This window comes from Gymnoscopelus braueri (assembly GCF_963280865.1).
Source record: "Gymnoscopelus braueri genome assembly, chromosome: 14".
Lineage (NCBI taxonomy): Eukaryota > Metazoa > Chordata > Actinopteri > Myctophiformes > Myctophidae > Gymnoscopelus > Gymnoscopelus braueri.
In genome coordinates this window covers 849662-921750 of record NC_137619.1, presented here as the reverse complement: position 1 = coordinate 921750, position 72089 = coordinate 849662, and the positions used below count along the sequence as shown (strand labels likewise).

The 72089-nt window shown below is 41.6% G+C and overlaps 5 protein-coding genes across 7 annotated transcripts in view; 1 reads left to right on the top strand and 4 right to left on the bottom strand.

Moving 5' to 3' along the window:
* LOC308101024 (uncharacterized protein) overlaps positions 1–19282 on the bottom strand; it is a 32370-nt gene extending 13088 nt beyond the window's left edge. Inside the window, exons 1-9 of the mRNA XM_080450306.1 lie at positions 19101–19282; positions 9047–9123; positions 7750–7830; positions 7477–7536; positions 5678–5890; positions 5312–5428; positions 2845–2890; positions 2304–2394; positions 1777–1918 (exon numbers count right to left, since the gene is read on the bottom strand). Coding sequence (XP_080306432.1) covers positions 1777–1918; positions 2304–2394; positions 2845–2890; positions 5312–5428; positions 5678–5890; positions 7477–7536; positions 7750–7830; positions 9047–9123; positions 19101–19155 — 882 coding nt within the window. The 5' untranslated portion in view covers positions 19156–19282. The remainder of the gene's footprint in view (positions 1–1776; positions 1919–2303; positions 2395–2844; positions 2891–5311; positions 5429–5677; positions 5891–7476; positions 7537–7749; positions 7831–9046; positions 9124–19100) is intronic.
* A 4790-nt stretch (positions 19283–24072) lies between these two features.
* pyroxd2 (pyridine nucleotide-disulphide oxidoreductase domain 2) lies at positions 24073–40949 on the bottom strand (the record flags this gene model as incomplete). The annotated part of the gene is made up of 16 exons (XM_080448917.1): positions 24073–24312; positions 29003–29123; positions 30707–30813; positions 32334–32485; positions 33089–33242; positions 33426–33498; positions 33803–33937; positions 36191–36332; positions 36482–36579; positions 36679–36740; positions 37125–37278; positions 38208–38363; positions 38490–38563; positions 39683–39776; positions 40124–40143; positions 40820–40949. The coding sequence occupies 16 exons, from the start codon at positions 40947–40949 to the stop codon at positions 24242–24244; spliced, it is 1743 nt and encodes a 580-aa protein (XP_080305043.1). The 3' UTR covers positions 24073–24241.
* A 3475-nt stretch (positions 40950–44424) lies between these two features.
* LOC308100016 (phosphatidylinositol 4-kinase type 2-alpha-like) lies at positions 44425–58963 on the bottom strand (the record flags this gene model as incomplete). The annotated part of the gene is made up of 9 exons (XM_080448916.1): positions 44425–44586; positions 44701–44760; positions 45540–45673; positions 45936–46035; positions 46564–46616; positions 53223–53376; positions 54195–54326; positions 54954–55154; positions 58592–58963. 9 exons carry the CDS (start codon positions 58961–58963, stop codon positions 44425–44427), a joined length of 1368 nt encoding a protein of 455 aa, XP_080305042.1.
* Positions 58964–62075: 3112 nt separating this feature from the next.
* On the top strand, positions 62076–69814 carry agpat4 (1-acylglycerol-3-phosphate O-acyltransferase 4 (lysophosphatidic acid acyltransferase, delta)). Its single transcript, XM_080450492.1, has 9 exons — positions 62076–62251; positions 65028–65209; positions 66097–66266; positions 66373–66534; positions 66620–66773; positions 66874–66976; positions 67087–67162; positions 67821–68025; positions 69594–69814. Exons 2-9 carry the CDS (start codon positions 65032–65034, stop codon positions 69728–69730), a joined length of 1185 nt encoding a protein of 394 aa, XP_080306618.1. The 5' UTR covers positions 62076–62251; positions 65028–65031; the 3' UTR covers positions 69731–69814.
* Positions 69815–70745: 931 nt separating this feature from the next.
* map3k4 (mitogen-activated protein kinase kinase kinase 4) overlaps positions 70746–72089 on the bottom strand; it is a 41798-nt gene continuing 40454 nt past the window's right edge. For all 3 annotated transcript variants that reach the window (XM_080448621.1, XM_080448623.1, XM_080448622.1), the window contains one exon: positions 70746–71914. In XM_080448621.1, coding sequence (XP_080304747.1) covers positions 71894–71914 — 21 coding nt within the window. In that variant the 3' untranslated portion in view covers positions 70746–71893. The remainder of the gene's footprint in view (positions 71915–72089) is intronic.

Here is a 72089-nt window from a genome sequence, read left to right as displayed (position 1 = left end):
TAAAGTACAGTAAAATCGCTGTTTTCCGTGGCAAGGGAACGGTAGACGATGTTTTAACTCTGGCAGTCAATGAGTTAAGGATAATAAACATTTCATTGTTGACTTTAAGGGTGTGTTCACACTGTCAATCTGACCGTTATGAAAACAACAAAAAAAGATGTGGATGGATGGGCCAGCAACCAGAGATGAGTCGCACTCGAGTGGCCAAAAACGAGACTCTCGACTCGACTCTGACTCGCCCCTCAAAGACTTGAGACTTGACTCGACTCGAGCCTCAAAGACTTGAGACTTGACTCGACTCGAGCCTCAAAGACTCGTGGACAATCTTTATTTTATGTTTATTTTTTGGACAAATAAATGAATGAAATGCACAAAAAAATTCCACTCCCCTGTCCCCCCCCCCGCAAAGAAACCTCCGCTCCAGTGCGCGCTGCGCGGAGCCGGCTTCAGTCAAGCTGTTTCATGCTGCTCATTAACGTAAACATGGAGAGGCGAGCGCAACAGCTGCTATGTGTGTGGCCGCCGCGGCCTTTCATCATAAAGTTTAAATATAAAAACTTCGAAATTAAACAAATATGTTTAGCTCAGAATCAGCTATATAACCTCAGTTATCTTGGCATATGCTTACATTTTTTATAAGATGGTCGGATCATCTGTGACAGCACGTTTAGGAAACATCGGATTTTCATTTCGTTAAACCCAGCTGGGTGAATATTCAACACTTCACCACGGTAAACGCTACGCTCATGTAATGTTCACTGCATAAAAGCTGTGGTTCTCAAACCTTTTCAGGCCGTGACCCCCCAAAAGAATCAAATTTGAACTGGGGATCCACATTTAGACAGTTTTTTGGTGCGCAACACAGCCCTCGTTTAAGTGAATTGCTTTCACCTGCTCTGCTGTTGGACTGCTGTGCGGAGTCGAGTGTGCGCAACAGGGCATATCTCCGCCAAGCCAGGGTGACCTACCCAGGCCCATGAAATTCATATGCAGGCATAGTAGCCAATTAGAATGAAATCTGCAAAAACTGACTCATATACTGATACAGAACCATATTGGCTATATATTATCGCTGTCGGGTGGAAATCTTGTATGTTCCTTTTTTATTATTATTTAAAAACAATAAAAAATCATGAAAATAGCCAATCTACAAGCTGTAATTATTAATAATTAAGAAATACTATATTTTAAAGAGTGAAAAATCAACTAAAGTCATTATTAGTGCAAGTTCAATCACATTTCATTTGAATGAAAATAAATTGTGGGGAAAATACATAAAATCTCTAATCTGTGAATCTAATGTGATTTATTATCACCTGTCTATACTTTTACATTTATGCCCCCCCCCCCCCATTTTTTTTTTTTTTAAAAGACTTTAAAAAGACTCGAGACTTGACTCGGACTCGACCCTCAAAGACTTGACTCGGACTCGACTCGACTCAACCCTCAAAGACTTGAGACTCGACTCGACTCGAGCCTCAAAGACCCGAGACTTGACTCGGACTCGACTCGACTCAACCCTCAAAGACTTGAGACTTGACTCGACTCGAGCCTCAAAGACTTGAGACTTGACTCGGACTCGAGCTCAGAGACTCGTGGACATCTCTGCCAGCAACCTTGAGAAGCAACTAATGACATCATATGCACATAAAAAAAGACAAATGTTTTAAAGTGGTCCACTCGAGCAGTGTGTCAGACTAGTAAAGTTGGAATTCCCTTTCATTGCATTGCCATGTTATATTATGTGCCATGATGCCCACAGCATCCATTGCCCACCTTCATGCCCATGAGAGCACTGCCCTTGCGGAAGTGTCCTTTGGCCCAGTCTGGGAACAGCTGGATGGAGCGTTCTGCGTCGCCCAGGGCCTGAGGGTACAGATCCAGACAGCTGTAGCAGTACGAGCGGTTCCCGAAAAACCTAGTTGGTGAAGACACACAAAAAGACACACGCCTGTTCTAGCCAGTGGTGGACAAAGGACTCAAACTGTTTACTTAAGTAAAAGTATCAATACTGCAATATAGAAATACTCTGTTATAAGTAAAAGTCCAGAATTCAAAATGTACTTAGTAAAAGTACAAAAGTATTGGTATCAAAATACCAAAAGTAAAAGTACTCATTATGCAAAATGTCCCATTTCACATTTTCAAATGTATGAAAATAGCAGATCTACAAGCTCACACTGAGCTTGTAGATCTGCCTTAACCCTAACCCTGTACTTAGTTACTTTCCACCACTGGTTCTAGCTGCCCATGTGACCTGTGTGTTTGTCATAAGCATGTCATGACCCCCCAGGTTGACCTACCTGTAATCTTTGGGGTCATATTTGATGGCCTCTGTAAACATGCTGGCTGCCTGGGAGTACTGTCCCTCCTGAACCAGCTTGATCCCTTTTTCTGCACCACAAAAACACACAAAAACATTTCAGCTCAATGTATGCTCCGTCGTTCGCTTGTCGACAGAACAAATCTACAAGCACACTTATCTAATCTACAAGCACACTTATGGATTTGGTGTTGCCGTCGCTGCGATGAAGTACATATTAAGCATAAAGCCTGATTCAATCAATTCTCCAGTTCTAGGCAACATAGAAGGGGGGACTTTTTTCTTAGTTCCACACAACAGCTCTAAGGTATATTTTTATGACATGGTTCAATGTTGAAAATGAGTGGTATTCCCCTTTAACTTAGTCAGGTTGTCCATGGGGCTCAGGTCTCTTCTTCTTACTGTATGTTTGTATAAAGGAGGGGGGGGCTGGGAGTTTAAGACTGTAATCAATCATTCTTCAACAGTTTGTTTCAATTTTAATAAAGACTTATTGTCTGGTAGTTTGTGTGACTCCTCACCTGTCAATGAGGCACTTCTCTTACTCACAGTGTCTGATCCATTCATCTGGAAGACAGTAGTGACCATTGTTATTATCAGCTCATATTCACAGCCACACTACTGCCTTTGATAAATTACTTCTTTCTCTTTATTATCCCGCCTTGTCCCAGGCTGCTTCTACAGACCTATTTTACAAAAAAACAATTATCTAAACTCCTGTCTCAAGTCAAGTGATAACTTGAGTAATGACAAATGAGCAATAACAAATGAACCCTGACTACATAGTTTAAAAACTGTACAAGTGTTAACAACAGCTCAGCATTATCCAGCACATGTAGGCGTTTTGTTTTTTCTGGGCAGCGGATGTCTTCTTTTTCCTAGTAGCAAAGGACATACACACTTGACGTCTTTCCATGACTCAAGCAGTTCATATGCCTTAGGTAATGCAATGCGTTAAGGGGCCAAGCTATACTGAACAACCAGCGGTGGAAAATGTACTTTGTAAGTAAATTTGTTACTTAAGTAAAAGTATCAATAGTGCAATGTAGAGATACTCTCTGTTACAAGTAAAAGTCCGGAATTCAAAATGTACTTGAGTAAAAGTGTACTTAAAATGTACTTACAGTACCAAAAGTAGAAGGTACTCATTATGTAGCATGTCCCATTTCAAGTTCTAAAATGTACAAAAATCTTTTGAAAATAGCAGATCTACAAGCTCACAATGCGTTGCATCACGACGCATTGTGAGCTTATAGATCTGCTATTTTCAAATGGCCGAAATGTATATAGTGCTGAAGTGGTTAGTGTATGTCTTGTAATAATAATCAAAATCTACAAAGAAACTAGTAACTAAAGTTTTCAAATAATTGTAGTGGAGTAAAAGTACAATATTTGCCTCTGAGATGTAATGGAGTAGAAGTACAAGTACACAAAATTGGATATACTCAAGTAGCCTCAAGTACAGTACTTGAGTAAATGTATTTAGTTACTTTCCATCACTGCTGCTCGGCATATCCAGCACATGTCGGCGTTTTTGTTTTTGTTCAGTTTTTCTGTCTTCTTTTTCATAGTGGCAAAGAACATACAAAGCTGACGTTCAAGCAGTTCATTGGCCTTTGGTAATGCACTGCGTTAAGGGGCCAAGCTATACTGTACGACTGAAATAAAAGTAGGCCAAACGAAGACAAGAATTCCAACAAGCATTTTTCATGCCTCCACAGTGCAGAGTCCATCTTTGCTTGTGTTAGACTCGCCCCCTGCTAGAGAGCAGCTAACAACAAGACAAGAGGACATGATTCAGCCTGAGGGATCACTCTCTGCTCAGTCAGGTTCAGCCTGAGGGATCACTCTCTGCTCAGTCAGGACATCACTTCAAAATGCCTCCAGTTACAGACAGTGGTAGAAAGTAACTAAGTACATTTACTTAAGTACTGTACTTAAAGGGGAATTTTGGACCACGCTTTTGTTACCTTTTCTATGATGTTATGATATCTTAGGATGAATGGTAAGAGTAAAAAAATCTCATAACTCCATCCCGGTGCCGCCACAGCTTAAAACATGCACCAATAGGCCTTGCATTAGATCACTTATTTTAATAGCTTTTTTTTGTTTGTTTTTGGTGAGATCTGACGTTCATAGTGACAGAACACTATGCAACCAAAAAAAACTGGAAGTCTGGCTAGACGAGATTGAAATCTCGTCTAGCTAGACTTCCGTTTTGTTTGTTTTTTGCATAGTGTTCTGTCACTATGAACGTCAGATCTCACAAAAATCCAAAATTTCCCTTTAAGTGCAATTTTGTGGTATTTGTACTTTACTTGAGTATCTCCGATTTCCAATACTTTTACTTCTACTCCACTACATCTCAGAGGCAAATATTTTACTTTTACTCCACTACAATTATTTGAAAACTTTAGTTACTAGTTACTTTTCAGATATAAATCGTTATATTATAAAACATACATTAACCACTTCAGCCCTATTTTATACCTATAGGATATTTGAAAATAGCCGATCCACAAGCTCACAACGCGTCATATTGCGACGCGTTGTGAGCTTGTGGATCGGCTATTTTTACTTTTACTTTTGGTATTTTAAGTATATTTTGATGCCAATACTTTTGTTCTTTTACTCAAGTAACATTTTCAACACAGGCCTTTGACTAGTAAGAAGTATTTTTATATTGTGGTATTGCTACTTTTACTTAAGTAACATTTCTGAGTACTTCTTCCACCACGGGACAGGATTCAGCCTGAGGGATCACTCTCAGCTCCTGATTCAACAGCTCAGTCAGGCCATCACAGAGTTACAAAAGAGCCTTTGTCCTTCAGAGTGATCAACCCCCTGAACAGAAAATGTGATATTTGGGTTTCCCCTCAGTGTATTCATTTGTAATTATACTGTTATTGTAGACAATTTTCTGGCAATGATTGACCATACAAAAATGTTTCTTCTATCCCACAATATGAGATCAGCATGTATATTCACCTCTCCTCTCCTCGCCTCGTTCTCCTTGTTCTCTTTGGAGCGGCGGTTCGAGCCTTTGGGTTTGATATGGCTAGCAGCGTTAGCAAAGAAGGCACTGCTTATGTCCCACTCTGGTTCCTACGGGGAGACAGAAGAAAACACTTTGTTATCCACTTTAAACCTGACCTCCTTATTTGGAAATGTCATTATAGGTGAACATGTATAAATAAATAAATCTAAAACTTTTTCAAAATGAGTGAAATGGTGAAGCATAAAATGCGACGCAAGGCGTGTTCATGTTTCGGTACCCAGCTGGGTTATTCATGGTTGATATAGTCTATCTCTCTCCAAAAATGTGTGAAGAGGACGCACGTAGACATACAGTACCTCTTCAGTGGGTCGTCTGGCTTGGGTCTTCTGGGGCCCTCTGGTAGCTGGAGGAGCTATGGCTGGAGCAGGGACACATTTAATGGCCGGTCGCTCCACTTTTTGGACCTCTTTCACCGGTTCTACGGCAGCTTCTGCCTCGGAGTCACTCCCATCCAGTCCAGAGTCTGCAGCTCCATCTTCATCATCGTCACTATCATCGTCATCGTCCTCCTGTTGTGCAGCAGGCCAGACATTATGAGTAGAACCAGAGGACAGGCCCATGAGAAGACATTATGAGTAGAACCAGAGGACAGGTCCATGAGAAGACATTATGAGTAGAACCAGAGGACAGGCCCATGTAGAGACAAGACATTATGAGTAGAACCAGAGTAAAGAGAAGACATTATGAGTAGAACCAGAGGACAGGTCCATGAGAAGACATTATGAGTAGAACCAGAGGACAGGTCCATGTAGAGACAAGACATTATGAGTAGAACCAGAGGACAGGTCCATGAGAAGACATTATGAGTAGAACCAGAGGACAGGCCCATGTAGAGACATTATGAGTAGAACCAGAGGACAGGTCCATGTAGAGACAAGACATTATGAGTAGAACCAGAGGACAGGTCCATGTAGAGACAAGACATTATGAGTAGAACCAGAGGACAGGTCCATGAGAAGACATTATGAGTAGAACCAGAGGACAGGTCCATGTAGAGACAAGACATTATGAGTAGAACCAGAGGACAGGTCCATGTAGAGACAAGACATTATGAGTAGAACCAGAGGACAGTGCTGTGGGGTAGCATTGGGCTAACAGTATATGAATGACTTAACGCATTTAAACTGGGAACGCATCTGCATAACCACTTAAACCATTATTTTATACTTTGGCTATTCAAAAATATATAGCAGATATACAGCAGATCTGCAATTTTCTTTTAAATTGTGGAAGGTTTTTGCAAATCTTTGAATAAATATATATTTTTAAAGCGAACATTTGTAACTCAAATCTTTGCTTCTGGTGGGGGTCCCCGGAACAACATATTTTGAGATGGGGGTCCGTGGCCAAATGCATATCATTTTGGGAGGTCCTTGACATGAAAAAGGTTTGAGAACCACTGATATAGCAACATAGGTTTTTTTTTTTTTTTTAATCTGTTTTGAACCCGGGTCTCCCAAGTTGGGAGACCAAACATCCGTTTTGCTTATGAGCTTCAGGCGTTACTACACGTCAAACAGTAGGTGTCCTACCCGACACCAGGGTCGAGATTTCTCAATTGAAGAGTAGCAACAACTGCAGAAGTACTAGTTATATTGTATTAACATACTCAAATTTTTTATTAGGCAAAAGAATGTAAAACAACACAGTTACATTTATAATACTTTTGTCTAAAAAGTCAGACCAAAAAAGTCCTTGCATATAATTCAAATAACCTTTTATTAATTAAAAAGTTCCAGATTGCAACTTTAAAAGTGATAGCACAATATTTCTGGACCAAACGGAAATGTGAATTATGTCTCACTGGGAAAGTACATCTCTCACAGTTTTTCTGTGAACTTCCTTAATTTGACAGTTGGTCATGCTCCAGTTTAAAAGGGGAAGAAGACACAGAGGGAAACAGACAGGACATGATTTTAGATCATCATTTTCTTTAACATTGTGAAAAGAAAAGCTTTGAAAATAAGGATATTTTCAACATCCCAAATGATGTTTCTCACACACACACACACACACACACACACACACCCCCCCCCCCCCCCCCACACACCCCCCCCCCATGAAAAAAGGCCATGTTCTGTGATTATTGAATTACCTGATCAGCATTCCCACTCGGTTTAACCTGCTCCTTCTTCTTCTTACGTGCCCGACGCCGCTGAAACACAATTTGTATTTTTACACCCACACACACACACACACACACACACATACAAATGTAACATAACTGCTTCGACCACATACATTATATTCTTTACCTCTGTGTGAACTTGATTCCCTGATATGATATGCAAATTGTGAAGGCTGTAAAAGTCACAAGCGTGTGTGTGTGTGCGCGTGTGTGTGTGTGCGCGCGCGTGTGTGTGTTCACCTTTCTCTTGGCTCTGCGCCGCTCTGCTCGCCGTTTCACTTTCTCCTCCTCGCTCAGACCCTCCTCCCCATTCAGTGTGTCCTGCACACACACACACACACACACACACACACACACACACACACACACACACACACACACACACACACACACACACACACACACACACACACACACACACACACACACACACACACACACACACACACACACACACACACACACACACACAGTCAACATTTTAAAATGTTATATTGTATATTCTCTGTGCAGAATGACAGGTTCTACACTAATATGGTAATACTGTAATTCATTCATATTGTAGTGAGTGGTTTCCTGCAGTGTTGATTTCGTCGACTAAAACTATTTACCTGTGACAGAGTGTTTACCTGTGACAGAGTGTTTACCTGTGACAGAGTGTTTACCTGTGACAGAGTGTTTACCTGTGACAGAGTGTTTACCTGTGACAGAGTGTTTACCTGTGACAGAGAGTTTACCTGTGACAGAGTGTTACCTGTGACAGAGTGTTACCTGTGACAGAGTGTGACAGAGTGTTACCTGTGACAGAGTGTTACCTGTGACAGACTGTTACCTGTGACAGAGTGTGACAGAGTGTTTACCTGTGACAGAGTGTTACCCGTGACAGAGTGTGACAGAGTGTTACCTGTGACAGAGTGTGACAGAGTGTTACCTGTGACAGAGTGTGACAGAGTGTTACCTGTGACAGAGTGTGACAGAGTGTTCACCTGTGACAGAGTGTGACAGAGTGTGACAGAGTGTGACAGAGTGTGACAGAGTGTGACAGAGTGTGACAGAGTGATTACCTGTGAGAGTGTGACAGAGTGTGACAGAGTGTGACAGAGTGTGACAGAGTGATTACCTGTGAGAGTGTGACAGAGTGTGACAGAGTGTGACAGAGTGTGACAGAGTGTGACAGAGTGTGACAGAGTGATTACCTGTGACAGAGTGTGACAGAGTGTGACAGAGTGATTACCTGTGACAGAGTGTGACAGAGTGTGACAGAGTGTGACAGAGTGTTACCTGTGACAGAGTGTGACAGAGTGTTACCTGTGACAGAGTGTGACAGAGTGTTCACCTGTGACAGAGTGTGACAGAGTGTGACAGAGTGTGACAGAGTGATTACCTGTGACAGAGTGTGACAGAGTGTGACAGAGTGTGACAGAGTGTGACAGAGTGTGACAGAGTGTGACAGAGTGCTTACCTGTGACAGAGTGTGACAGAGTGTGACAGAGTGTTACCTGTGACAGAGTGTGACAGAGTGTGACAGAGTGATTACCTGTGACAGAGTGGCCTCATGTAGGACAGGTTCATGGGTAGCAGCGCCGCAGTCCATCTCCTGCTGGACAGGGGGGCCTGTTGGAGAAAACACACCACGTCACATCAAAGTGTAAGAGCACAAATGCAACAAAATGGACCATTTGGTTACATTTGTCCACCATCAATCATTTAGCTGGGGGGCCCTGGAACCCCCTCAAGGACCCCCGAGGCTCCCAGGCCCAGTCCTTTGTTCTTCTAGCAGTGGTTCTCAACCTTTTTCATATCAAGGTCCATTATTTATTCAGCATTTGAGCCACAGAACCAGCATTGGATGACATTCAGACTCTCAGACCCAAAACATAGAATATTTCTTCTACTTTCTCTAATTGTGTAGAGTTCTTGTAAATTAAGTAATGCAGATGTTTAACAACAATTTACCAAACATTTGGTTTCATTTTACACTCTCAAGAGCTAAAGATCTATAAGGGTCCATTTGGTTACCAACTCTCCCATCATTTAGCTGGGGACCACCTGGAACCCCCTCAAGGACCACTGGTGGTCCCAGGACCACTGGTTGAGAACCAGTGTAAAAATACAGAACAGTCTGAAGTCACAGCGAGGTCACAGGTCAAAGGCTCTATGCACAAGGGCTGAGCAATACATTGAAAGTCATCAGAAATCACCATTTTATGTTTAAGAATTACACTATGCCATTGTGAAACTTGGCACTTCATTCAAACATGTAATTTGGTCAGCGGTCAGCGGTCACATTACACAAGGCTTATTGACCAGAACATTGTACAACCATCTCACCCCATGCTCACAGAGAACACAATAAACCAACCACAAGAGAACATTACAAATACCATTATGACCAAAACATGTGGCACTGATAAACATAGAGAGACTTTAAGAAAAGAAAATATCCCTCAAATATCATCATTATCAATACTTGTAATTAATAACCATGGTTACAGTGTTAAGCAACACTAGTTGTGATCATGGTTTTAGCCGCTACAGTGCGGCTCTGCTGTGAACTCTGTGAAACATGCTGTGAACTCTGTGAAACATGCTGTGAACTCCAACAACGCTTACATTCATTAATCCATTAAGACCAGGAACGCATCTGTGTATCATTTTTAGATTTCTTTGGCTATTCAAAAATTGCAGATCTACAAGCTCATAGCGAGTGCCTCGCTATGAGCTTTTCTTTGTATTCGTGAAAATGTGTGCAAATCTTATATATATTTTTAAAGCGAATATTTTTAAATCAAATCTTTGCTTCTAGGGGGGTTCTTCCTGGAACCAAATATTTAGAGATGGGGGTCCACGGCCAAATACATGTTATTTTGTTTGGGTGGGCTTTGACATGAAAAAGCAACATTTATTTCCAAAAAACTGTTAGGATTTAGAAGACATTTGTAGAATCCCTCAGAAGCAAAGATTTGAGTTAGAAATATTTGCTTTAAAAAATATGTATATTCAAAGATTTGCACAAACGTTTTTTCAAAAAAGAAAATAGCAGATGTACAAGCTCATAGCGCGGGCACTCGTTGCTGCGCTATGAGCTTGTATATCTGCTATTTATATCTGCTATTTTATAGCCAAAGAAATCAAAAAATGACAGATGCGTTCCCGGTCTTAATGGGTTACAGCGCTACTCAACCCGCGGCCCGCATGCGGCCCCAACGCAGCGTCTTGGCGGCCCCTCAATGTCAAACCAATTTTTTTTTTTTTATAAATAAATAAATATACATTTCCGTTCAAATATATGGGTTGCTACATTTTTTTTCAAAAACAAACATCAATTGTTACAGTTATAATGCATAGTTTTCTATGCATTTCGGGTTTTTGGGGGGGTTTGACCCCCATTTTTTCCCGGCCGCGCGGCTTTGCCCAGGATAGGTGTCCCTTATTTCAATCTCTGGGAGTTGGCAACCCTAACCTTGCCATACCTTAGCTTTTGCTGAACTGATGCCACTGGACATACACACAAAATAAACAGCTACAGTGAAAAGAATATGATGTCAAAATGTACATTTTCTTATAACAATAACAATGCGTAGTGTGTGTTACAAAATCGAAAAATCCAAAATAGGACCGTCATTTTTAGCTTGCGGCCCCTTGGACTTTTGGTATTTTGCTGAGTGGCCCCTGAGCCATCTTAAGTTGAGTAGCCCTGGGTTAAATGAACGATGTTCTTCACACACAGCTTGACCCATACATGTTGTATGCTGTATCCTAAGCATTCTGAACCACTTCAAAGTTCAGGGCATGAAGTGGCTAAGAATGCTAAGTACATACAGTAGGGTTTAAGTCTTTGACCAGAGTCCCCCAGGGGTTAGTCTCTCCAGACAGACAACAATTCCACAACTTGTTCATATCAAGGACCCCCAAAAGGATATGTATTTGTCCGCCAAGCCCCCCATCTCTAAATATGTTGTTCCAGGTCCCCCACAAGCAAATATTTGAGTTAAAAAGGTTCGCTTTAAAAATATAGATAATATAAGATTCAGAGAGAAATATATAATAATAATAAATATATAATATAATTATATTATATATTGCAAAAATGTTCATGATAAAAAAAAGATCAAGCTCATAGCATGGCACTTGGTGCCGCGCTATGAGCTTGTAGATCTAGAATTGTAGATCTAGAATTAGACAGTGTAGAATGAGACAGTGAGAGGGTACATGTGATCCGCGATAGAGCAGGCAACTCCTATTTTGCCTCTACCTATACCGCAAAAACCTTTCATTGGTTGCCAGCAGAATCAGGTAAATCACAAAGGAACCGTATCTTCCTACAAAAGAGAGAGGTTCAGCGTGAGCTGAAAGTAGGCTACAGCTTAAGAAGAACAGGCTGTTCCATTCAACACAGCTCATCCTTCAAGTAGCCTGACCTACACTAACAGTAACATCAACCTCGGAAAAGTCTAACTCTGTGGCTCTTGTGTTGTAGTTACTTACGAAGGCCTAAGTATCTACCTAAGCACATGAATGAACCCCAAACACAGTGGTTCTCAACCTGTGGACCGGACCCCCACACATGATTGGGGGGGGGGTGCCCAGATGACAGTAAAGTGACAATTTAACTACCTTTAAGACCTTTTTACCTAAAAGAATTATCACTTTACTATAAGAACTGGTCAAACATTGGCCAAATTGTCAAATAATATAAGAAAAGGGTAAAACATATGAAAATAGCAGATCTACAAGCTCACAGCGTTGTGAGCTTGTAGATCTGCTATTTTCACAATATTTACCTGGGGTAAAATTTGGGGGGGGTCGCGGCCGGAAAAGGTTGAGAACGACTGCCCTAGCGTACATATTCTGGGGGTGAACAATTGCCGAAAATAGACGATCTACTAGAGGTGCCCTTACCATTCAATTCCATAACGATTCACCAGGTAACGATTCAATTCCATAACGATTCACCAGGTAACGATTCAATTCCATAACGATTCACCAGGTAACGATTCAATTCCATTAAGATTCACCTTGTAATAATTCGATTCGATTCAACGATGCATCGCGATGATGCATCACACTTTTCTATATTACTGCACAACATGGCAACTTTTTCATCAGTCAATACAAGCATCATATCTACAGAACAACAAACATCTGGCTGCTGCTCTGTGCAATTAGCAATATGCAAAATATTAATAATAAATTAAAACATAAAAAAATAAGAATAGATTTTGGACATTTGTGAATCGATTCATAATCATTCATGTCCGCATCGCGATTAATCTATGAATCGATTATTTTTGACACCACTACGATCTACAAGCTCACGCCGCGGCACACCAAAGGGGTTTGGTGTAGAGGGAAAAAAGGAATAGACAACGTATAGAGCCCTGGGAGACCCTGGTCAACTAAGGCTCTGTTGTCCACTGATATGACATTAAGGTTCTGTTGTTACTGTGACATATTACAGTCATATCAGTCACTGATATGACATTAAGGTTCTGTTGTTACTGTGACATATTACAGTCATATCAGTCACTGATATGACATTAAGGTTCTGTTGTTACTGTGACATATTACAGTCATATCAGTCACTGATATGACATTAAGGTTCTGTTGTTACTGTGACATATTACAGTCATATCATTCAGTCACTGATATGACATTGACTACAACCTGAGAGGACAGAAAATACAGAATACAGAAAGAAATTTAAGGGATATTTTCTAGATGAACGATAAACTTCATTATATAAAAGTGTGCTTCATCTGAAGGAGGTGATTTACAGTAAAGCTAAAAGCTCTCCAGGCCTAGCCTACGTCTATGAGCAGATGACAAACTTCAAACGGCGCAGACAGGAAATATTACCAATAGACTGTTTATAATGGCAAAGACCGCCTCTATTCATATTTTTCTATTGAATCACAAACTGTCATAACCTCTTACAGTTGAATGGTAAAATCTAAATGATCCATGATAATTGGGTGGGGCCAGGAAAAGATGATGTCATGAGTTCCTTGCAAAAAGCCCCATCTGATCTGAACAACACAAACGCACAAAGAACACAAACTACTTAAGTTAAGGGTCAGACCAACTCCAGCTCTATGCCACTCTTTGGTCAAAAGGGGGGGGGGGGGGGGGGGATGTTTACTCTGCTGATTTTTCCACTGCCCTAGGCCTGACTCTCTCAGATCTGAACTAGGTGGTAAAAGTACTCAAATTATTTACTTAAGTAAAAGTATCAATACTGTAATATAGAAATACCCAGTTACAGGTAAAAGTCCGGAATTCAAAATGTACTTTAGTAAAAGTACAAAAGTATTGGTATCAACATTTACTTAAAAGTACGAAAAGTAAAAGTACTCATTATGCAGAATGTCCCAAGTTTTCTAACATAAAATTTTTACAAATGTTTTGAAAATAGACGATCTACAAGCTCGCAATGCGACGCATTGTGAGCTTGTAGATCGGCTATTTTCAAATGGCCGAAATGTATATAGGGCTGAAGTGGTTAATGTATGTTTTGTAATAATAATCCAAATCTACAAAGTAACTAAAGTTTTCAAATAATTGCAGTGGGGTAAAAGTACAATATTTGCCTCTGAGATGTAGTGGGGTAGAAGTAAAAGTACTGAAAACTGGAAATACTCCAATAAAGTAAATACCTTGAATTTGTACTTAAGTACAGTACTTGAGTAAATGTACTTAGTTACTTTACACCACTGGCTATATCAGAACACACAGTGTCTTTTCTCAAGCAATTTCAGCCGCTGAATATGGACATAAAAAACAATCAGCGTTCTCTGGACTGGAAGGGCGTGTTTAGTAGCTGGGAGATCCAGAACCAGAACACAGCAGTTGACTTTAGCTCCTCCCTCATGGGATGGAGAGCCCAATCACAAAGGGAAGATCCAAAACACAGTCAAATCCTTAGTGTACATGTATCCTTAGTGTACATGTATCCCATTCAATCCGGGGACGTATCTCTTGTCATTTTACATTTCTTTGGCAATTTTCAAAAAATCTTGAAAATGTTTGCAAATCTCTGAATATATATTTTTAAAGCAAACCTTTTTAACTCAAATCTTTGCTTCTGGGGGATTCTACAAATGTCTTCTAAAGGCTATGTTGCTATATATTATGTGGTTTTCAAACTTTTTCATGTCAAGGACCCCCAAGACGATACGTATATATTTGGCCGCGGACCCCCATCTCAAAATATGTTGTTACAGGGACCCCCCTAGAAGCAAAGACTTGAGATAAAAATGTGTCGTCTTAAAAACATATATATTCAAAGATTTGCACAAATTTTCATGATTTTTCTAAAATAGCAGATCTACAAGCTTGTAGCGCTATGAGCTTGTATATCTGCTATTTTTTAATAGCCAAAGTGTAAGATAATGGTTAAAGTGGTTGCACAGATGCGTTCGCAGTTTTAACGGGTTAACTCAGAATTGTGTATAAATGGAACCAAATGCTCTCTCAGGGGAATTCACATTAAGGTTACTGTGTGCAGGCAGGAAGCAGAATAGTGTCAAGTTTCTTTCTGCTCAGCCAGAGATTTCCTCCTGACGAGGACAAAGTGACACATTGGTACTCAGCCCATGACGCATCTCACAAGACAATGATGGGGTAATCACAGCTCTCCTGGCCTCATGCAGTGTGTGGGCCTATCACAGCTCTCCTGGCCTCATGCAGTGTGTGGGCCTATCACAGCTCTCCTGGCCTCATGCAGTGTGTGGGCCTATCACAGCTCTCCTGGCCTCATGCAGTGTGTGGGCCTATCACAGCTCTCCTGGCCTCATGCAGTGTGTGGGCCTATCACAGCTCTCCTGGCCTCATGCAGTGTGTGGGCCTATCACAGCTCTCCTGGCCTCATGCAGTGTGTGGGCCTATCACAGCTCTCCTGGCCTCATGCAGTGTGTGGGCCTATCACAGCTCTCCTGGCCTCATGCAGTGTGTGGGCCTATCTGTGAACGCCACTTCCGTTTCGTTCTCTCACCTCGGTCTGCCTCAGTCTAAGATTACAGTCATGACATGCAAAAAAAACCTGAAATAATTATGACTCAAAACAAAGATGACCAAGATTCATTTAAATCTTCACGTCAACAATAGGGCTGTACAATTAATAAAAATGAATACAAAAATTGTGGTTTTATGTTTCACAATTATGTAAAAACGTAGTAAAACGTAGTCATTATTTTAAACTTCTTGTTTTGTCAGCTATAACATATAACATTGTACAACCCATCTCCCCATCCATCAGGATCACAATAAACACTAAATCAGAGGCCATTACGTGCCATTTGCTCTACAAGCTCACAAAGCGTCACAATGTGATGTGTTGTGAGCCTGTAGATCGAAAAAAAAATTGCTATTTTTTCAAATGTTTTGAAAATGTTTGCCTACAATGACATGGACGCCTATTTTGAAAATGGTTTTAGTATATTTGCAAAATGTGTTTAGTCATTATTGTGTAGCCTAGGCCCTCGTCCATTCAATCCGGGAATGTATCTGTGTCATTTTAGATTTTAGCTATAACCATTATTTTATACTTTGGCTATTCAAAAATAGCAGATCTACAAGCTCATACATAGCGTGGCACTTAATGAGCTTGTAGATCTGCTACTTCTTTTTTCTTTTCTTTTTTTTAAATGTGTGCAAATCTTTGAATATATATATTTTAAAGCGAACATTTGTAACTCAAATCTTTGCTTCTGGGGGGTCAATGGAACTAAATATTTTGAGATGGGGGTCAGCAGCTAAATACATCATTTTGGGAGTCCTTGACATGAAAAGGTTTGAGCACCACTGATAGAGCAACATACGTTTTCCAGAAACCTGTTAGAAGACATTTGTAGATGGGCTACTAGGCTAGTCAACACCCAACATCGCACCAACCAACGCGCCCCACCGCTCTATGTTCACTTTCCTGCACCAGGGGGGCCACAGCTGTAGACTTGAGTAAACACAGTGGCTCCTGTCCCCCCCGGCCATGAGATAAGAGTCTCCAACCATATTGATTTGACAGGGGAAGGAATTCCAGCTGTCCACGCCTGGCCCACTAGGCTACTTGAATGTCTAGGAGGCACAAGTGCTACAAAAGAAGCAATCAGGCTTTTCTTCCATCTTCATCACAATGGAATGTGTGTCCTTAACAAATAAATGATCCATGATCTGTGGACAAAAGAATCTTTGTCCTCTTTTACTTCCCCTTCAGAAGTACGGCTAAATTAGTGTCGAGCTGAAAGGTGAAACCTTTCCACAGGAATGCAAAATACAGCAACATTACAGTATCACCACCAGACCCCAAACTGTACCTCCTCCAGACCCCAAACTGTACCTCCTCATCTGTACCTCCTCATCTGTACCTCCTCATCTGCTTACAGAGACCCTCCAAGGAGAAGACGTCTCTACATTAAACATGTCATAAATCTCACAGCCAGAGTCAAACAAAATAAATCAGTGGTCTGAACAAAAGTGACTATAGTGCTTTCATGCACGACTAGTTAAACATCCTTTTAGTGCATTATTACAGGCTAATAAACTGACAAATCAAAGCTGGCCATTTAAAAACAAAGCATTGCAATGCAAAGGAGCTCCAAGGCTCACAAAGGGCATCAGACATCAAGGAATCATAGCGGTATCTTGTAAACATCAAAGTTTGGGGAGGGGGACCTGAAAGGAGTTCTATACTAGCTGCCTGGAAGGAACCACCTTTATGCTCTAACTTGTCCTCTACTAGCCTATGTCTAACAGTCTGAAAAACGTGACATGAAAAAGGAACTACAACTAACGGTAGTCTGCTAGAAACGCTCTTCACTGTAAACATTTAACATGCAAATGGTAACAGACATGCAAACACATGAATGAATCGCAGCCACTGATGTGGTTTTAAGAATGACTCATTATAATAGAACCTGTTCCACACGGTGTCTCAACACATGTAAACAAATAGAACACATGACGCTATGTATGGCTCCTATTGGCCAATCAGTGTCTCTCAAATAATGACTCAACTTAAAGCTGCAATCCAGAACTGATTTTAATGAATAAAACATTATTTAACCAATCTGTATGATAGAGCATGTTAAAACAATATAACTAGGACTCCATACTCTTTCATTGACTCATTTAGGACAGCTTCTGGTTGGTAAGTAGTTCTGCCTGAGGCCTTAAGATCCTATATCTCTCCTGGACAAGAGGGATTCCCTCTTGAGAGAGCAGGAGAAGTTTGCTCTCCGGGGAGTCCAGGGTTCAAATCCCGGGTCGGACATGAAACTTACAGACTGCAGCTAAATTGGGGCCTGTTTGGTTTGGTTTGGTATGGATCTGCTCTAGCAACCTATTGGACACACTGTTATGAAAACAACATTCAATAATAGCCTGGACAATTCCCCACATTCTTATTGTTGGGCTGAGATAATTCAACAACACAGTGTAGCTCTTTGTGGTGGATTAGACAATGTTTTTCGCGGATAAAAAAATATGTTTAGTTGTCTCTCTACACAGTCAAATGTTCACTGTCATTTAACTCAGTGGTTCTCAACCTTTTCATGACCCCCCAAAAATAATCACATTTGAACTGGGGACCCCCAAAAATAATGATATTTGAACTGGGGACCCCCAAAAATAATGATATTTGAACTGGGGACCCCCAGCTTGACAAGCACAGTAGAGTAAAAAATACCACAAAATTGTACTTACAGTACAGTACTTGAGTAAATGTACGTAGTTACTTTACACTAAATTGGGTCCTTGAAATGAAAAGTTTGACTGACTGGTCTAAACTTGTTACAATGTAACTCTTGACAGTGTAACAACAAATGTAACCAAATGGACACTTAGGGTCCGTTTGGTTACATTACACTCTGAGTTATGAGTAGAACTGGTCTAACTAGAGCAGGGTGTAGTTGTTTAGTTCGCAGCCATCAGTGTGTAAAGTAACACATTTACACTTAAGTCAAACATGTAGCTGGTCTAACTCGTTACAATGTAACTGTTGAGAGTGTAACACATGTAACCAAACGGACACTGTACGGGTCCATTTGGTTACATTACGATTACACTCTGATCACAGTTGGATCAGAGTGTAATGTAACCAAACGGTTACAAATGTAACCTAACGGACACTCAACGGGTCCATTTGGTTACATTAAGTTGGATCAGAGTGTAATGTAACCAAACGGATCATCCATGATAAACTCCAGCAGGGTGTAGTTAGTTAGTGTAGTGTCAGGGTGTAGTTAGTTAGTTAGTCAGGGTGTAGTTAGTAGTTAGTTAGTTAGTCAGGGTGTAGTTAGTAGTTAGTTAGTCGTTGATGAAGTTCAACGGAATTAGCTTTAGTTTCACTAAATGATGAAGTCAAACTTTTACCAACGGATCCGTTTTACAGCAGAACGTTTCCTCTCCCACAGAACCTCAACCCAGGCTGTTCTATAGTATTATATATTATATATTATATATTATTATCAGTGACATTATGAACACTTTAAACGGAACCAACACGTTTCTTTTCTCTGTTTAGATGGTGAACTGGTTGGTGAAAGTATCTCAACTCTGTGGAGAAAAGTCTGTTCATAAAGTAGTTCTTTTCTTACCGCTCCACCGTCCTAAGAGCCGGATCATGTCTCTGGTGAACCTCATCAGAACCATCCATCCAGCATAGTGGTCTTTAGAGGTAGTTAGAGTTAAAAGATGTTTTTATCTTTGTTTTATTAGGATTCTAAAACATGGGACTTTTGGGTGAATCTGTTTAATCTGCGGGAATCTTTCTGCTGGTTGTCGCTTCCTCCTCCTGAGATGACGTCACTGACGTTACCACTCTGCCGTCCCATGGTCCGGAGGGACGGCCACCGCGCTGTGATTGGCTGGTCTGGTTGCCGTTGGCAACTGATTGCGTAAATGTGTTTATCAGTGGTGGAAAAAGTACTACTAAGTACTTCTTTTTTTTTTACTTAGGTAAAAGTATCAATACTGCAGTGTAGAACATTTCTACACTGCAGTATTGATACTTTTACAAATACTTTTGTGCTTTGACTCAAGTAAATTTTGAATTGAATTGATATGGGTCATTTTGGACCCAATGACCGTCTGGACCTGATTTTTTGCGGACTGTGCCTTTAAGATGCTGCTTAGCGTCCAACCGTCTAAATCCCATAGCCCGGAGGGAGGCTAGTTGGTTTTCTATGAAGAAATAGCCAAGTTTAGGACAAACAACAACAACAACAACAACAACAACAACAACAACACACTACAGGGTGTGTGTGTGTGTGTGTGTGTGTGTGTGTGTGTGTGTGTGTGTGTGTGTGTGTGTGTGTGTGTGTGTGTGTGTGTGTGTGTGTGTGTGTGTGTGTGTGTGTGTGTGTGTGTGTTATGGAGCATCATAAACTTTATTAATTATGTTATGAACAACTGTTAATAAACCATACAAACAGCAGGATACAATACAAACAAAACAGGAAACAAACAAGAAATGAAAATGGTGAAGGTTGGTTAATATCACTAATTTAAATTGAAAAAAATATAATAATTTAAAAAAATAAATACTACAAAATAATATATCCTAAGAAATAATAGATAATAATAAAGTAAAGTCACATGATTGGCAGTAGCTCTGGTCCATAGCGTATGGACCAAAGCTACAGTAGTATATATATATATATATATATATATATATATATATATATATATGTATATATATATATATATATATATATATATATGTGTGATATATATATGTGACTTTACTTTATTATTATCTATTATTTCTTAGGATATATTATTTTGTAGTATTTATTTTTTTAAATTATTATATTTTTTTCAATTTAAATTAGTGATATTAACCAACCTTCACCATTTTCATTTCTTGTTTGTTTCCTGTTTTGTTTGTATTGTATCCTGCTGTTTGTATGGTTTATTAACAGTTGTTCATAACATAATTAATAAAGTTTATGATGCTCCATAACACACACACACACACACACACACACACACACACACACACACACACACACACACACACACACACACACACACACACACACACACACACACACACACACACACACACACACACACACACACCTGTAGTGTGTTGTTGTTGTTGTTGTTGTTGTTGTTGTTGTGTTTGTCCTAAACTTGGCTATTTCTTCATAGAAAACCAAATAGCCTCCCTCCGGGCTATGGGATTTAGACGGTTGGACGGTTGGACATCTTAAAGGCACAGTCCGCAAAAAATCAGGTCCAGACGGTCATTGGGTCCAAAATGACCCATATTATAATCAATGTATTTTTGATAAATATCCTGTTACTCAAGATTTGCGTAATTTAGAAGCTGGTCTTAGATCTGACCAAGATATCAGACCTTGTGTGTATATTGCTGCATCACTCTTCTTATCCCTATATGATAACCAAGTAAGTATTATACTTATTCACATATATACACATATTATTGTATTTGTATTTGTATTGTAGTTGTGATTAGCTGCAGGTCAGTGTACCAGTCAGTGTGGTGTCGGGGGGTACCTTTACGAGCCCGTGCTCAGCAGCCATCAGCTGGGTGAAGTTGAAACTGAATGTCTCCCATGGGATTAGCAAAGGTTTCCTAATGTTGTGGCTTCTCTGTGGATCTCAGATGTCATATTGAATCATGACGTCATATTCATTACTTCAAGTCTTGCCCAAATATGGAGATGTTACAAAATGTTACAAATATTCACAATTCAATGTAGCGCTATAATGATGTGCATAATAATAGAATACCCTGACACAGTCTATAATGATGTGCATAATAGAATACCCTGACACAGTCTAATACCCACTTAGACTATAATACCCACTTCTGGTCAGATGAAGGAGGAGCCAGGCCCGGAGTCAGCCCACAGTGCCTAGAGCCTCCTAGTGTCGCCAACACTTGCTGTTAACATCTCACCTGCCATCCTAAACCCTATAACCCCCTATTTAGCACTGTCTCTTACTCCCCTCAAGAGACAGTGGGATCAGTAGCATGTCTCTTACTCCCCTCAAGAGACAGTGGGATCAGCAGCATGCCACTTGGACACAGACCGGGGTCTGATCAGCCTCGGTCGGGTCGCCTGGAGGAGGGTGTCTCTTGCAAGACCTGAAACACCCAGTGACCCCGGGAAACCACACTGATGATGTGTCCACGTTTGTGCATCAGTAGATGTTTTGTTTACTGTAAAACTCAGGGAGTGAGAGTACCAGTGACAACAACCAGGAACAGACTGGTTGACGACCACGAAGACCGTGGTGACATCTGGAGAGACAGAGGACGGCCGGAGAGACGGCGACCCGGGGTGGAGAGCGTTGGCAGCCCAAACCACTTCTTCTGTGAGGAAGAACCCAAAAGCTACAGACCTGAAACCTGAAATGATGTATAACCTGCAAGGAGGGTTTAAAAATCCATCAAGGCAGAATGAGATGTTCTTTCCCAGCAGCAATGATGACGACGCACAGAAGAATACCCACTTCTGGTCAGACGAAGGAGGAGCCTACTAGTGTCGCCAACACTTGCTGTTAACATCTCACCAGCCACCCTAAACCCTATAACCCTCTATTTAGCAATGTCTCTAACATTTTACTTCAGTCTTCTAACATGGTTTTAATTATGAAGAGAATGATGCATCTGATGTACATTTCATTTCATTTTTTATTTATTATTAAAAAATTAGTACAAAGTTACAAAGTAATATTCCATAATCATGCTGTGATATGTACATTGTTGGTCTTTAGTTAAGTTGAATTCATTGTAACCTATGATGTATGCGTACATTCTGAAACTAAGAAATAAGTATCAAACATTAAGACAATTATCAGTCCTAAAAAATAAATGCTTCATTCTAAACCTAATTCCCTTTGTTATGATGCGTTGTTAGATTGTTTTATATCAATGAGCCATGACTGTAACTGAGGGTCACACAAGGGTTTTGTGCAGCAGTAATCCACCGCAGTCAGTCGTGGTATACAGTCTATCAATACCTTCATGGATGAGCTTTTTAGATGGAAGCCAGGCAGGAGTGTAAATGATTATATTTTTTTATCTCATCAATTCTTTCCTCACTAGCTCTCAGTGTTGATTTATTTCCACTCTTGGCTCAGTCTTAAGTCTATCCTCTATCCTCTATCCTCTATCCTCTATCCTCTATCCTCTTGTCAGATATTTATGTAAACAGAGTGGATTTACACATCAGGGTTGTTGTGACAGTCAGAGAAACATTTTCCCCTCCGACATAATGTTTACATCAGAGAACCTCCCACAGACATAATGTTTACATCAGAGAACCTCCCACAGACATAATGTTTACATCAGAGAACCTCCCACAGACATCATGTTTACATCAGAGAACCTCCCACAGACATCATGTTTACATCAGAGAACCTCCCACAGACATCATGTTTACATCAGAGAACCTCCCACAGACATAATGTTTACATCAGAGAACCTCCCACAGACATAATGTTTACATCAGAGAACCTCCCACAGACATCATGTTTACATCAGAGAACCTCCCACAGACATCATGTTTACATCAGAGAACCTCCCACAGACATCATGTTTACATCAGAGAACCTCCCACAGACATCATGTTTACATCAGAGAACCTCCCACAGACATCATGTTTACATCAGAGATCCTCCCACAGACATCATGTTTACATCAGAGAACCTCCCACAGACATCATGTTTACATCAGAGATCCTCCCACAGACATCATGTTTACATCAGAGATCCTCCCACAGACATAATGTTTACATCAGAGAACCTCCCACAGACATCATGTTTACATCAGAGAACCTCCCACAGACATCATGTTTACATCAGAGAACCTCCCACAGACATCATGTTTACATCAGAGATCCTCCCACAGACATCATGTTTACATCAGAGAACCTCCCACAGACATCATGTTTACATCAGAGAACCTCCCACAGACATCATGTTTACATCAGAGATCCTCCCACAGACATCATGTTTACATCAGAGATCCTCCCACAGACATCATGTTTACATCAGAGAACCTCCCACAGACATCATGTTTACATCAGAGAACCTCCCACAGACATCATGTTTACATCAGAGAACCTCCCACAGACGTCCACAAACTGCAGGTGGAGGTGTCACACCAGTGTTGATTTCATCGACTAAAACTATGACGAAAAATGTTGGTCGACTACCGTACCTTTTTTCACTGACGAAAACGAAATAAAAACGAAATATAAACTAAGCTATGATGACTAAAACTAAGACTAAATATATTGACAATTTCGTCAACAAATAAAAACTAGACTAAAATGTTAGTGAGGGATCTAGTGGAGAAGAGATCCAGTAGAACTAAAACAAGTCATGTTATGTTTGGTTGTGCTCGGGTGTTGCACTCTGAAAATAGCAGATCTATAAGCTCACAACGCGTCGCAGTTGTGAGCTTGTAGATCGGCTATTTTCAGCATGCAACCAAGTGTAAAATCAGCCATTACGACGCCATCAAGGCACCGCCAACACACATTATAGCCATTTAGTCGACTATAATGTCCTGATATTTAGTCTGACTAAAACTAGACTAATACTAAAACATTTCAGATGACTAAAATATGACTACAACTGAATGGAATTTTATTCAAATGACTATGAAAACTATCAAAATTTGCTGTCAAAATCAACACTGTGTGACACCCTGAGTGCTGAAGGGGGGGGGGGGGGGGGGTGATGGGGGGGTGATGTCTCATCTCTGTCTCAGGTCAGCTAAGGCAGTGAGGGCAGCGTTCCATCCAGAGGAACCCATCACTCCACCACCTATAAGAGAACATTAAAACATCACACTGAGCTCTGAGTCTCTCCTCAGCCATATCTCATCAGGTAGATACATGTGAGCGTGACCTGACCCAGAGCTCCACTATACACCAATCCATGGAGCGCTGCCCTGTAGGGGGCGCAGCCCTGTAGGGGGCGCTGCCCTGTAGGGGGCGCTGCCCTGTAGGGGGCGCAGCCCTGTAGGGGGCGCTGCCCTGTAGGGGGCGGTGCCCTGTAGGTGGCGCTGCCCTGTAGGGGGCGCAGCCCTGTAGGGGGCGCTGCCCTGTAGGTGGCGCTGCCCTGTAGGGGGCGCAGCCCTGTAGGGGGCGCTGCCCTGTAGGTGGCGCTGCCCTGTAGGGGGCGCTGCCCTGTAGGGGGCGCTGCCCTGTAGGGGGCGCTGCCCTGTAGGTGGCGCTGCCCTGTAGGTGGCGCTGCCCTGTAGGGGGCGCAGCCCTGTAGGGGGCGCTGCCCTGTAGGGGGCGCTGCCCTGTAGGGGGCGCTGCCCTGTAGGTGGCGCTGCCCTGTAGGTGGCGCTGCCCTGTAGGGGGCGCAGCCCTGTAGGGGGCGCTGCCCTGTAGGTGGCGCTGCCCTGTAGGGGGCGCTGCCCTGTAGGGGGCGCTGCCCTGTAGGGGGCGCAGCCCTGTAGGTGGCGCTGCCCTGTAGGGGGCGCAGCCCTGTAGGGGGCGCTGCCCTGTAGGTGGCGCTGCCCTGTAGGGGGCGCTGCCCTGTAGGTGGCGCTGCCCTGTAGGTGGCGCTGCCCTGTAGGTGGCGCTGCCCTGTAGGGGGCGCTGCCCTGTAGGGGGCGCAGCCATTGCGGCGGTGTCAGACTCGGTCAGCTGCTGCTGCACGGTGTCAGTCAGGCTGCAGTCACTGACTGCTCACGTTACTCTTTTACCTGCTTTTTACTAACTTAAACACTAACTTTACAAAGATGTACATAGTATCAGGATGAACCTGTGTAGTTTATGGCTGCTCCAACAGCCAAGCAGGTAAAGAGTAACGTCAACAGACAGACACAACCGCAGCAGCAGCTGACCGAGTCTGACACCGCAGCAATGGCGGCGCCACCTACAGGGCAGCGCTCCGTGGATTCGTGTATATGGAAACGGAGGGCTGTATATGAAAACGGGGGGCTGTTTATGAAAACGGGGGGCTGTTTATGAAAACGGAGGGCTGTTTATGAAAACAGGGGGGCTGTTTATGAAAACGGGGGGCTGTTTATGAAAACGGAGGGCTGTTTATGAAAACGGAGGGCTGTTTATGAAAACAGGGGGGCTGTTTATGAAAACGGAGGGCTGTTTATGAAAACGGAGGGCTGTTTATGAAAACGGAGGGCTGTATATGAAAACGGGGGGCTGTTTATGAAAACGGAGGGCTGTTTATGAAAACGGAGGGCTGTTTATGAAAACGGGGGGCTGTTTATGAAAACGGGGGGCTGTTTATGAAAACGGAGGGCTGTTTATGAAAACGGAGGGCTGTTTATGAAAACGGAGGGCTGTATATGAAAACGGGGGGCTGTTTATGAAAACGGAGGGCTGTTTATGAAAACGGAGGGCTGTTTATGAAAACAGGGGGGCTGTTTATGAAAACGGGGGGCTGTTTATGAAAACAGGGGGGCTGTTTATGAAAACGGAGGGCTGTTTATGAAAACGGAGGGCTGTTTATGAAAACGGGGGGGCTGTTTATGAAAACGGGGGGGCTGTTTATGAAAACGGAGGGCTGTTTATGAAAACGGAGGGCTGTTTATGAAAACGGGGGGCTGTTTATGAAAACGGAGGGCTGTTTATGAAAACGGGGGTCTGTTTATGAAAACGGGGGGTCTGTTTATGAAAACAGGGGGGCTGTTTATGAAAACAGGGGGCTGTTTATGAAAACGGGGGGCTGTTTATGAAAACTGGGGGCTGTTTATGAAAACGGGGGGCTGTTTATGAAAACAGGGGGGCTGTTTATGAAAACGGGGGGCTGTTTATGAAAACAGGGGGGCTGTTTATGAAAACGGGGGGCTGTTTATGAAAACAGGGGGGCTGTTTATGAAAACGGAGGGCTGTTTATGAAAACAGGGGGGCTGTTTATGAAAACGGGGGGCTGTTTATGAAAACGGGGGGCTGTTTATGAAAACAGGGGGGCTGTTTATGAAAACAGGGGGGCTGTTTATGAAAACGGGGGGCTGTTTATGAAAACAGGGGGGCTGTTTATGAAAACAGGGGGGCTGTTTATGAAAACGGGGGGCTGTTTATGAAAACAGGGGGGCTGTTTATGAAAACAGGGGGGCTGTTTATGAAAACGGGGGGCTGTTTATGAAAACGGGGGGGCTGTTTATGAAAACAGGGGGCTGTTTATGAAAACGGGGGGGCTGTTTATGAAAACAGGGGGCTGTTTATGAAAACAGGGGGCTGTTTATGAAAACAGGGGGGCTGTTTATGAAAACAGGGGGGCTGTTTATGAAAACGGGGGGCTGTTTATGAAAACAGGGGGGCTGTTTATGAAAACGGAGGGCTGTTTATGAAAACAGGGGGGCTGTTTATGAAAACAGGGGGGCTGTTTATGAAAACGGAGGGCTGTTTATGAAAACAGGGGGGCTGTTTATGAAAACAGGGGGGCTGTTTATGAAACGGGGGGCTGTTTATGAAAACGGAGGGCTGTTTATGAAAACAGGGGGGCTGTTTATGAAAACAGGGGGGCTGTTTATGAAAACGGAGGGCTGTTTATGAAAACAGGGGGGCTGTTTATGAAAACAGGGGGGCTGTTTATGAAAACGGAGGGCTGTTTATGAAAACAGGGGGGCTGTTTATGAAAACAGGGAGGCTGTTTATGAAAACGGGGGGCTGTTTATGAAAACAGGGGGGCTGTTTATGAAAACGGGGGGCTGTTTATGAAAACGGGGGGCTGTTTATGAAAACGGGGGGCTGTTTATGAAAACAGGGGGGCTGTTTATGAAAACGGGGGGCTGTTTATGAAAACGGAGGGCTGTTTATGAAAACAGGGGGGCTGTTTATGAAAACGGGGGCTGTTTATGAAAACGGGGGGCTGTTTATGAAAACAGGGGGGCTGTTTATGAAAACGGGGGGCTGTTTATGAAAACAGGGGGGCTGTTTATGAAAACGGGGGGCTGTTTATGAAAACAGGGGGGCTGTTTATGAAAACGGAGGGCTGTTTATGAAAACAGGGGGGCTGTTTATGAAAACGGAGGGCTGTTTATGAAAACAGGGGGGCTGTTTATGAAAACAGGGGGGCTGTTTATGAAAACGGGGGGCTGTTTATGAAAACGGAGGGCTGTTTATGAAAACAGGGGGGCTGTTTATGAAAACGGGGGGCTGTTTATGAAAACGGGGGGCTGTTTATGAAAACAGGGGGGCTGTTTATGAAAACGGGGGGCTGTTTATGAAAACAGGGGGGCTGTTTATGAAAACGGAGGGCTGTTTATGAAAACAGGGGGGCTGTTTATGAAAACGGGGGGCTGTTTATGAAAACAGGGGGGCTGTTTATGAAAACGGGGGGCTGTTTATGAAAACAGGGGGGCTGTTTATGAAAACGGGGGGCTGTTTATGAAAACGGGGGGCTGTTTATGAAAACAGGGGGGCTGTTTATGAAAACGGAGGGCTGTTTATGAAAACAGGGGGGCTGTTTATGAAAACAGGGAGGCTGTTTATGAAAACGGGGGGCTGTTTATGAAAACAGGGGGGCTGTTTATGAAAACGGGGGGCTGTTTATGAAAACAGGGGGGCTGTTTATGAAAACGGGGGGCTGTTTATGAAAACAGGGGGGCTGTTTATGAAAACGGGGGGCTGTTTATGAAAACAGGGGGGCTGTTTATGAAAACGGGGGGCTGTTTATGAAAACGGAGGGCTGTTTATGAAAACAGGGGGGCTGTTTATGAAAACGGGGGGCTGTTTATGAAAACAGGGGGGCTGTTTATGAAAACGGGGGGCTGTTTATGAAAACAGGGGGGCTGTTTATGAAAACGGGGGGCTGTTTATGAAAACAGGGGGGCTGTTTATGAAAACGGAGGGCTGTTTATGAAAACAGGGGGGCTGTTTATGAAAACGGGGGGCTGTTTATGAAAACAGGGGGGCTGTTTATGAAAACGGGGGGCTGTTTATGAAAACGGGGGGCTGTTTATGAAAACAGGGGGGCTGTTTATGAAAACGGAGGGCTGTTTATGAAAACAGGGGGGCTGTTTATGAAAACGGGGGGCTGTTTATGAAAACGGGGGGCTGTTTATGAAAACAGGGGGGCTGTTTATGAAAACGGAGGGCTGTTTATGAAAACAGGGGGGCTGTTTATGAAAACAGGGAGGCTGTTTATGAAAACGGGGGGCTGTTTATGAAAACAGGGGGGCTGTTTATGAAAACGGGGGGCTGTTTATGAAAACAGGGGGGCTGTTTATGAAAACGGGGGCTGTTTATGAAAACGGAGGGCTGTTTATGAAAACAGGGGGGCTGTTTATGAAAACGGGGGGCTGTTTATGAAAACAGGGGGGCTGTTTATGAAAACGGGGGGCTGTTTATGAAAACGGGGGGTCTGTTTATGAAAACGGGGGGGCTGTTTATGAAAACAAGGGGGCTGTTTATGAAAACAGGGGGGCTGTTTATGAAAACGGGGGGGCTGTTTATGAAAACGGAGGGCAGTTTATGAAAACAAGGGGGCTGTTTATGAAAACGGGGGGCTGTTTATGAAAATATGGAAGACAAACCTGGATGGCTGCCACTCCCACAGAGGTATAAGCCTTTAATTGGTGAACGATAATCTGCCAAAGAAGGCAAAGGTCGTGCGAGGTACAGCTGGTCCAATGACATCGATCCATGAAAGATATTCTGTGAAAGATAAGAAAACATGACTTTTGTGTTTAAGTAATGCTTATATATTGATAATTACATGCAGTGGTGGAAAAAAAATTACTATTTTTTTTACTTAAGTAAAAGTATCAAAACTGCAATGTAGAAGTACTCGGAATTCAAAATTAGCTTGAGTAAAAGTACAAAAGTATTGGTATCAAAATGTACTTAAAGTACCAAAAGTACTAAAATGTTTGAAAATAGTACGATCTACAAGCTCACAAGCTTGTAGATCGGCCTAGGTATAGAATAGGGCTAAAGTGGTCAATGTATGTTTTATAATATAATCATTTATATCTGCAAAGTAACTAAAGTTTTCAAATAATTGGAGTAGTGGAGTAAAAGTACAATATCTGCCTCTGAAGATGTAGTGGAGTAGAAGTAAAAGTATAGACAATTGGAAATACTCCAGTAAAGTAAAAGTACCTCAGAATTGGACTTAAGTACAGTACTTGAGTAAATGTACTTAGTTACTTTACACCACTGCTAATTGCATGTCATGTAGTTGTGCATAGTGGCAGATCCAGTTGTGTAAATGTATGTCATAAAGATCTGAGCTACAGTACAAGCAGTAGCTCAGAGCGATCAACCGGTTGATTGACTTTGCATAGCGGATAAGAACTTTGATTGTGATCGACGACGTGTCGTAGTAAAACGTGTCTGTAACCATTAACAGCTTTAACAGCCCTCATGGTACTGCTGTGTGAAATGCAAAAAGAAAGGAAGATGGTCCAGGATGCAAATGACTTCCTTTTCCAGACAACAGTATAGGGTGTGATGGCTACAGGCAAATGAAGCTGCACAGCAACCTTTAAATCCCTGCTCAGTGTCAGAGGTGGGAAAAGTACTCACATGTTTTACTTAAGTAAAAGTATCAATACTGCAATGTAGAAATACTCTGTTAGGGCACGGCCCCACCGCACTTTTATTTTACCTCTGGGGCGGAATCTGCCAATGCTTTGTCAATGCAAATGAGTGGATTCATGGTCTTGCGCATCTTTCACTGGAATCCACGTATTTGCATTGACAAAGCATTGTATTGCAGATTCAGGTCAAATAAAAGTGTGGTGTGACCGTACCCTAACAAGTACAAGTCAGGAATGAAAAATGTACATGAGTAAAAGTACAAAAGTATTGGTATCAAAATATACTTAAAGTACCAAAAGTAGAAAGTACTCATTATGCAGAATGTCCCATTTCAAAAGTTCATAAATATATATATCTTTTGGGAAAATAGCAGATCTACAAGCTCACAATGTGTCGCGACGCATTGTGAGCTTGTAGATCTGCTATTTTCAAATGGCCAAAATGTATTTAGGGCTGAAGTGGGTAATGCATGCTTTGTAATAATAATAAAAATCTACAAAGTATTTAGTAACTAATAGTATAAAGTATTTCAAATAATTGTAGTGGAGTAAAAGTATAATATTTGCCTATGAGATGTAGTGGAGTAGAAGTAAAAACTGAAAATTAGAAATACTTAGTAGTAAAAATACCTCAAAATTGTACTTAAGTAGTAAATGTACTTTCCAGCACTGCTCAGTGTTAGTGTGAATACATACCCCTCCTGTAAGGCCAAAGATTCTCTCCAGATCAGGGGGGGCCAGGATGTCCCGGCCCACAACGGACCCTTTGAACCCGGGAGCGTACTTTTCCACCCAGTCAAACGCTACAGAGACAGACAAACAAAAACAGAAAAACATTTGAACGATATTTTCCTATATTACTAACACAGATAACAGCCTCAACAATATAACTGTCCATACATGATGACTTTGTCCGGGATTGTCCCGCTTTCAAGCTGCGTGTCCAGAGTCTCTACAAATGTCTCTAAAACACTAATATGTCCAGAGTCTCTACAAATGTCTCTAAAACACTAATATGTCCAGAGTCTCTACAAATGTCTCTAAAACACTAATATGTCCAGAGTCTCTACAAACGTCTCTAAAACACTAATATGTCCAGAGTCTCTACAAACGTCTCTAAAACACTAATATGTCCAGAGTCTCTACAAATGTCTCTAAAACACTAATATGTCCAGAGTCTCTACAAATGTCTCTAAAACACTAATATGTCCAGAGTCTCTACAAATGTCTCTAAAACACTAATATGTCCAGAGTCTCTACAAATGTCTCTAAAACACTAATATGTCCAGAGTCTCTACAAACGTCTCTAAAACACTAATATGTCCAGAGTCTCTACAAACGTCTCTAAAACACTAATATGTCCAGAGTCTCTACAAACGTCTCTAAAACACTAATATGTCGCGGTTTTCAACATTCGCCAGAATTAAAATAACGCTAGTTGTTTTCAGTGGTTGCATAGAGACGTTTAATGAGCTTTAATGAGCTTTTCATGTAAACATAACCTCACCTCACTAATCAGAAAACATGAACAAATTACAACATTGCCTGACCGTCTGAATTCAACGCTGAGGCTGATGTTTGTCAATCAGTCGTTGCCTGTATGAACACCTAAGGTGCTGCACGACGAACGTGGCCCCGGCTTGAGGGGCTGAATGTTTGGTCACCCTAATCATATACAGCAGTGGTTTTCAACCTTTTTCATGCCAAGGACCCCTAAATTGAAATACATTGGGCCGCGGACCCCCATCTGAAAAAGGTTTGTGCCAGAGACCCCCAGAAGAGAAGACTTGTGTTAAAAAATGCAAAATTCTACAAAATTCTTGAAACACTTTCAATTTCAAAAATGTTCAAAAATAGCAGATCTACAAGCTCACAGCGCGGCACGTAGTGATGCGCTGTGAGCTTGTAGATCTGCTATTTTTGAATAGCCAACGTATACAATATGGATAAAAAAGGGGTGAAAATGTATTAACACCTTTTGCTGGGGACCCCCTGGAACCCCCTTAAGGACCACTGGTTGAGAACCACTGTTATACAGCATCATCCTGTGTAACATGTGCAATAATACCCAACAACAAGCCTTCATTCATACTGTAGCTGTATGACTGTGGATAAACTCTGTGTATTCTCTGTGTCTCACCCAGGTCAGCCTTCATAGCTGTTTGACTGTGGATAAACTCTGTCTATGTTCTGTGTCTCACCCAGGTCAGCCTTCATAGCTGTATGACTGTGTATAAACTCTGTCTATTCTCTGTGTCTCACCCAGGTCAGCCTTCATAGCTGTATGACTGTGTATAAACTCTGTCTATTCTCTGTGTCTCACCCAGGTCAGCGAAGGCCTCTCTGTCCTGGTCCGTCCACTCTCTGCCTTCCAACTGGTACGGGGTGAACTGGGTGAACAGTGACACCACATGACAGCCAGGGGGAGCCAGAGTATGATCCAATACAGAGGGGATAGTCATCTCAAGCATGGGCCTAAAACACAGAACATAATGGAGTTGAGACTGAGTAGTGGTGCATCATGCCTGTATGTGTGCACAGTGGTGGGAAAAGTACTCACATTTCTTACTTAAGTAAAAGTATCAATACTGCAATGCAGAAAGTAAAAGTCCGGAATTCAAAATTTACTCGAGTAAAAGTACAATAGTATTGGTATCAAAATGTACCAAATCTTAAAGTACCAAAAGTAGAAAGTACTCATCATGCAGAATGTCCCATTTCACAAGTTTGTATAAAAATCTTTTGAAAATAGCCGATCTGCAAGCTCACAATGCGTCGCATCATGGCCTTTATTTGTATTTTCCATTTTCACAGGTCAATAAAACAAAAGCATATACAACAAAACAGTCTACAAAGTAACTTTAACTCAAGTTTTCTAATAAATGTAGTGGAGTAAAAGTACAATATTTGCCTCTGAGATGTAGTGGCGTGCGAGCGTCTGTCTGTCTGTCTGTCTGTCTGTCTGTCTGTCTGTCTGTCTGTCTGTCTGTCTGTCTGTCTGTCTGTCTGTCTGTCTGTCTGTCTGTCTGTCTGTCTGTCTGTCTGTCTGTCTGTGTGTGTGTGTGTGTGTGTGTGTACCTTGCTGAGCAGCGTCCATTCACAGCGTCTATGTATGCAGCCTCCAGAACCTCCACACTCTCACAGTTCAGGTGGATGGAGCACTGATGGTGAGGGCCAGGCTTCCCGTCAGGAGTGGGAGATGCTAGGAAGTTGGGAAGCTTGTCCACTGCCACTGTGTTTGTATTACAGGATGACTTATTTATGCTGTATGTATTTATTGTTCTAGCCATAGCAAAGAGTGTGACTGTGACTGAACAACTGGTCATAGTAAGTCATATTTTCATGTCTTAAATTGAATTGATTTGAATGTTTAACGGATCCAGGAGGGGAAAGGAAAGGGAAATGGAGTGTTTACCATTGATCTTGGTGACAGGAGAGGTGTAATCAATCTGATCCACAGCTCTGAGGAAATCAGGAGACAGGGAACCCTACAACGACCAAAATGATTACAAATCACATTAAACAGCTTCAAGTTCACATTACAGTGGTGGCCTCCTTTTTGTCAACATAAAGAAGTTATTACATTGTATACTCTCAATATAAACACAAAGATCCACCCCTGATTATAGTCATAATACAGTACAGTTATGAAAGACAACAAAGGAAACTTGAACTTGAATATAGTCAAGCATTCTACACTCTAAATGTGCATAATGTGCATTATTTCTGTATAAATAAAGCATATATTGTTAATCATTTATTTTCATCTATTAGCATTGTTCACTTTATTACCTGCGGAGCAAGCTTCTTGAAGGTGACATATGGTGTAGCATTAGACAGAACCACTTTACTATGGATCTCTGTGCCATCCTTCAACACCACGCCCTTAGCAGCACCGTCAGAGCCCACCAGCACCTGATCCACCTCCTGAAAAACATAATATATAGATGTAGACCACAAAAGACCCCATTGCTATGAATAAAATACACCCTGTCCGCTGCTGTACAGAATGGTTCACTTTGAATGAATTAAGTGTATTCTAATTATGCGTCATCACTCATCACCATATTGACATGTATAATTTCCAGTGATAAACATGCTGTCTTCACTTGGACGCTATTATTAACAGAGGAGGACTGATAGAGCTTCATCACATGTTGCAACAACGTTCACCTGATGCTCAATGTCAGTGTAGATGTGAGCACCATGGGAGTGTTACCTGTTCAGTGTAGATGTGAGCACCATGGGAGTGTTACCTGTTCAGTGAAGATGTGAGCACCATGGGAGAGTTACCTGTTCAGTGTAGATGTGAGCACCATGGGAGTGTTACCTGTTCAGTGTAGATGTGAGCACCATGGGAGCGTTACCTGTTCAGTGAAGATGTGAGCACCATGGGAGTGTTACCTGTTCAGTGAAGATGTGAGCACCATGGGAGTGTTACCTGTTCAGTGAAGATGTGAGCACCATGGGGGCGTTACCTGTTCAGTGAAGATGTGAGCACCATGGGAGCGTTACCTGTTCAGTGAAGATGTGAGCACCATGGGAGTGTTACCTGTTCAGTGAAGATGTGAGCACCATGGGAGAGTTACCTGTTCAGTGAAGATGTGAGCACCGTGGGAGCGTTACCTGTTCAGTGTAGATGTGAGCACCATGGGAGTGTTACCTGTTCAGTGTAGATGTGAGCACCATGGGAGCGTTACCTGTTCAGTGAAGATGTGAGCACCATGGGAGTGTTACCTGTTCAGTGAAGATGTGAGCACCATGGGAGTGTTACCTGTTCAGTGTAGATGTGAGCACCATGGGAGCGTTACCTGTTCAGTGAAGATGTGAGCACCATGGGAGAGTGACCTGTTCAGTGAAGATGTGAGCACCATGGGAGTGTTACCTGTTCAGTGAAGATGTGAGCACCATGGGAGTGTTACCTGTTCAGTGAAGATGTGAGCACCATGGGAGTGTTACCTGTTCAGTGAAGATGTGAGCACCATGGGAGTGTTACCTGTTCAGTGAAGATGTGAGCACCATGGGAGTGTTACCTGTTCAGTGAAGATGTGAGCACCATGGGAGCGTTACCTGTTCAGTGAAGATGTGAGCACCATGGGAGTGTTACCTGTTCAGTGAAGATGTGAGCACCATGGGAGTGTTACCTGTTCAGTGAAGATGTGAGCACCATGGGAGTGTTACCTGTTCAGTGTAGATGTGAGCACCATGGGAGCGTTACCTGTTCAGTGAAGATGTGAGCACCATGGGAGTGTTACCTGTTCAGTGAAGATGTGAGCACCATGGGAGAGTTACCTGTTCAGTGAAGATGTGAGCACCGTGGGAGCGTTACCTGTTCAGTGTAGATGTGAGCACCATGGGAGTGTTACCTGTTCAGTGTAGATGTGAGCACCATGGGAGCGTTACCTGTTCAGTGAAGATGTGAGCACCATGGGAGTGTTACCTGTTCAGTGAAGATGTGAGCACCATGGGAGTGTTACCTGTTCAGTGTAGATGTGAGCACCATGGGAGCGTTACCTGTTCAGTGAAGATGTGAGCACCATGGGAGAGTTACCTGTTCAGTGAAGATGTGAGCACCATGGGAGTGTTACCTGTTCAGTGAAGATGTGAGCACCATGGGAGTGTTACCTGTTCAGTGAAGATGTGAGCACCATGGGAGTGTTACCTGTTCAGTGAAGATGTGAGCACCATGGGAGTGTTACCTGTTCAGTGAAGATGTGAGCACCATGGGAGTGTTACCTGTTCAGTGAAGATGTGAGCACCATGGGAGCGTTACCTGTTCAGTGAAGATGTGAGCACCATGGGAGTGTTACCTGTTCAGTGAAGATGTGAGCACCATGGGAGTGTTACCTGTTCAGTGAAGATGTGAGCACCATGGGAGTGTTACCTGTTCAGTGTAGATGTGAGCACCATGGGAGTGTTACCTGTTCAGTGAAGATGTGAGCACCATGGGAGTGTTACCTGTTCAGTGAAGATGTGAGCACCATGGGAGAGTTACCTGTTCAGTGTAGATGTGAGCACCATGGGAGAGTTACCTGTTCAGTGAAGATGTGAGCACCATGGGAGAGTTACCTGTTCAGTGTAGATGTGAGCACCATGGGAGTGTTACCTGTTCAGTGAAGATGTGAGCACCATGGGAGCGTTACCTGTTCAGTGAAGATGTGAGCACCATGGGAGTGTTACCTGTTCAGTGAAGATGTGAGCACCATGGGAGCGTGCAGAGCTGGCGATGGCCTTGGACACGCCTCCCATGCCCCCCTCCACATAACCCCACGCCCCTTTCTCCTTCTCCAGCTCCCCCATCATGTGGTGCAGGAGGACGTACCTTCAAGACCAGAACATTACACTTAAAACTGATGATTTGAACAGATTGCAATGTGTGTGTGTGTGTGTGTGTGTGTGTGTGTGTGTGTGTGTGTGTGTGTGTGTGTGTGTGTGTGTGTGTGTGTGTGTGTGTGTGTGTGTGTGTCTCACCCACTACCAGGATTATTAGGACTGGTCATGGCTCCTATAACAGCATCTGTAGCCATTGTCGCTATGAGTGGTTCAGACTCAAACCAGCGGTTCAGGATCTGAAGACGTAGGACAGTCAGTACTGTAGGTCTTATACTCTTGAAGAAATCCTTATGGAGTTTTAAGCAAAGCTAGATCATATGTTAGGAATAACAAACCTTCATTGCTGGGGCTGTTACAAGCTCATAGAAGGCTGGAATATTCTTTCCCAGTTTCAGACCTGTCAATAAAATATAGTTAAGAGTTAAATTAACAGTTCAATCAAGGTAAATGAATGTTTACTCTGTAGTGGACAGTCTGGGTGATGGCCCTATATTTTAAACAAAGCACATGATGGCATCATACCATTTAACCATGGGCATCAGATCATACCACATTTAACCACGGGCATCAGAACATACCACATTTAACCACGGGCATCAGAACATACCACATTTAACCATGGGCATCAGAACATACCACATTTAACCATGGGCATCAGAACATACCACATTTAACTATGGGCATCAGAACATACCACATTTAACTATGGGCATCAGAACATACCACATTTAACCATGGGCATCAGAACATACCACATTTAACTATGGGCATCAGAACATACCACATTTAACCACGGGCATCAGTGTCTTGGCTGCAGCCAGCCTCTTCCTCAGGGGTCCTGTGTTGATCCCTGGGACATCCACAGGAGGGGCGTCCAGCAGAGGGTGGATGGCCTCTGCTAGTTTATCCAGGTATGACACAAATTTTGGAAATGCCTGCATATAGAGGTCAAAGATCCTTAGTGTATGGGTTAGGGTGGAGGGTGAGGACTTACATAACTTTGTGTGAGAGGAAAGAAGAGGTTAAGATATCGATAGAGAAGAGTTCTGTGTGGAGTGTGCATGTTCTCCCCGTGTCCCCTAGCCTAGGGTGTTGATGGAGGGGAAAGGAACTGGTTGGAATAACGTGTTCCTTCCACGCGCTACGTCCTACCAGGGCCGGACTGGGACCAAAATTCAGCCCCCCCCCGTTTTGTCAACGGGGGGGGGGGGGGGGGTCGCGTTTCACTGTTTTAACCCAGCAACCCTATTTAAATTATGCCACTGCTGTAAAGCATCCCAGCCCAAACATTAACGTAACTAATAATTTGGCCGCGCGACCCGGAAATGACCGTAATAATCATAACACGGGAGCAAAAATATTTAAAAAATAATAATAAAATATATGCCTGGCCGGTATGCAAAATGGCCAGTCCGCCCCTGCGGCCTGCCGGGGAAACTCCCCCCTGTCAGGTGATAAGAAGCAGCCTGCTCACTCATGCATTGAAGGAAGCATAAGCTCAGTTCGGGGCTCTCCCCAGGCTGGCAGAGGGAGAGTAGCGCCCAGGATTACAAGCTTAGGGAATTGGCACAGGGTAAAAAATGGGTTACAAAAAAAAAGATGTTGATAGAGAAGAAAAATTGGGCAACGCGCTGAAGTGTGAAGTAAATCAAGATGATATTTGTGTGTGATAATACACACTATACCTATATATATATATATATATATATATATATATATATATATATATATACCTATATATATATATATATATATACCTATATATATATATATACCTATATATATATATATATACATATATATATATATATATATATATATATATATATATATATATATTTGTGTGTGATAATGCACATTATACCTCAGCATCCTTCTGTGAGAACTTGCCGATCTCCTTCTGGTTCATGGCCAGGTCTGCACCCAGGGTGAGAGACCTGGGTGGAGCGCCTCCCACCCCCTCCTCCAACATGGGGGTGAAAGCATGGGGGTCCCTCGAGTAGACTTTGAGCCCATGTTTCTAAAGCACCCAAATAAATAAAGACCAAGGCAAAATTATTACATATACCGTACATTAATACTGCTTTCTGATTTGATGCTTCTCTATGAAGTAAAAATGGAACACATGGTGGACACCTGTGTTTACCTTGAGCTCTAAGTCTTGGTAGATGTGTGGTCTCAATAAACTGAGCAAATATGAACATCTGGAGAAGTGGAAACCTGCATATAGGACATTTATGGAACATTATTAATTTGTGCTCAAGAATGATTTTTAACATATCCACCAACACTTTTGTGTTACTTCTAATGTACACAATCAGTTGATAACTTATATTGACATACATTGTTGGGGGAAAAAGAAAGAAACATGTTTCCTGGTTAATTAATTAATTAATTAATTAATTAACTCACTCACTCACTCACTCACTCACTCACTCACTCACTCACTCACTCACTCACTCACTCACTCACTCACTCATATCACTTTCATGCTAACTTAAATGACACAGTTTTTATGTTGGTATAGGGCAGTGGTTCTATACCTTGTCAGGCCGTGACCCCCCAAAATAATCATATTTGAATTCGGGACCCCCCACCCTAAAGCACTTGGAATGTAGGAGTTGAGGCATTACATTTTGTATAAATATTGTGAAAATAGCAGATCTACAAGCTTGTAGATCGGCTATTTTCACAATAGTTGCATCTTTCTTATATTATTTGACAATTTGGCCAATGTTTCACCAGTTTTTATAGAATAGTTTGTTGAATACTTTTGATGCAGTTATGATATTTATTTTTCCCCCCGATATTAAATTGTCTCTTCACTGTCACCCACAGGTTGAGAACCACTGGTATAGGGGCTAATGGTAAATGTATCCACTCACTATGTGTTTTAAAGGGACCACACTCTCACACCACTTGCCTAAATCGATCCAAAAAGCTAATTCCCAGTTCCACACACACACCACACACACACACACACACACACACACACACACACACACACACACACACACACACACACACACACACACACACACACACACACACACACACACACACACACACACACACACACACACACACACACAATAGAGTTAAAAATAAGACACACACACACAAGTTCACCTCTGCCGTTATGACCACATGATCATTTCTCAAGACACTGAGAATGGATCATGTGACCAAAAGAAGTGATCTTGTGTGAGTGTGTGCTGGAATTGACATGTTACTTCATCATCCAGACCCTGATAGAACCCCAACAGGAGGTCATTGATTGATTGAATACTTTATTTAGAAAGACATGGTAAAAGTACATGGAATTACAATTCACAATACCTGGAAAGAGCTCCTCTGACACAGCTGCACCTCCCAGCACATGTCTGCGCTCCAACACTGCTGTTTCCAAGCCTCCCTTTTGGAGATAGGCAGCCTGGAGACCAACAAATACACAGACACGCACGCATGTGTGCACACACACACACACACACACACACACACACACACACACACACACACACACACACACACACACACACACACACACACACACACACACACACACACACACACACACACACACACACACACACACACACACGCACGCACGTGCACACACACACACACACACACACACACACACACACACACACACACACACACACACACGCACACACACACACACACACACACACACACACACCATATGCATATTCTATAGAAAGGAGTTCACAAAGATGTTGGGATATTGTTGGAATATAAACAGATGTCATTACTCACTGCCACCAGTCCATTGTGACCTGGAATTAAAGATAATTGTTAGACATCACAAACATGGTTATATATATATATATATATATATATATATATATATATATATATATATATATATATATATATATATACTGTATGTACACACACACACACACACACACACACACACACACACACACACACACACACACACACCAAATGGAACCAGATGTTCCAGATGTTATTTGGCATCATCACACCTATACAGCCAGTCATACATGCTATACACATATCCTCCATGGCTATGGATAAGTAAGTTATGAAGCAATATCTTGATCAATGATTAGGCTATTATGGAAGGAGACTGTCTGCAGGTCAGCTTGTGCAAGCTGTCTTTTATAAGGACTCACCGACCTGTAAGGTAGGTCAGTGAGTCCAAAGTTTAATCAGAGTGTAATATAACGGACAACACATTGCAGAATAATATAACTGCATATGGATATTATAACCCATTCAAACATGTCACAACAGTCAACGAAACTTTGCAAAGAAGTTTGTAAATGCGTAACAACACATTAGTTACTAAGTTATTGACCATGCAGCCACCTCAATTGCAACTTTGTAATAGTTGCACACGTTGGAAAGAACGTGTGCAAGAAGAACTGTTACAAAGTTGCAATTGAGCGTTTTCGTCCGCGTTTCTTTCCTATTTCACTGACCCACCTCCTCCGATGATCAGTGCGTCGTATTGGGCTTTGATCGCGGAGTGGCTGGCTCTGGTCAGTGTCACCAGGGTGGTCGCCAGGGTGGTCGCAGTCTGCAGACCTCGTCCCTTCCAGATCGCTGCAGCCATGGTGGCAAAAACTAAGACGAGAACAAAACCCCTCCCACTTTTCTACTGGCTAACATAGCCATGGATCACAAGACGGTCATCTGTCATGACGGTCATGGATGAACTTCAACGTAGTGTTTGCACTTTCTCCCTTTTTAGCCCGTACATCTACATAAACGTTCACATTTCAAATATAAAGAACTTACCTCATGGCCACGGATGTTGCAATTATGTACGGTCCCGCAAAAGTATCCGTATCTTCTGTATTGTTCAATAAAAAGCATTTTAATCCGATTAGTGGCCATTTTATCATAGAGTTATAATGTATCAAAGTGCAATACACCTACCAACCGATAGGTTCACGTAGTTGAAAGCATACGGCAAAAATACGGAGAAAATGGCCACCAATCGGATTTAAATGTTTCTTATTGAACAATATGGAAAATACGGTTACTTCAGAGGGCCCGTACATAAGTGTAACATCCATGGCCATGGGGTAAACACTTTATATCTGAAATCTGAACGTTTATGTAGATACATGGGCCAAAAAGGGAGAATGTGCAAACGCTATGTTGAAGTTAATCCATGACTGTCATATAATATATGACAGTCATGTATCAGGGCTACTCCTCCTAACCCATGGGGGTCAAGCTGATCTAGGGTCTGTTTTTGAACGATGACACATTGACAAAACACAGATATCAACATTATTTTTACTGTACCATAATGACCCTAATAAGAGCATTTACTCTATTTGTATTTCGACTCCACAATGTATTTAAATAAATTCAATTGCATCTTTGTCTAAGAATGTAATGTATTTGCAGTCAGATATCACATCATGTCTTGAAATGTAGATTTACAACGTTCTCTGATAGGACCAATACCCACCAGGATGATTTCTCTAGAAAAGATAATACGAACATTTTAGCAATGATTAGCCTACTAGTAGAGCTTTCAATTTTTAACAAAAATAAATAAATAGATACAATGATATTTTTAACTGAAAAATATCACTTAAGTGTATATTTTTGGGGTAAAATAAAAGGTTTTTGTTCTAAAGAGTTGAGACCCATTTCATGGCAACCATATTGACATTAAATAGCAGGGTAATGTTACAGTAAGGCTGTGTTCCATTTAGTGTAGGCTACTGTAGCAGATTCCTTACAGTGAGAAACATGCACATTAGCAGCATTCACAATATTTATCTGTGGAATCGAGTCAAACTAAACGAAATGCATCAACTTCTACAATTCCAAGTGCTTGTCAGGGCAGGGGGTCCCCAGTTCAAATATGATTATTTAGGGGGGGTCCCCAGTTCAAATATGATTATTTAGGGGGGGTCCGCAGTTCAAATATGATTATTTTGGGGGGGTCCCCAGTTCAAATATGATTATTTTGGGGGGGTCCCCAGTTCAAATACGATTATTTTGGGGGGGTCCCCAGTTCAAATATGATTATTTTGGGGGGTCGCGGCCTGAAGGTTGAGAACCACTGGACTAGAGCCCCCTGCCGTAGCGTGTACTGTGTCACACATGTTCGATTCCAATAAAGGCTTTTAATCTTTGTTACACCAGAAAAGGTTTTTGTTCTTTGCATTCTTCTGTCTGAAAATAATAGACGCCTTTTTTTCTTCTTCTTTTTTTACAACAAATCTATTTATGTATTCTTTCTTTGATTTGACTTTATCCATACGCTTTCAAAACAATATAGTACAGCTTGTAAAACAGCAGTAAAAAATAATAATAAAAAGAGTCAAACAAAACATGAACATTCAGACAGAATTGTAATGTGATGAAACAGGCGTTCAGTAGAATTGAGTTTAATTTACGGTTAAATTCATGGTATTGGTTGATTGCATAGACATTATGCAATTAAAAGACAAGGCAAAGTACACGTTACTTTCACTTGTTGGTCCCCTGATAGATTAACTAGTTAAATCCACATCAAGCACAGCAACTGTTAACTATATTGGTCAGTAGGGGGCGGCAGAGGGGAGTGCATCAGCATTCAGCACTAATGAAGACTAATGACTATTGTCTGTATATGGGATGCATTTGTGCAACATAGTTGCACAAAACATGCATTACCGGCAGCCTTTATGTGTGGTAACAGTTAGACGTGAACTCATTCATGTTTTCCTCATCCAATGACAGGCATACTTTTCCTGTCCATTCCAACAACAAATCTGCAAGCAGCTTTTAAAGACTTTTAATCTTCCAAGAAGCTGCATTTCTAACTCTCCAGATGGATCACATCCTGTAATAAGGAACAGATCACATCCTGTAATAAGGAACAGATCACATCCTGTAATAAGGAACAGATCACATCCTGTAATAAGGAACAGATCACATCCTGTAATAAGGATCACATCCTGTAATAAGGATCACATCCTGTAATAAGGAACGGTAGAAGTCAGAGGAAGGACAATTGGAATGATGGTGGATACCAATTCCTCTGTCAGTAATTGCATTTTATACTGACAGAAGATTATAAAGTGCTCTCTTAAAGCTCACAATTTGAGCTTGTAGATCTGCTATTTTCAAAAGAGTTTTATAAATGTCATACATTTGAAAACTTGTGAAACGGGACATTCTGCGTAATGAGTACTTTCTACTTTTGGTACTTAACTCTCTCAGTGCCAAGAGTATTTTCATAAAGTACTCCCCCAGTGCCAGCAATTTGCGTTTTTTGTTGTTGTTTTTTTTGTAATTTTTCATTCAAATAAATGATCTGATTGGGTGTTTAAACCCATAATACAGTTCTACCAGTAGAGAGCAACAAATCGACACATTGATGACCTCGCTGGCTCACTCGCCCCCTCCCAAACAGGCTCACGTCACATCCGGTCATAACCGGATGTTGACATTTTTGACAATCGTTGATCGGGCTAAATTACGATGCGATACACGACTACGATGACTGATCGTCACCCAGACCAAAGAGAGTAGACGTGGACCTCTCCGTTCGTATTTTATACCGTGTGAAAAACCGTGACTTTCCCTATTCTGGCCAAAAATGACCGCAGGAAAAAAATTAGAACCGGAAACGGAATCTGCGTCATGAAACCGGAACCCAATGAGTCAGGAAGCGAAAGTGATCATGAAAAATAAACAGAATAGCGCGACCACAGTCAAAAGTAAAAACTCGGGATTTCTCGTGCTGGCACGGAGGGTACTCGGGAAAAACTCGGGATATCTCGGGGCGTGGCACTGAGAGAGTTAAAGTACATTTTGATACCAATACTTTTGTACTTTTACTCAAGTGACTTTTGAATTCCGGACTTTTACTTGTAACAGAGTATTTCTGCATTGCAGTATTGATACTTTTACTTAAGTAAAACATTGGAGTACTTTTTCCACCACTATAAACAGCAGACCTCGTTGACAAGGGACACCATCTTATGACGTGGTATAAATTAGGCTCAGTAATCTGTGAGGACAATGAGGCCATGCCTGTCTTTGAGCATCCTGAGGGCCTTGTCTCTGTTGTCTTGCTACCACCAGGTGAAGAAGGGTTTCCTGCTCTGGAAGCTCTGTGTGTAGGAGCCGTTGGGGGTCCTCTGAGGGGCCCTGGCTGTCTCCACGACAACGGGGGCCATCTGAACCAGCTGGAGGGGCGTCTTGGACTCTTTCAGGGCCTGACACAGGTTTAGGATCTGGCAGAGAATCACAAAGCAGAATCAGTGCCATTACATACTTGAGTTTGATACAGCATATAGCCGTACTGTAACCCCCCCCCCCCCCCCCCAAACCCAGTGCTACACACTCACCTGTCCTCTCATAACTGCTATCTGTTTATGAAATTGTCCACGGTCGAAGCCTGCGTCTTTCTGTAACACACCAACCACTTTTTACTCTATATATTTCTAAACATAACCTTAATTACGCTGAAAGAAATGACACGGCAAATACTGTAACCTAATAAGATGAAAGTCCTAGTGCCAATTTATTCCTTGATAATGATCCTTGGGTATTAAGTTTCTTAATCATTTGCACTGTAATTTCATTCTCTCTTTTTTCAGCATGTGTTTGTATCATAATGTCTTTCTCTTAATGTCTTAATGCTCAGTGTCTTAATGTGTTAATGCTTAATGTTTCGTGTAAAACACTTTGAATTGCATTTTTGTTTAAATGTACTATTGCCTTGCCTTGCTACTAGTATATTATCTCTGAAGGAGACACTTGCCTTTCCACGATTTTTGTAACCCATTTTTTCACCCAGTGTCAATTGCCCAAGTTGTAATCCTGGGCGCTACTCTCCCTCTGCCAGCCTGGGGAAAGCCCCAAACTGAGCTCATGTTTCCTTCAACGCATGAGGAGTTAGCAGGCCAATTCTTATCACCTGACAGGGGGGAGTTTCCCCGGTAGGACGTAGCGCGTGGAAGGAACACGTTATTCCAACCAGTTCCTTTCCCCTCCACCAGGCGCCCCGGCTGACCAGGGGGAGGCAGTATAGAGACCAGGATTACATTTATATCCTCATGCATGTAAATTGTATAAGGGCGTCTGGCACAATGCTTCACTTTTATGTCATTTATTGTGAAATACAAAGCATCGTAGGGAGACAAAGAATGGCATCTTGTTGATTACATAAAATCATATAACGAACCTTAAAGAGCTCATAGAGGTCTTCCTCCAGGTCTTTGATTAGGTTGGGGTCATTGAGTTTGGGCAGCACCAGATCTTTGATCTCCTGTGAGAAAAGAACCTTTGCTTGAGGCAGCCATGCCCAGTAGAATGGGTCTACAGGAGACCAGAGGGAAAAGACAACATTGAGTACAGTTAGTCAAATGAAACAAAACAAATTACCCTTTTACTTCAGCTCTTTCAACCTGCTATCCCTATTTTCATTATGTCATTATAGGCAAAGATTTTCTTTTTAACATATGTTTATTTGTATAGCATTTATATATATATATTTTATATAGCACATTTTGCAACCAGTGCCTGCGTAGTAGAATAGCAATGTGTAAAGTGTTCTGTGTTCCTACTAGGGATGACTCACAGGCTCTCCAGGAGTCTGGGTGTTTGAGGGGGAAGGCCAGACCGTTGTCTATGGCTGCCAGCTTAATAATAGGATTCTTCACCATCACCCAGTCTGTATCCTACACACGCACACGCGCACACACACACACACACACACACACACACACACACACACACACACACACACACACACACACACACACACACACACACACACACACACACACACACACACACACACACACACACACACACACACACACACACACTCACACGCACACGCACACGCACACGCACACACACACACACACACGTCTTGTAAACGTCATTTACAATGCCCCAAAAAAGGCACAAAAATGTACATGTCTGTGAGAGCATGTATCTGTTGTAAAGGCATAATATGTCACTTAATGGCATTGGACATATGGAATGGTTTTTAATATTGTAATGCATGGACAGTGGACACTTCTTGTATGTATTGTGTGGGTATATTTGTGTTTTCTGTGTGGACACACATTGTGTGGTTTTATGTGCCAAATCAACTGTAAAGTTGTTTTGCCAATAAATGACTGAATCTTGCAGTTTGTGCAGCCTTAGCGACTAAAGCACTAGTAGTGAGTAGTCAGGTCTGACTGGTGTTTACTCACCCGAGAGTCCATTGGATAGTCATATTTTAGTAGCCAGTTGTCATTCCCTCTGTCTGTGAACAGAAGACAAGATAATGAGAACATTTCTTATTACCATTTAAAAACACCAACATCTTTCTTTCTTTCTTTCTTTCTTTTTCCTTTATTTATTCAGGGAAGCCAACTGACAGCAAGCTCTCTTTTTCAAGGACGCCCTGATAACAGCCTATAAAACACATACATAATGAAGAACAATAACAAACATATGAATCTCATTACAATGTCACATATGCAAATAATTATAGTGTTAGCTACATGAAACAGGTGCAGTCACTATGTAGTGTGTCCTCAAGAAGCACCCTGAATGTCTCTATGAAGTGTGTCCTCAAGAAGCACCCTGAATGTCTCTATGTAGTGTGTCCTCAAGAAGCACCCTGAATGTCTCTATGTAGTGTGTCCTCAAGAAGCACCCTGAATGTCTCTATGTAGTGTGTCCTCAAGAAGCACCCTGAATGTCTCTATCGAGACCAATCGCACCAGTTTCAGAGAGTCCTGAAGTTTGTTCCATTTGTGTGGAGCATAATACATGAAAGCAGTCTTTCCTTGTTCACTGCTCTTACGTGGACTGGTACAGTATATCTAATGTGTGTTTGTGAACGTGTTGAATTGAATGTCCAGTAACCTTTTGTTCTAAGAGCAAGGATAGGTACAAAGGAAGCTTTCCACACAAGGCCTTATAAATAAACAAACTGCAAGAGATGGCCAAACCACTTTATCATATAAAATACAGTGATGGGTGAGATAATCATCAGCAGTAATAAAACGTAGGGCACTGTGGTAGACTGCTTCAAGAGGCTTCAGTGTGGAGAGTGAAGCATGTGCAGCACATCACCATAGAGACCAAAACAGATTGAATCATGTGTTCTTCATGATGTAATCTAGGACCACCACACTAACCTGTGTTCCTAATGATATAATCTAGGACCACCACACTAACCTGTGTTCCTAATGATGTAATCTAGGACCACCACACTAACCTGTGTTCCTAATGATATAATCTAGCACCACCACACTAACCTGTGTTCCTAATGATGTAATCTAGGACCACCACACTAACCTGTGTTCCTAATGATGTAATCTAGCACCACCACACTAACCTGTGTTCCTAATGATGTAATCTAGGACCACCACACTAACCTGTGTTCCTAATGATGTAATCTAGGACCACCACACTAACCTGTGTTCCTAATGATGTAATCTAGGACCACCACACTAACCTGTGTTCCTAATGATGTAATCTAGCACCACCACACTAACCTGTGTTCCTAATGATGTAATCTAGGACCACCACACTAACCTGTGTTCCTAATGATGTAATCTAGGACCACCACACTAACCTGTGTTCCTAATGATGTAATCTAGGACCACCACACTAACCTGTGTTCCTAATGATATAATCTAGGACCACCACACTAACCTGTGTTCCTAATGATATAATCTAGCACCACCACACTAACCTGTGTTCCTAATGATATAATCTAGCACCACCACACTAACCTGTGTTCCTAATGATGTAATCTAGGACCACCACACTAACCTGTGTTCCTAATGATGTAATCCAGCACCACCACACTAACCTGTGTTCCTAATGATGTAATCTAGGACCACCACACTAACCTGTGTTCCTAATGATATAATCCAGCACCACCACACTAACCTGTGTTCCTAATGATGTAATCTAGGACCACCACACTAACCTGTGTTCCTAATGATGTAATCTAGCACCACCACACTAACCTGTGTTCCTAATGATGTAATCTAGGACCACCACACTAACCTGTGTTCCTAATGATGTAATCTAGGACCACCACACTAACCTGTGTTCCTAATGATGTAATCTAGCACCACCACACTAACCTGTGTTCCTAATGATATAATCTAGGACCACCACACTAACCTGTGTTCCTAATGATGTAATCTAGGACCACCACACTAACCTGTGTTCCTAATGATGTAATCCAGCACCACCACACTAACCTGTGTTCCTAATGATATAATCTAGCACCACCACACTAACCTGTGTTCCTAATGATGTAATCTAGGACCACCACACTAACCTGTGTTCCTAATGATGTAATCTAGCACCACCACACTAACCTGTGTTCCTAATGATGTAATCTAGGACCACCACACTAACCTGTGTTCCTAATGATGTAATCTAGCACCACCACACTAACCTGTGTTCCTAATGATATAATCTAGGACCACCACACTAACCTGCGTTCCTAATGATATAATCCAGCACCACCACACTAACCTGCGTTCCTAATGATGTAATCCAGCACCACCACACTAACCTGTGTTCCTAATGATGTAATCCAGCACCACCACACTAACCTGTGTTCCTAATGATGTAATCTAGCACCACCACACTAACCTGTGTTCCTAATGATGTAATCTAGGACCACCACACTAACCTGTGTTCCTAATGATGTAATCTAGGACCACCACACTAACCTGTGTTCCTAATGATGTAATCTAGCACCACCACACTAACCTGTGTTCCTAATGATGTAATCTAGGACCACCACACTAACCTGTGTTCCTAATGATGTAATCTAGCACCACCACACTAACCTGTGTTCCTAATGATATAATCTAGGACCACCACACTAACCTGCGTTCCTAATGATATAATCCAGCACCACCACACTAACCTGTGTTCCTAATGATGTAATCCAGCACCACCACACTAACCTGTGTTCCTAATGATATAATCTAGGACCACCACACTAACCTGTGTTCCTAATGATGTAATCTAGCACCACCACACTAACCTGTGTTCCTAATGATGTAATCCAGCACCACCACACTAACCTGTGTTCCTAATGATATAATCTAGGACCACCACACTAACCTGTGTTCCTAATGATGTAATCTAGCACCACCACACTAACCTGTGTTCCTAATGATGTAATCTAGGACCACCACACTAACCTGTGTTCCTAATGATGTAATCTAGGACCACCACACTAACCTGTGTTCCTAATGATGTAATCTAGCACCACCACACTAACCTGTGTTCCTAATGATATAATCTAGGACCACCACACTAACCTGTGTTCCTAATGATATAATCCAGCACCACCACACTAACCTGTGTTCCTAATGATGTAATCCAGCACCACCACACTAACCTGTGTTCCTAATGATATAATCTAGCACCACCACACTAACCTGTGTTCCTAATGATATAATCTAGCACCACCACACTAACCTGTGTTCCTAATGATGTAATCTAGGACCACCACACTAACCTGTGTTCCTAATGATGTAATCCAGCACCACCACACTAACCTGTGTTCCTAATGATGTAATCTAGCACCACCACACTAACCTGTGTTCCTAATGATGTAATCTAGGACCACCACACTAACCTGTGTTCCTAATGATATAATCCAGCACCACCACACTAACCTGTGTTCCTATTAATGATGTAATCTAGGACCACCACACTAACCTGTGTTCCTAATGATGTAATCTAGCACCACCACACTAACCTGTGTTCCTAATGATGTAATCTAGGACCACCACACTAACCTGTGTTCCTAATGATGTAATCTAGGACCACCACACTAACCTGTGTTCCTAATGATGTAATCTAGCACCACCACACTAACCTGTGTTCCTAATGATATAATCTAGGACCACCACACTAACCTGTGTTCCTAATGATATAATCCAGCACCACCACACTAACCTGTGTTCCTAATGATGTAATCCAGCACCACCACACTAACCTGTGTTCCTAATGATATAATCTAGGACCACCACACTAACCTGTGTTCCTAATGATGTAATCTAGGACCACCACACTAACCTGTGTTCCTAATGATATAATCCAGCACCACCACACTAACCTGTGTTCCTAATGATATAATCTAGGACCACCACACTAACCTGTGTTCCTAATGATGTAATCTAGCACCACCACACTAACCTGTGTTCCTAATGATGTAATCCAGCACCACCACACTAACCTGTGTTCCTAATGATGTAATCCAGCACCACCACACTAACCTGTGTTCCTAATGATGTAATCTAGCACCACCACACTAACCTGTGTTCCTAATGATGTAATCTAGGACCACCACACTAACCTGTGTTCCTAATGATGTAATCTAGCACCACCACACTAACCTGTGTTCCTAATGATGTAATCTAGCACCACCACACTAACCTGTGTTCATAATGATATAATCTAGGACCACCACACTAACCTGTGTTCATAATGATATAATCTAGGACCACCACACTAACCTGTGTTCATAATGATATAATCTAGCACCACCACACTAACCTGTGTTCATAATGATATAATCTAGCACCACCACACTAACCTGTGTTCCTAATGATATAATCTAGCACCACCACACTAACCTGTGTTCCTAATGATATAATCTAGCACCACCACACTAACCTGTGTTCCTAATGATGTAATCTAGCACCACCACACTAACCTGTGTTCCTAATGATATAATCTAGGACCACCACACTAACCTGTGTTCCTAATGATATAATCCAGCACCACCACACTAACCTGTGTTCCTAATGATGTAATCCAGCACCACCACACTAACCTGTGTTCCTAATGATATAATCTAGGACCACCACACTAACCTGTGTTCCTAATGATGTAATCTAGGACCACCACACTAACCTGTGTTCCTAATGATATAATCTAGGACCACCACACTAACCTGTGTTCCTAATGATATAATCTAGGACCACCACACTAACCTGTGTTCCTAATGATGTAATCTAGCACCACCACACTAACCTGTGTTCCTAATGATGTAATCCAGCACCACCACACTAACCTGTGTTCCTAATGATGTAATCCAGCACCACCACACTAACCTGTGTTCCTAATGATGTAATCTAGCACCACCACACTAACCTGTGTTCCTAATGATGTAATCTAGGACCACCACACTAACCTGTGTTCCTAATGATGTAATCTAGGACCACCACACTAACCTGTGTTCCTAATGATGTAATCTAGCACCACCACACTAACCTGTGTTCCTAATGATGTAATCTAGCACCACCACACTAACCTGTGTTCATAATGATATAATCTAGGACCACCACACTAACCTGTGTTCATAATGATATAATCTAGGACCACCACACTAACCTGTGTTCATAATGATATAATCTAGGACCACCACACTAACCTGTGTTCATAATGATATAATCTAGCACCACCACACTAACCTGTGTTCCTAATGATATAATCTAGCACCACCACACTAACCTGTGTTCCTAATGATATAATCTAGCACCACCACACTAACCTGTGTTCCTAATGATGTAATCTAGCACCACCACACTAACCTGTGTTCATAATGATATAATCTAGGACCACCACACTAACCTGTGTTCATAATGATATAATCTAGCACCACCACACTAACCTGTGTTCTTCATGATATAATCTAGGACCACCACACTAACCTGTGTTCCTAATGATGTAATCTAGGACCACCACACTAACCTGTGTTCCTAATGATGTAATCTAGGACCACCACACTAACCTGTGTTCCTAATGATGTAATCTAGCACCACCACACTAACCTGTGTTCATAATGATATAATCTAGGACCACCACACTAACCTGTGTTCATAATGATATAATCTAGCACCACCACACTAACCTGTGTTCTTCATGATATAATCTAGGACCACCACACTAACCTGTGTTCCTAATGATGTAATCTAGGACCACCACACTAACCTGTGTTCCTAATGATGTAATCTAGGACCACCACACTAACCTGTGTTCCTAATGATGTAATCTAGCACCACCACACTAACCTGTGTTCCTAATGATGTAATCTAGGACCACCACACTAACCTGTGTTCCTAATGATGTAATCTAGGACCACCACACTAACCTGTGTTCCTAATGATGTAATCTAGCACCACCACACTAACCTGTGTTCCTAATGATGTAATCTAGCACCACCACACTAACCTGTGTTCCTAATGATGTAATCTAGCACCACCACACTAACCTGTGTTCATAATGATATAATCTAGGACCACCACACTAACCTGTGTTCATAATGATATAATCTAGCACCACCACACTAACCTGTGTTCTTCATGATATAATCTAGGACCACCACACTAACCTGTGTTCCTAATGATATAATCTAGCACCACCACACTAACCTGTGTTCCTAATGATGTAATCTAGCACCACCACACTAACCTGTGTTCATAATGATATAATCTAGGACCACCACACTAACCTGTGTTCATAATGATATAATCTAGCACCACCACACTAACCTGTGTTCCTAATGATGTAATCTAGCACCACCACACTAACCTGTGTTCCTAATGATGTAATCTAGCACCACCACACTAACCTGTGTTCATAATGATATAATCTAGGACCACCACACTAACCTGTGTTCATAATGATATAATCTAGCACCACCACACTAACCTGTGTTCTTCATGATATAATCTAGGACCACCACACTAACCTGTGTTCATAATGATATAATCTAGGACCACCACACTAACCTGTGTTCATAATGATATAATCTAGGACCACCACACTAACCTGTGTTCCTAATGATATAATCCAGCACCACCACACTAACCTGTGTTCCTGATGATATAATCCAGCACCACCAGTCTTTCAAACTGCAGCTGTAACTGTCGACTGGTATTCTGAGGAAGAGGTTCCACTTCAAAGCGTCTCAGCCAATCCTCTGCATCTTTGTATCCTTCAACAAACAGCTGAAATGAGCCCACCTGAGACCAGAGAAAAGTACAGTTTGGATTACAGTAGAGTCCTAGACACTATATGACCAGTGTTGCCATGTCGGCTTGTTATAAGCGACTTTGGGCTTGTTTTTCTGTAAAGTTGCTTGTACAAATTGGTAGTTGCGGGTTGAGTTTTTTTGGGGCTGGTTTCTAACGTGTACTTGCTTATTTATTAGGCTTGCTTCCAAATGTTTTAATATTTTTTTTTAAACCAGTAGTTCTCAAATATTTTCATAAATGTTTTGTGCCAGGGAGCATCTTTTGTTTGTTGTTTGTTGCATGTTGTTAGAATGTTTCAAACATATTCCAAATATTCCATATTTTATTTCAAGAGTTTTTGAAAATAGCAGATCTACAAGGTCACAACATGTCGCTTGTAGATCGTCAATTTTCAAATAGCAGATGCATATAAAAAAGTGCTCATGTGGCCTAAGTTGCTTCTTTTGGGCTTGTTTTCCTAGACCTGGTTGCTTATATCTCTCACAAAATATGACGACACTGTATATGATATAAATTAGGCCACAGGCCCCCATTTTATATGATTTTTAGATCTGGGACCACAATCAACACTGTAAAATCCTCAGTGTTAATGTAATTCACCCGTAAGGGTCCATTCGGTTCCATTTGTACTCCCTTGAGTTACAGAACTGTAAGGGTCCATCTTGGTTCCTAAATATCATTCAGTTACTGTAGCTGGGAGTGGGGACCCCCTGGAACCCATTGAAGGACCCCTGGGGACCCCATGTTGAGAGCCACTGTGCTATAGGAACAAAAGGGATCATTTAAGGAGCTTCATTCAGTCTTACTTTAGGAGGAAGGCCTATCCTGTGAAAGCATTGTCCCACTTTGGGCACTTTCTCCATGGCGAGCCTCTTCCCCCGAGCCTTCACCCTGTCTATGGCGTTATAGTTGAACGTTTTACTGGTCAGGTAAACCACCTGGAGACCACAGCACCAGAGAGGAGAAAGAATAGAAGAAAGTGCATTTAATGCATAGAACATAAAAAGAGATTGTATCATGATTCATGATCAGTGTTAAAACAGACTAAAACTATGAGGAAAATGTACGTTGACCTTTTTCACTGACAAGAACTAAATAAAAACTAAATAAAAACTAAGCTGATGACTAAATGATGACTAAAACTAAGACTGAATACTAGATAAAAACTAGACAAAAATGTTGAGGGATCTAGTGGAGAAGAGATCCAGTAGAACTAAAAGACAAGTCATTTTATGCTTGTTTGTGCTCGGGTGTTGCGTTCTGAAAATAGCAGATCTACAAGCTCACAGCGACGCGTTGTGAGCTTGTAGATCTGCTATTTTCAGCATGCAACCAAGTGTAAAATCAGCCATTACGGAACAAATAGGCACCGCCAAAAACACATTTTAGTCGACTAAATCTACAGTTGATTTAGTCGACTAAAATGTAGTCGACTAAATGTAATCTAAAACTAGACTAAAACGAAAACTTTTCAGATGACTAAAATATGACTAAAACTAAATCAAAAATTGTTGTCAAAATCAACACTGGTACAGTACATACATAGTACATTTGGGCCTCTCTACCTTGGTGTTGGGGACTATGTTGAGGTCTAGTTTCTGGTCCACCAGGCTGGCTCCAGCCTCTGACAGATAGCCCTGGTTGAGGACCAGACAGTCACGTCCGAAGCTGCATGGACAGCACACTTTCTGCAACCATTTGGTCCACTTAGGGTTGAGCTGACCATAGGGCTCCTCGTTCTTAGGTTTGAACACACCGATTATCTTCTGCAAGCAGAAACCCAGAGATAGATAACAGTCATTATAATGGTAATAGTAATACGCCGTGGCTTGTTTTCAGCAAAGCGATGGAATATAAATTCATGGAGTATAAAGTAAGCTTTAGCCTGTTATCTCACTTAGAGGTCAAGACCCCTTTGGTAGAGGTTTGGGTTGTGTCTGGACAAGAAAACAAAAATAATTGCTCCATTGATCAGACATTGATCATTCAAAATATGCTCCTCATTGACTTACATTGTACGGTGAAACAGATCTCAAAGTCACTCTTTTAGCACGTAAACAAACGTAAACAAAGTTGATTCAGACAATATAGAACATCACCAAACCCAGTACTGTTTGTTTTTTATATAAAATGGCAACTTCCTGTTGATTTTACTATTTGGAGATCCGGATCCGTGGATCCAGTCCGGGTTTTCAACCTAATAAAAATAGGAAGTTAACATTTTTATTAAAGAAACAAACAGTACTGGGTTTGGTGATGTTCTATATTGTCTGAATCTACTTTGTTTACGTTCGTTTATATGCTAAAAGAGTGACTTTGAGAGCTAATTTACTGTACAATTTATCAATTTCAAATCAATGGAGCAATTAGTTTTGTTTTCTTGTCCAGATTTGGAGTTCCATCATGGCAAGGTGCAGACTACACGACCCAAACCCTCTACCAAAGTGGTCTTGTCCTTTAAAGCTGCAATCCAGAACGTATTTAGAGAATAAAACATTATTTGGTATAGGTATGTTATTACAATATAACTAATACATCTGCAGTGGGGTCTCTCCCTCCTCTTCCAATGAGAAATGTTGACCCTGGTGTTGGGTAGGACTGCTTGACAAGTAGTACTGCATGAGTTAATCAAACTAATTGACTTAATCAATTACTTAATTAATTAATACATTCATTCATCAATAGCATTGTGAGCTTATAGATCTGCTATTTTCACAATATTTATCTGTGGAACGGAGTCAAACAAAATGGGGGGTCCCCAGTTCAAATATGATTATTTTGGGGGGGTCCCTAGTTCAAATATGATTATTTTGGGGGGTCACGCCCTGAAAAGGTTGAGAAGCACTTAAAGGGATATTTCACTTTCAAAAAAACTTTTGGTCATTTTATCGTCTACTCAGGCCTTTTTGAGCCCCCCAGACAGTTTTTAAGTTGCTCGATTCAGTATCTAGATATTTGATATTCATTTTATCAGACACGCCCCCTTCCTATACAAACCCATTATAACTTCAAACTCCATTTTAGGATGTTAGATTCATCAAAAACATCCGTCCTTGGTTCTGGTGACTCACCCTGCCCTCCTAATACGTGAGTGGGCCGTGTTTTTTCGAATATTTTTTTCATTTATTTTTTATATATTTTTTGGAAAATGAAAAAAATGTAATACAATAAAAAAAATGTAATAAAATAAATGAAAAAAGTAATCGAAAAAACACGGCCCCCTCGCGTATTAGGAGGGCAGGGTGAGTCACCAGAACCAAGGACGGGTGTTACGACCCAAAGTTTTTTTGAAAGTGAAATATCCCTTTAACTGCCCTAGGTGAGCGAGGGCATTCTATAAGGGTGTCACCCAGGCTGTGACTAATCACATTCTCCACTCTCTGCCATCAAAAGAGACAATTCATGAGCAAAAGGCAGAGGCTTGCTGTAACTAACAAAGTGGAATTGGAATGGTTTCGCAACTCATTTATGTCAATCAGATTATGTTAAGTTCTCTCACATGATGTGTAGTAAGTATCAGGGGACTGGGGCTTCTATTGTACCGTTCTGCCTGGTAACAACGTTAAATATTATGTCTTTAACCCATTAAGACCGGGAACACATCTGTGTCATTTTACACTTTTAGCTATAACCATTATTTTATACTTTTGGCTATTCAAAATAGAAGATCTACAAGCTCATAGCGCGGCACTCGTTGCTGCACTACGAGCTTGTACATCTGCTATTTTTCTGGAAAATCGTGAAAATACGTGCAAATCTTTGAATTGGCATTTTTAAAGCGAACATTTTTTACTCAAATCTTTGCTTCTGAGGATTCTACAAAAGTCTTCTAAATCCTAAAAAAAATAAATTGCAGACGAAAGCGTAATTATGTTGCTATAATCAGTGGTTTTCAAACTTTTTCATGTCAAGCCAAATTATATGTATTTGGCCACGGACCCCCAATCTCAAAATATGTTGTTCCAGGGACCCCCAGAAGCAAAGATTTGAGTAAAAAATGTACATATATATTCAAAGATTTGCACACATTTTCAAGATCTACAAGCTCTTGTATATCTGTGTATATATAGCATATTATATATTGTAGATTTGCTATTTTTGAATAGCCCAAAGAAATGTAAAAATGACACAGATGCGTTCCCGGTCTTAATGGGTTAAATACATGCATCATGAGTGGAAAATGTACCATCGTTGGCTTGTTGAGCAGCGACTAGCGAGGGAAAAAGAAAAGATATGTAGAGAAAGATTCAGGAAACCAAACCATTCCTCTTGTTGTTTCAATGAGCTGAAACACTTCCTGTTCAACAGCAAGGACACATGGGGCTCATCTCCATGCAGCGACACAACACATGACTCTGTGATGTTTAAACAATAAATTGATTTTAACCAGTTAAGAGAAACTATCTCAACAGGTCTGTGGGAGATCTCACAGATATGTGAGCAATGCTCACAATGTCTCTCTCTCTCTGTCTTTGTCCCCCCCCCCCCCCTCCCCCTCCCCCCCCTCCGTGGCCTTTATCTCACCCTGTGACACATCAAGAGGTGATTCCTGCATCAGTTAACATTATGATTACCACGTTCATAAATAAATACTGTAGGAATCAATCAACCTTTTACACCATGTCAAATAATTCAAACCAAGTAAAAGCGCTCTCCTCCAGTCCTATGGCAATAACCAGACCAGTGATTCTCAATACTTTTCATTTCAAGGACCCCCCAGTTTGATATGCATTAGGGTTAGGGTTAGGCCATGGACCCCCATCTACACTGGAAAATACTCAATGTTTATGTAACTCTGAGACAACAGGTGTCCAAAACACATTGACAACTGTGTATGACATTAGCATAATGAAGGTTAATTATGACATTAGCATAATGAAGGTTAATTATGACAATGTCATAATGAAGGTTCATTAGGATAATGTCATAATGAAGGTGACTGACTTTAGCAACAGAAGTAGTAAAAAGGAGTGTGCATATTGCAGGCAGGTGATCCTGATTGTAAAAACATATAAAAACTCTAATATGAAAACAAAGCATAAACATTCCAACACACTGCATTGAGTGAGGCAGTCAGTCAGTCAGCAACAGAATGTTAAGTAAAAACATGTGAGAACTTCTTCCATCACAGTGTTTCAGTAATGTCACCCAGCATGTCATATGGTGAATAATCTAATCTAAATCCCTCAGACTACAGTCTCACCCCCTGAGAGTCTTTGACAAAGTAGCTCCCACTGGATCCCTGGTAGATCCTCTCTGGGTAGATCCCCTCCTCACTGGCCTGTTCTGCTCTCCTCACGATCTCCCCGAACTCTGGATCCCCGGGGAACCGGTTCCTGTGCCGGTGATGGGGGGCCCGGACCCCCGGGAGGTTGTTGCCTCCTCGGTGCTCCAGAAGCGGCTGTCTCTCTCTCTCGCATCCTGACACGCGGACCCCTGATGACACGCGGACCCCTGATCCCGGTGTGGTTGCACTGGTTGCATGATTCGTCCCAATAGAGACCTGATCACTGTGACAGTATTTACAATCCACTGAGTCCTGGAACTGAGAGATGATAGGACGCGTCTCCTCCATTAGAACCTAACGCCGGGCTCCTGGTGATGGAGAGATGTAAACCTCCTCCTTTCTCCTGGTGATGGAGAGATGTAAAACCTCCTCCTTTCTCCTCCTCCTTTCTCCTCTCTGTGAGATGTAAACCTCCTCCTTTCTCCTCTCCTCTGATTCACATGTTCATGTTGTGATCTTCCGCATGTAGACCCCACCCACTCAGCTACTATTGGCCGCACTGCCTCCGTAAATCCCACCCACTCAGCTGCTATTGGTCACTGGTCACAATGACTCAGAGAAGTGGAAAAATGTTCCAAACTTCTCCACAAATGTTGCTAAATCGGGTCACAGAATGGCCACAATAAATACTTTTTTTTTGGTGTAGATAAAAAAAAAGAAGCTCTTTGAGTGAATATTGTTTATAATGCTTTATAAACAATTTTAAAACATGTATTTATTTTTTAGCTACAATTTCATACACTATTTGTGACAACATATTATAGGCTATTCACACTCACAGCACTTTATGATTTTTGAATGTTATGATTTGCCTGTGGGGAATATGTCTGTAAACATTTATTTGTTAAATTATTGCTAAACAATCTCACTAAAATATGTGATCTTTAAACCCTTCTGTTTCATTTGATCAGTATACCCATGTTTGAATATTGAAAATGGAAATAATGTAGGCATACAAATTATCTCACTTTTTTACACGGTAATGAGAATGTATTATTTATTATTTATTATGCTGCACAAACTATTTGGTGGATCTTGGGCAAAACTACGTCCACACTTGTGTCTAAAAGACTGTCTCCCATCATGTCATGTTAAGATAACATGTTATTATAGTGAAACAATAGTCAATAGCAACTTAAACTTGAGGGAATAAAAAGAGACAAAATCTTTTTTGTGTCCTATAGCTTCTTCCCACTTGTTCGTTGTAACTCATAACTAAGTGCACAAACTCATTAGAGACTCTGTAACTAAAACAGATGGCTATTAATTGGAAACATCATATTTGTTTGCTGTAGTAGTCATGGGAAACACAAACACCACAAACACTTTATTTATGTATATTTTAATGTGCATGCATGTGCCACATATAGCCAGTAGATGGTGGTAATTTACCATTTTCCAACGTGTCGTTTTTCTCCCAGTTAGGGATGAGAAAATAAATGCCTAAATCTATTATGAATCGTCGTACGATGGTGTCGCGTGCCAAAAATAAGCTCTCAACTCGTGGCATGGGCATGATCCATCACACGTTCAGAGGTTTATATATCGGCGCGAAGTAGCCTATAAATATGGCGTAATTCGTGTGTAATTTGAGCCATAGTGGAGTAAGTGGTCTGTCTGACTGACTGACTGACTGACTGACTGTCTGGCTTTGTGAATTCTATTTAAAATAAAGTATAGTTATGGACCCTGACAGAGGCGCGCCGACTCAGTAGACCTTGAGGCCAAGGAGTCGCGCCCGCGCGCCTCCAGGCGCGAGTGCCCGCGGCGACCGGCCGATGGTCTGCTAGTCGACTCAGCGCCGTCCGAGTTATGTACCGATAGGCACAGAATCGTAAATAATATTGGTGGGGACTGCGTTTGCCCCACTAACTGTGTAATGAAACTTACATAAACTATTTCTGTTTTAAAGGTTTGTGATTTCTGTTTGACTGTGCAGGGCAGAGGCGTCAATTCTCTGAGTCATGGTAACCGCAGACCCTCGGATTTAAAATTATTTCCACTATTTCTTAATTCCATTTAAGGATGTGTTTACATTATATTTTATAACTAAGGGATAGGTGCTAAAAGGTTACAGGCTTGGATCCCAGTTAGCATATCTACAGTTCTGCTGTTCACACTTCCATTTTGGAAGACAATGAGCTCCCTGTTGATGGCCCAATTGCTGATGGCTCTTGGTATCAATGTGTCTTCATTAATATTCTCACTAACTCAACAATGAGATCTCCCACTCAACTCTGTGGTTTGATGTAGGTGATCAACTCCATTGTTTAGTTTAGTGAGAATTTGTGAAGGGTTTCAGTTCTGTTGGGCAGTTTAAAAGTTTAAACCACCTGGATATTTTGTGCTAAGTCTTGTGATCCATTCTTTTTCATGGAATCTTCTCTGTCCAATTGTCCAGCGGTCATTGTATTCCAAGCCACATACCTTTATAGCCTCAATTCCATGTGTCATAAAGTGTTGAACAATTAACAAATGGGTATCCTTTTCATTATTAATGACTGACTGACTGACTGACTGACTGACTGACTGACTGACTGACTGACTGACTGACTGACTGACTGACTGACTGGAGAAGGTGAGAGACGTCCCACCACTAGCCATGGATACACGACCGTCATTGATGAACTTCAACCTGGTGTTTGCACTTTCTCCATTTACGGTCCGTACATCTACATAAACGTTCAAATTTCAAATATAAAGTGCTGACCTCATGGCCACGAATGTTACAATTATGTACGGGTTCTCAGAAGTACCCGTATATCTGCCGTATTGTTTAATAAAAAGTATTTGAATCCGACTGGTGTCATTTTCTCATAGAGTTCATGTATCAAAGTGCAATACACCTCCCAACCGATAGGTTCGCGTAGTTGAAAGCATATGGAGGACATATGGAGAAAATGGCCACTAATCGAATAAAATGCTCTTTATTGAACAATACAGAAAATACGGGTACTTATAAGGAGCCGTACATACTTGTAACATCCGTGTTCATAGGGTAAGCACTTTATATTTGAAATCTGAACGTTTATGTAGATGTACGGGCTAAAAAGGACGAAAGTGCAAACACCAGGTTGAAGTTCATCCATGACTGTCATGATATGACAGTCATGTTTCAGGGCTAGTCCTACCACATGCTTCCATGGTGGAGTTCAGGCGTGGTTTAGCTCTATGGGTGTGGTTATGATGACTGGTACTGGTTGAGGGGCGTGGTTTAGCTCTATGGGTGTGGTTATGATGACTGGGACTGGTTGAGGGGCGTGGTTTAGCTCTATGGGTGTGGTTATGATGACTGGGACTGGTTGAGGGGCGTGGTTTAGCTCTATGGGTGTGGTTATGATGACTGGGACTGGTTGAGGGGCGTGGTTTAGCTCTATGGGCGTGGTGATGATGACTGGGACTGGTTGAGGGAAGTTGTCAATGGACAAAAGCAGGCTATATGTGATATTTTTTTTAAGAAAAACTTGACATGCCGTCCTTGTGAATTTTTCTTTTGTATAAAATTGTGGTCTGGTTTTTACCTCAACATCAATATCTTTGTTGTGGGACTTCATACAGTAACGGGAGGCAAACAAGGTAAAAATGTCATGCATTTTACTGGTGTTTAAAGTTGTTTAAGGACTTATAAATCTACAAATCTAACTATCTAAGTAACTAAAGTTTTCTAATGATTGTAGTGGAGTAAAAGTACAATATTTGCCTCTGAGATGTAGTGGAGTAGAAGTAAAAGTACTACAAATTGGAAATACTCCAGTAAAGTAAAATAAAATACCTCAGAATTGTACTTAAGTACAGTACTTGAGTAAATGTACTTAGTTTCTTTACACCACAGATTGTTCTTATAAAGTTGGATTTGTCTTGCTTTTATTTAGATTTGTTTTACCAGTCAAACTGTTAAATCCAGTGTATTAAGAGTATATAAAACACTGTTAAATCCAGTGTATTAAGAGTATATAACATTTAGTCAACAGCTGTGCAGCACATAGAGTAACCTATTCATTCATTCCATATTTAACCACAACTACCTTAACCAACCTTTACACCCAAACCCTATAAACATAAACAGTCTATTTTAGGACGAGGTGTCTTCACACTAAACATTCTCTAAGTTCAAGTTTGTTTATTTTCTGACAGGAAATCATCTTAAACTTGAACCCAAGCTGTTCCCTAGCAACGGACACTGGTAGTCTCTCCCTGAGCATTGTGTCTGAGCATTCTAACTGCTATGGTATTTATTTACTAGTTCAGTCATTCTTAATTCAAAGGACCCCTGGAGGTCCCCGGACCCCACTTTGATAACCACTGTACTGTAGTAGTAAGTTGTTTTGCAAAACTAGGGTGTGAAAATGCAATGTCATGTCACACCCTAGTTGGCAAACTAAGGTGTTGTTTGGCCAGTATATTATTTACTCTCAAATATAATGCTCGTTCTTTAAAAGTTTATTACACTTAACTTTCAGCCGGAGGTCCCCATATTATGACAATATAAAGCAATTCCACCCATTAAAGCAGAATACATGAAAATGTATTTTAATCCCCTATCCGATAGAGTCTATCGCACATCTTTTGGGGAAGTATTTCACTCCATTTTGAGCTTTGGTTGCCCTGATAATCCCATTCCTCCAGATAACTATAAATACATATCTGGTGTAATATAAAGTGTTTTGTTAAAAAGTTAAAGCTATGATAGTCATTGCTACAGTATGTACCTGTATGTGTTCTCTCTCCTGATTGAATTAAATTGGTATCTCGACCTGAAAATGTACAGAGCTGGAGAGATGGGGAGACCCCTGTTACAGCACAAACACTCTATAGCAATTACTATCAGAATATATAGATTAATATATTAACATATGTAGTGTTTTAGAACCACCACCAACTGCTCTTCTCCTCTCCACCTGTGAGCTCTCTCTCATTCTTGGAATTCAGCCACTCCTGGAAGTCAACTTCCTAGAAGTCAGCCTGAACATAAGTGTTCTAACTGTACAATGTTGCCCTGAGGGACACCCAGCAAAACAAACACACTTTTAGTATGTAAATAAAAGCTACATTTGTCCTGAAACAATCAAACATACTTCTTACTGCATATTCTCATGCATATTCCTTATATTAATGTCCATAAGCCTAAAGATGTTAGAAAGTGATATTTATCTCACCAATTGGTGGCACTGTGTCCCATGTGACTTTGCCTCCAGAGAGGACTTCCCCCCCCCCACCACCCCTCAGCCAAAAGGACCCACTTAGGATAAGGATAATTCCTTTTAACAGGTCGTTCATGAAAGTCCTTGCGGTCTTGTTTCCAATGAGAACCTGTGAGCAATTGGGGTTAAGAGTCTTGCTCAGGGACAAATTTCATATCATCGGCACATATGCTGGGATAGCCTGGAATCGAACCTGGGGCAACCAGGGCCAGCTGGTTCCCTAGGCGGGCTCACTAACCACTCAGCTATGGCCGCCCCTATACTTCATCAGACCCCTCATTCCATGGGACATGCAGACATGTCTGGACATATATTCTTCTTTTTCTTGTTCTTTTTAATGGCTGGTGGGAGGTCCAAAAAGGTAGTTTGTTGCCTGAGGGCCACGGCGTCCCAAACCATAGATGTTCTCATGGTTAAGTATGAGGGGGGGGGGGGGGAAGGGGGGGGCTGTGCTGTGCTCGCTCCATTTAGTAAAGCTGTCCTTGACCTCAAAGGCTCCATTCAGCTTTAGGAGGCAATGAGATGAAAGAGAGCTGTGTCTCTTTTTTCCCTTTTGGATGAGCAGTAGATGTTTGGTTTACCATGTGGTGGAATAAGTACTCAAATGTTTTACTTAAGTAAAAGTATCAATACTGCAGGGTAGAAATACTCCCGTCATCAAATTTTACTTGAGTAAAAAAAGAGGTGGCATCAAAATATACTTAAAGTACCAAAAGTAAAAGTACTCATGCAGAAAAGTTCAACATGTATAAAAATTATTTTGAAAACAGCAGATCTACAAGTAGATCTTCTGTTTTCAAACGGCCGAAATTATAGAGCTGAAGTGGTTCATGTATGTTTTGTAATAATAATCTAAATCTCGAAAGTAACTAAAGTTTTCAAATAATTGTAGTGGAGTAAAAGTACAATATTTGCTTCTGAGATGTAGTGGAGTAGAAGTAAAAATATTTAAAATGGGAAATACTCCAGTAAAGTAAAAATTCCTCAAAAGTGTACTTAAGTACAGTTACAACTGCAAAGGAGAAACACACTTTAATTTAGTTTTTAGTTGTTGTTTTTGTTTAGTTTTTTACATGACACGATAAAATGTATGTCAAAATGTGTGACAACATGTGTGACAACATGTGTGACAACATGCGTGTCCTTCACAGAAAGATGGGCTTCCTGCAGCTGCTGAAATCCCAGTTCTTGTGCCACCTGTTCATCTTCATCGTGTTTCTGGTCAGCGGCCTGACCATCAACCTTCTACAGGTCTGTTCTCTCCCGCTGTGGCTGCTGGACAAGCAGCTGGCCCGGAGGGTCAACTGTAGACTGGGATACTGCGTCTCCAGCCGTGAGTATATATACTCACTACCAGCCAGTCAGCCAGCTGACATTAAAGTCTGTGACTTATCAAATGTCCTTCTAAGATAGGACTGGGTTGGTGCTGTGTCTGTCTTGCTGACAGACAAGCTTGACATATTGACTCTTATATAGATAAGAAAACACATTGGTCTGTTTTCAGTTGATTTGTAACTTTTGAATTCCCTACATTTGTGTCAACAGACCATTTGAGACTTCTTGCTTAGAAAGCGTAAAACCTGTCGTTTGATGATGTTGCTCACTGAAAATAGTTAATCTACAAGCTCACGGTGTGTTGTGATGCAATATGTTGTGAGCTTGTACATTGGCTATGTTTGGTGCGCGACACCGTGGTAAGACAGAGTATTCATTAAAGGGTAAGGTAGGGTAATATATTAATATATTAAAGGAAGGGTAAGTGATATTTTTGGTTAAAACAAAAAGTTTTTTGTTAAAAGGTTAAAGCTCTATATTCTGATAGTAATCATTGCTATACCGTGTTTGTTCAGTAACAGGAGTCTCCCTGTTTCTCCAGATCTTTATTAAACAGAAATGTCATTTTCAGGTAGGTGACAACATGTCAGCCAATCAGGAGAGCGTATCCATTTATCAGCTTAATTTTTAAAGTGTTCCAATTTTGTCTGAGGACGTCTTTGTCATCACTTCCAATTTCACTTGTTTAATCTGTATCCAGTTCTCTTTTTTAGATAAAATTAGATAAAATTGTTATCCTGACCTGAAAATGCCTTTTCTGTTTAATAAAGAGAAGGAGAGACATGGAGACTCCTGTTACTGAACAAACACTCTATCACAATATAAAGCTATTTAACAATTTAACCTTTAAGTAGAACTGCCTACATTGTGTGTCTTTATCTTCAGAGATGGTGGCGCTCCTAGAGTGGTGGTCAGGAACTGAATGTACGCTCTACACCGACCCAAACACTTACCCACTGTACGGAAAAGAAAATGCAATTGTCGTGCTTAACCACAGCTTTGAGATCGACTTCCTGTGCGGTTGGACCTTCTGCGAGAGATTTGGCGTTCTCGGGGTGAGGGGAAATGGTTGTTACTAGATAAATCTACACTTGGTCTCCTAACTAAAGAATATATTTTGGTGTCCCCCTTCTCATCAGCTTTAAATGTAAACCTTTTCAGAGTTCGAAGGTGTTGGCCAAGAAAGAGTTGGCGTATGTGCCTGTGATTGGCTGGATGTGGTATTTCCTGGAGATAGTCTTCTGTAAGAGGAAATGGGAGGAAGACAGAAGAACAGTGGCTGAGAGTCTTCAGAACCTGCACGATTATCCAGAACACTTCTGGGTAAGACTTTTATCATCAGAATGACATCTCTGGATCTATATTTTGGGATCGTGTTATTAATGAGAGTCTAATTTCCTGGGGCCAGTTCTTGCTTTTCTGTGAGGGGACGCGCTTCACACCCAAGAAACACCAGGTCAGCATGCAGGTGGCTGAGAGCAAAGGTCTGCCCAGGCTGAAGCACCATCTCCTGCCCAGGACCAAAGGCTTCTGGGTCACTGTGCAAAACCTCAGAGGAAAAGGTGAGCGTCCATTCTGATACACTGAGTTTCATCACAGTATCAGATCTATTTAATGTCAGTAACCGACATCGTCTGCTCCTGCTTTCACTACCTTGTGCAGTTGCTGCTGTGTACGACTCCACGCTGAACTTTAGAAACAATGAAGTTCCAACCTTTTTGGGAGTTCTTAATGGGAAAAAGTATCATGCCGACTTATACGTGAGGTACAGTAACACATTACAATGTGTATACATTTTGAACAAAGGGCAGGTTCCTTGCTTTGCCTGGTTTAATTGCAGTAATTAGTGCAGTCTGACGTCTCTTCTTCTCGCAGGAGAATCCCTCTGGAGTCTGTCCCTGAGGAGGAAGCAGAATGTGCTGCTTGGCTCCACAAGATGTACCAGGAGAAGGTCAGAGTAATCACATTATAATCTGTAGTACGACATTCAAATCACATTATAATCTGTAGAACGACAGCCTCATTTAAACCTGATTTATGCTTCAGTGACAAAGTGTCATGAGGTGTCTGTCTGTTGTTCAACAACAAATATGTGAATCAACTGAAAGTTTCAACATTTTACAGGCTTTATACTGTATTTTACAGGCTTTATCTCTTATTACTAAGTATAAATCAGGCATTACACAGATGCACCATGACACTGAGCAGCGTCATGGCCCTCAGGGTACAACCTGGACAAGGTCATTTAATTGATTGATTGAACATCTTATTAGGCAGAAATATAAAAACAGCACAGAGTACAGTCAAACACTTTGTCTAAAAGGAGAACACAAAAAAAGTCCTTGCGGTCTTGTTTCCATTGGGGTCCTAGGTATTCAATTCATCAACATTTAAAAAATAGCACCAAACATTCAATATCATCACAAATATAAAACGCTATATGTACAGAGTAGGAAAAAAAGGGGGGGGGTAAAGAAAAGGGGGGGGGGGTCGCCTGTCTAAGGGAGAAGTGATCACTACCTCCCCTTCCTTTGGCCTCCTGAAAGGTGCATTTTTAAAGGATTGTGTCATCTGTCATCTATGGTATGTTTCTGTGCATGTCTCCACAGGACAGCTTTCAGGAGCAGTATTCCCAGACGGGCCGTTTCCCCGGCCCTGTAATGAGCCCCCCGGCCCCCCACTCACACTGGGCCCTGATCAACTGGCTGTTCTGGTGCTGCTTGCTCCTGTATCCTCTGGGTCTCCTCGTCTCTCAGCTTGTGACCTCTGGGTCAGCTGTCACCGTCCTGATCACTGTGTCTGTCTGCTGTGCAGGTTGGTTCCATACGGACACCATCACTCTGAAGCAGCTCCTAAAGCTCATTCCCTTCATTTCAATAACCTGTTCCTCTTTGTCCAAAGTAACATTCTGTAAAGCAGCAGATTTGACAACAACTAGTTAAATTCGTGCAAAGTATAATTTATCTGTCTTGGGAGCATGCCCCCTGCATTTTTATCATCAACTTGTACTGTAATATTTAATTATTCATCCATTTGTTTTCCTCTGCTAGAGACGAGAGAGAGAGAGAGAAAACAATGGCAGCTAGTCTTGTAATGCAACAATTTACATTTACCGTTGCACCTGTTGTACCTTGTGGTCTCCTGATATTTGTTTTTTCAGGACAATTTTGAAAGAAACCAGTGTTACACATCTTATTTATACACCCCTTCCCACACACTAGATCAGTTCAGACATGCAAACTGGTTAGAGGTAAAACAAAAATATAAAATAAAAGCTACAGCTTGTACCATTTTCTCCTAAATCGCATTGTGAAAGTGTACCATAGTAGGACCTGCTTCTGTTGTTGATTCACGTTAATCCAAACAGGCATCACTCTTATGATTTGAGAAAACACAGGAAGAAAGTCTATGATACGACAGACTGTAGCCAGCAGCGTTCTACTCAGAGAGGAAATCCCCCCCAGAGCCCTCACGCGTCACACTTTCACTATGAGTGCAGTAGGCATGCATCATTCTGTCATTTTGAGTATTTAAACATTTTCTCATCACATCTACACAAATGATGTTCCTCTATTTTGTTATTCAAAACAGTGACAAGTTTGCATGTCTATCAGCACATCTATGCTGATAACTCAGCACATCTATCTGTCCCTCTCGCCCCTGGCCAACACGCCAAAGTCCTAGGGCCCTATTTTCACCGGCGCCTTACCCATTATCCCTAAACTTCTTTACTATTTCTAAAAACATTTTCAAATAGTTCAAATAGCCAATCTACAAGCTCACAACATGTCGATGTAGATCGGCTAGTTGAAATGTTTTTTAAAATAGTTAAAAAATGGCAAAGAAGTTTAGGGATGGGTATGGCACAAAAAAATCATTTAGTGTGCAAATTCCTACAATTTGTAGTATTGACATTATGTATTATGTAGTATCAATATTCAAGTATTTTAATATTAATGTGAATATTCACATAACATGATTAGGCCCAACCCCAGCAACACTGCATCTATGTCCACACAGATTGACAGTTTTCCCCACCTTGAGATCCATGAACACGTCAGATTACACCGATTACAATTTCCATTTCACAGCCAGTAGACGATGCTGTTATTTCACCAGATGTCCCAGTAGTGTAGAGCATGCCTGCTCCGCTAAGAATACGCGCCGGGTCATTTTATTCTACACTTGCATGTGAACTTAGGCCCACCCAGAGTATTATAAGGGTCAGTCATTTAGACACATTGTGTATCAGGACTTTGCTGCCATCAACAAGTCTTTGATGGGACATAAAAGTGCAATATAAAACATTTACTTTGGAAATATCCATCACTCAAATTGTGACAATATTATTTCTCTAAGTTTGTTCTTCCTGATTCTTTCAGTTTCTCTTGGTGTTCGCTGGATGATCGGCCAGACTGAGATCAACAAGGGCTCAAGCTACGGAAATAATGACATTCCCCTAAAAAGAAATGGAGAATCTGTGACCCAACAACTGAATGCTCCCAGTGACAGCATCTGAAATCCAGCGTTGACCGTATGGTAGAACTGCTTTGGATACAAACAGTTTCATTTGATTAGTGCAGGCCACCATGCAAATGAGGTGTTGAGCTATGCTGCTAAGGTGCTTCAAACTGGGCAGCATGGGGTGGGTGGGTGCATGGCAGCATGGGGGTTAGGTGGGTGCATGGCAGCATGGGGGTTAGGTGGGTGCATGGCAGCATGGGGTGGGTGGGTGCATGGCAGCATGGGGGTGGGTGGGTGCATGGCAGCATGGGGGGTATGGAAAACCTCCCAAAGGGAAAAATAGCGACTGTGCCATTTTAAAGTTCATTCTAAAGTTCTCCCAACAAGCAAACAATGGGCTACCTCTTAACACATTCAACGCATCTGTCTTATCTGTCCTAACCCATAGCAGATATACAAGCTCGCTATGAGCTTGTAGATCAATTTTTTTTATCATGAAAATGTGCGCAAATCTTTGAATATATATTTTTGTACTCAAATCTTTGCTTCTTGGGGTCCCTGGAACAAAATATTTTTGATATGGACAAATCCGTGGACAAATATCTATCATTTTGGGGGTCCTTGACATGAAAAAAGTTTGAGAACCACTAATGTAACTGTATATATGTATACTGTATACTGTAATAATGTAATGTAATGTAACCGCGCTGCCTGTGGCTGCCTGTAGGCGGCCATTGCTGCGGTGTCGCGTCCGCGGAGCATTGACACCGCAGCAATGGCTGCGCCCAGGGCAGCGCTCCGTGGATTCGTGTATACCACTGATGACCAACACAAAACAACTGTTAGGATTTAGAAGACATTTGTAGAATCCCCAGAAGCAAAGTTTTGAGTTAAACATTTTCACTTCAAAAAATATTCAAGTATATTCAAATATTGAAAGATTTGCACACATTTTCACCATTTGAATGGGTTGAAGACTAATAACCAACTGATCCCATTCCATTGGTGGTAAGAATACATAAACCAACTTTTCTTACAAAATGTTTTTTAATATTGTTTGTACAGCAAACACTGTAAAAGCAGCAGAGGAACAGAAGTCGTGGTGTGGTGTGTGTGTGTGTGTGTGTGTGTGTGTGTGTGTGTGTGTGTGTGTGTGTGTGTCAGTGTCTGTATATGTGTGTGTGGATGTGTGAGTGTTTGTTTAATGTTGAGCAGCAGACCAGTCTCCTCCGGACTGGGTGCGTTTCCGGGGGAACGTCAACAAAAAGCTCCTCACAAACACAACGTTGTGGGACTTGGATAAACCGCTTCAATACAAACCAACTGAAACATTTAACTCTTGGCAAATAATACAAAATAATAAAAACTAAATTCTTCTTCCTACTGCAGACTCTCCGGACAAAAGAGTGTTGAATTAATTAATCAGGCGTTTTGGGATTGTTTTCCATTTCATTTAAAAAGGTACGACAGTGTCCTAACATCATGAATGAGGCTTTACCACATCAAAGGCCTTTTCCCCCCCCCCATCCCCGGACCCCAATAAAACTGTTTCTTCAGGGTAAACAGTTTTTTAAAAGTGCCATAGCTGTCCCCCCCCCGCCCCCCCCCTCTCATTTCTGAACAAAAAAAGAAAAGGAGAAAAAAAAGGTGAATTCCTCGTTGCTTCTTTCAGGTTCTTCTCCAGTGAGAACAATAAAAGCGGTTAGAATTATTTTTAAATTTACAATATTGTTTATACAAGGATCAAAGCCAATTCTATTCTTACAATATGTACAACCCCCCCCCCTCCTATCAGAACCAATGGGTACGTGTATAGAGACACACCCCTCTCCTCCAATAGGTCCAGTTGTCCTCTGAAATGATAACATAGTAAAGCCTGATTCATTCATGGTTGTGGGCCCGAAAAAACAGCCGATCTACAAGCTCACACAACGCGTCACGCGATGCGACGGGTTGTGTGAGCTTGTGGATCGGCTGTTTTCCAGGCTTTAAGTTCCATGAAATCAGGCTTTAAGTTCCTCAGTTTAGCTCCATGTGCCTGTAGCTCCACGTCCTCTTGTTCATGTTCATCCACAGTTTGCTTTCCTCTTTGCCAACACAGCGAGTACAGTACAGTACACAGTACAGTGTACAGTATAGTATATACTGTATATAGTATATAGTACAGTAGTGTTTTGTAAACGTAAAAAAGCCACAGAGCAGTCAGAGGTCCGTCCCGTCACTCTTCATCTGTACAGACCTGTTAGAGACGAGGTAGAACATTAGTGGTGAGAAAAAAAACATTCATTTCAGTGAACCAACGATTTCGTTCACGGCAATGATCCGTTCAAATGATTTGTTCAGTATCTCTATTGTCTCGTGAAAAACTAGATGAAAAGCATCCATAATATTGTCACGTATGGATTCTCTAATTC

Excerpts from the sequence above, each read along its gene's own strand:
- agpat4 (XM_080450492.1), top strand. The coding sequence starts at position 65,032 with ATGGGCTTCCTGCAGCTGCTGAAATCCCAGTTCTTGTGCCACCTGTTC. Across the intron at positions 66,977-67,086 it reads CATGCCGACTTATACGTGAG|GAGAATCCCTCTGGAGTCTG; the intron begins GTACAGTAACAC and ends TTCTTCTCGCAG. Across the intron at positions 67,163-67,820 it reads ACAAGATGTACCAGGAGAAG|GACAGCTTTCAGGAGCAGTA; the intron begins GTCAGAGTAATC and ends ATGTCTCCACAG.